At 33.0% G+C, this 60,948-nt stretch overlaps 5 protein-coding genes across 5 annotated transcripts; all 5 read left to right on the top strand.

Annotated features, from left to right (window-relative positions):
- The first annotated feature begins 833 nt into the window (after window positions 1-833).
- On the top strand, window positions 834-3,161 carry LOC107908973 (3-hydroxy-3-methylglutaryl-coenzyme A reductase 1-like). The gene is made up of 4 exons (XM_016836296.2): window positions 834-1,916; window positions 2,003-2,184; window positions 2,274-2,620; window positions 2,731-3,161. The coding sequence occupies exons 1-4, from the start codon at window positions 937-939 to the stop codon at window positions 2,968-2,970; spliced, it is 1,749 nt and encodes a 582-aa protein (XP_016691785.2). The 5' UTR covers window positions 834-936; the 3' UTR covers window positions 2,971-3,161.
- Window positions 3,162-13,930: 10,769 nt separating this feature from the next.
- Window positions 13,931-16,522, top strand: LOC107908971 (3-hydroxy-3-methylglutaryl-coenzyme A reductase 1-like). The gene is made up of 4 exons (XM_016836294.2): window positions 13,931-15,030; window positions 15,117-15,298; window positions 15,388-15,734; window positions 15,845-16,522. Exons 1-4 carry the CDS (start codon window positions 14,045-14,047, stop codon window positions 16,085-16,087), a joined length of 1,758 nt encoding a protein of 585 aa, XP_016691783.2. The 5' UTR covers window positions 13,931-14,044; the 3' UTR covers window positions 16,088-16,522.
- Window positions 16,523-21,850: 5,328 nt separating this feature from the next.
- On the top strand, window positions 21,851-24,765 carry LOC107908972 (3-hydroxy-3-methylglutaryl-coenzyme A reductase 1-like). Its single transcript, XM_016836295.2, has 4 exons — window positions 21,851-23,023; window positions 23,110-23,291; window positions 23,381-23,727; window positions 23,838-24,765. The coding sequence occupies exons 1-4, from the start codon at window positions 22,044-22,046 to the stop codon at window positions 24,078-24,080; spliced, it is 1,752 nt and encodes a 583-aa protein (XP_016691784.2). The 5' UTR covers window positions 21,851-22,043; the 3' UTR covers window positions 24,081-24,765.
- Window positions 24,766-31,151: 6,386 nt separating this feature from the next.
- Window positions 31,152-33,758, top strand: LOC121203148 (3-hydroxy-3-methylglutaryl-coenzyme A reductase 1-like). The gene is made up of 4 exons (XM_041089079.1): window positions 31,152-32,426; window positions 32,513-32,694; window positions 32,816-33,162; window positions 33,257-33,758. Exons 1-4 carry the CDS (start codon window positions 31,441-31,443, stop codon window positions 33,497-33,499), a joined length of 1,758 nt encoding a protein of 585 aa, XP_040945013.1. The 5' UTR covers window positions 31,152-31,440; the 3' UTR covers window positions 33,500-33,758.
- Window positions 33,759-55,777: 22,019 nt separating this feature from the next.
- Window positions 55,778-56,236, top strand: LOC107907740 (uncharacterized). The gene has a single exon (XM_016835065.1). It carries the CDS (start codon window positions 55,778-55,780, stop codon window positions 56,234-56,236), a length of 459 nt encoding a protein of 152 aa, XP_016690554.1.
- Window positions 56,237-60,948: the final 4,712 nt, after the last annotated feature.

Here is a 60,948-nt window from a genome sequence, read left to right as displayed (position 1 = left end):
GAGCAGACGTTGCGTATCCCTAATGATAATTTGTATACATAATTTAATATAAAACATATACTTTCATAACTTATTATCTTATAAAATCCATTTCACATTAATAATTAATCTCATTAGTTTTACCATTTCAACCCAAAATAAGAATAATTAAAGACGTATACTAATGGTTAACTCCTATAATTAGTTCTTGTATTAGCTGTAACATGTGACTTTAATCTTTATATTTAATTTGACCTTTTTAGTCTTTTTATTTTTAAAATTTTAAAATTCCGGTCCAGTCTAAATGGCAACTATTAAATTCGTTAAATTAAGTTATATTGTTTTGAAAAAATTATGCGAGTTAATTAGTGGGTCAAGATTAGAATTTCAAATTACAGAACATTGACTAAACCTATAACTTTGCACATGGTACAAGATTAATAGCAAAATTTAACCAAAACGATTTTAACTATTACCGTTTGAGACAGAAGCAGAATTTTAAAATTTTAAAAATTGATCAATTCAAAAAATATAAATATTAAAATTAATCAAATTAAAATATAAGAATTAAATTCATAACTTAGACACAGTATAGGGACTAATATGACAATAATAATAAAAATAAGTGACGCAAAATATCAAAACAGCAGCACTGTTTACTGCATGGGAAATACCAAATTAGAAATAAGGTAAAAAAAATGAGATTCACATATTTATGTACTGTACAACATTGACTCTTCTGATGTTTGTTAAGTTGTAATGAACTGCACTACCACGTGCCAAACATTTACCTCACGCGCCTCGTCACACGCGCTTTCTGCTCTTGTCCTATAAATACTTCCTTCCCCACGTAAACTCTCCATCTCAAACTCATACCCTTCTCTGAAAACTAATTGAAATCGTCGGCTGTCTCTCATTTCCGTTCCTCTCGGGCTTCCGCCACCGTCGACACCCAAAATGGAGGCTCACCGGCTATCTTCTACTAAACCTGTTCAATCTCTCAAGCCAACGAAAAAGATTCCTTTAGAGGAAGATACCGGTAAAGCCTCCGACGCACTGCCGCTTCCCTTGTACCTAACGAACGCCCTGTTCTTCACCCTCTTCTTCTCGGTGGTTTATTTTCTTCTTTCCCGTTGGCGTGAGAAGATCCGTACCTCCACACCTCTCCATGTCGTCACCTTTTCCGAGATCATCGCCATTCTCTCATTTTTCGCGTCCTTTATTTACCTTTTGGGTTTCTTTGGAATTGACTTCGTTCAATCTTTGGTTTTCCAACCATCGCCTGACGTTTGGATTGCCGAGGAAGTGGATGATGAAGTTCTGCTTGCAAAGGAAGAAGCCCGTAAGGTCCCTTGCGGGCAAGCTCTCGATTGTTCGCTTCCGCCTCTGCCTCCTGCGGCACCAATCGTGACCGTTCAGAAGGTGTTCGATGAAAAGCCTGTGACGGTACTAACGGAGGAAGATGAAGAAATAATTAAATCTGTAGTGGCTGGTACAACCCCTTCGTATTCCTTGGAATCGAAATTGGGTGATTGCAAGAGGGCGGCTGCAATCAGGCGGGAAGCGTTGCAAAGATTAACAGGGAAGTCGTTATCTGGATTGCCCTTGGATGGGTTTGATTACGAGTCGATTTTAGGGCAGTGTTGTGAGATGCCGGTTGGCTACGTGCAAATTCCCGTTGGAATTGCCGGGCCTTTGTTGGTTAATGGAAGAGAGTACTCGGTTCCTATGGCAACCACGGAAGGGTGCTTGGTGGCTAGCACTAATAGGGGCTGTAAGGCTATTCATTTGTCTGGTGGAGCTACAAGTGTTCTATTGAAAGATGGTATGACAAGAGCTCCATGTGTAAGGTTCGGTACTGCGAAAAGGGCAGCTGATTTGAAGTTGTATTTGGAGGACCCTGATAATTTCGAGACCTTGTCTGTTGTTTTCAACAGGTTTGTTTGTGTATTTCTAGAACTCCATATTGATTGATTTTGAAATTCAAGCTAATATTGAAAATTTGGCTTTTTGGTGGTTGCAGATCAAGTAGATTTGGCAGGCTCCAGGGTATCAAATGTGCAATTGCTGGAAAGAATCTGTATATTAGATTCACTTGCAGTACAGGTGATGCTATGGGGATGAACATGGTTTCCAAGGGAGTGCAAAACGTTTTGGATTTCCTTCAAACTGATTTCCCTGACATGGATGTCATTGGCATCTCTGGTGAGTTTCATTTTTTTGTATAGGCTTGCAATTATGTCTTTTTACTGTCCGACATAGGATCACTGATATTTATGAATTTGTGCATATAGGAAACTATTGTTCCGACAAAAAACCGGCTGCGGTAAATTGGATTGAAGGACGAGGCAAATCTGTTGTCTGTGAAGCCACCATTAAGGGTGATGTGGTTAGGAAGGTCTTGAAGACAAGTGTGGAATCTCTCGTTGAGCTTAACATGCTGAAGAACCTTACTGGATCAGCTATGGCTGGAGCTCTGGGTGGATTTAACGCTCACGCCAGTAACATCGTTGCTGCAATCTACATAGCTACCGGCCAAGATCCGGCTCAAAACGTCGAGAGCTCGCATTGCATCACGATGATGGAAGCTGTTAATGATGGCAAGGATCTCCACATCTCTGTCACAATGCCTTCCATCGAGGTAATTGATAGTGTTGCTGTCTGATTATCCAACACAGGGACTTACGTTGCCAAAACAAAATCTGGATATTTATGTTAGTCCCTAATTATCTGTGTTGCTGTATCTTTTAGGTTGGGACTGTTGGTGGTGGAACTCAGCTTGCATCTCAATCAGCCTGTTTGAACTTACTTGGAGTGAAGGGTGCAAGCAAAGAGACACCGGGAGCAAACTCTAGGACGCTGGCAACCATTGTAGCGTCTGCTGTTCTTGCCGGGGAGCTGTCGCTTATGTCTGCAATTTCAGCAGGACAACTAGTTAGGAGCCATATGAAGTACAATAGGTCAAGTAAGGATGTCTCCAAGGCAACGTAATGATAACCTGATATTTGGGATAAAAGTGGCGATCTCCCATGGTAGAAACATACTAAGGAGACAAATCCCTTTGTAATAAGTTAAAGCACTATGTAAGTTTCTTTATTTATTTTGTATTTTTGTTCTTTGCTTTCTTTTATAATATATATTGAATACAAAGTGAGGCCATGTAGCCTGATAATATTGTAAAATACACTGTTACTTTTTAAGCATTTGAAAGCTACTTCCGGATAATATTGGTCAACAAATGGAAGCATGTTGACAATTTATAGTCCTACTTTTTAATTAAACAAGAAACCGGTTTTCTTTTTATGCGACGAAGTTCGTAATTTTGAGAAAATATTATGAATGTTCAAATTTTATTTTATAAATATTATTTCACAAAAATGATTGAATCATTTCAATCTTCTTTTATACAAATATAACTTCCTCATCAACAATTTTCATTATTTCCGATTATATGTGACCTGTTCAACTATTGAGTGATCTAATCTACATATACGAAAATAATATTTATTAAACTCTATTAATACGGTGTTTATACATAAGATAAACTGCACCAATTATCATTAACATTTGATTAAAATTATATTTTAATCACCCAACTTTGAAGTTATTGAAATGTTACATTTGCGATGCGACATGTTAATTTAAAGGGTTAATAACTAATTTAGCCCCTAAACTATAACTATAATATCAAATTGATACTTTTAATCTTTTTCTAAAAAATTTAAAGGGTAAATTACTTTGATAGTCACCCAAGACATGCCATAACACAGAAACAACGTCGTGCAGCAGGAAACACAGCAACTACAACTACTTTTATGGCATTGTTTTGATCAGTGAGCATCACTTGCGGAGCCTATTCCCCGATTGCTATAAACCAAGTTTGCATCAGCCAAAGAAAAGTATAAATTGTTTCATCTACAATCAATGCCCAACCAAGTAATTTTATATATTTTTTAAATATTTTTTTAGTTTTATGTCATATATTTTTTCAAGTTTTTAAAATTATAAAATTTTTGAATTTGGACTAAATTGACAAAATGTGTAAACATTGAGTTAAATTTGTTTATTTTTTCAACATAGGACCAAGTAAACAGAATATGTAAAGTGTTAAGGGCTAAATTTGTTATTATACCAATCAAAAGATTGCCACATCAACATTCCGTTCAATGACTAATGTATTTTAACGATGGAGTGACTAAAAATGACAATTAATCTAATGGAAATGACTAAATTAACAAAAAAAATCTGGTAACCAAAATAGGAACGCATTAAAACTTAAGTGGCTATTGGAGTAGTTTACCCTTTAAATTTTTTAGAATTATTATAAAGAAAAATTTTAAAAGTATCAATTTGATATTTTAATTATTGTTCAGGGACTAACCCGTTAAATTAATGTGCCACATCATCTTCTTAACGAAAGTTAAATGAAGAGTGGTTAAAATGTAACATTTCGATAACTTTAGTGACAATTATGTAACTTTTGAAAGTTACGTGACTAAAATATAATTTTAATTAAAGATTAGGGACAATTGATGGGATTTACCCTAAAGTTTATATAACTATTGCACTAGGTTTTTTTTCAAATTTTGATGAAAACTTTGCCTATCTGTAACAAGTATTGTCACTCCTCACGATCCCTTAAAGTAATTTAGTGATACAAATTAGTGAAAATTATACAATTATGGGTAAATTTTTGTTTTGGTCACTTAACTAAAAAATTATAATTTGGCCATTGAACTATTTTAAAATTTTCATTTAAGTCACTGAACTATTCAAAAGTTTTTATTTAAGTCACTAGGTTATTAAGTTTTTTTTTTTAAGTTCCACCGGCGAGTTTCAAGCAACAATTCGACGATCAGTACTGTGGATCAATATCCATTGACGAGTAAAAGAACATACTTTAGATCCAGATCAATGTGATGATCAATGTAAGAGATCGGAGAGAAAAGTTGTTTAAATTTTGGTTTTTTAGATTTGTAACATCCAAAATTGTTTCATAAAAAAAAAACTCAACTGTAGAAGAAAATGAGAAAGAGAGCTGCAATGCGAACTGAGAAAACCATGTAACATCGATTTTAACAGTCTAATGACTTAAATGAGAACTTTTAAGTAGTTCAATGACCAAAATAAAAATGTATTAATAATTTATTGACTAATGGTGTAGCTTACACTACAAATTAAAGTCTTTTCTTTGGTTATATAAATTGGTACGTTAGACAATTTGCATGACTTAGATCGACATGTAAATTGAAATCATTATTTATAAAAAGTTAGTATTTAAATGATTAATTTGATTAACGTTTGTTATTATTGTGAATTTCAGTGTGCTGAAGCACATTTAAAAATAAAAAATATATTTAAATTTAATTATAAAATATATATTAATAGAACCTTTTGGGCTAACAGATCAATCAAAGCCCATCATCCTAAATAATGCTTAGGCAAGAGTTTTAGGAAAATTTTGTGTGCTATCCGACCCAGCACATAGGCACTTCGGTGCAACAAAATGATTCTATCGTTTATTTAAAATAAAAAGTACATTGTTATATAAACTTGATGAGATTTTTAATTTTCACAAATAAATAAAAATATGAATTTTGTTACATTATTTTAATATATTTCATTTTCGTAAAAATTATAACATTTTATTAAATTCATAAATAAAAATTTTAAAATTTATTAATAATATATCAAATAGTTTCTTTTTTGAAATTATTTACCTATAGGTGAGAGAAAATTATCACAAAATTTATTAGCCTTTATTCATGTTTGAGCTCTTGAATTATATATATATATATTTATTTTAGTATTTAAAATTTTTTATTCATTTAGTACCTGAAGATATATTTCGTTCACCAGTTTAGCCCAAATTTATTAAAAAAATAACAAAACACAAACCAAACATATTATAAATCAATATGGTCCACACGCGACGAAATTTAAATCAAAATAAATTTAAAAAGAACCCATGCATAATTTATACATCTTGTAATATGGCCAAAACATCATTCAAGATAATAAATTTTATTTAACAACTTGTTTTTTTTTATGGGAAAAGAGATTTTTAAAATTTGCTACTTTTTATTATTTGATTTTTTCTTCAAACTAGATTAATATAAAAAAAACATGGACTCCTAACTACACCTATACTTAAATTTTTTTTTATAATATTGTATTGATTCGATTTTTTTCAATGTCGGAAAAGTTAATTGTGGGATCAAATTTATTAAATCGAGTTGTTCAAAATTTTGATCGAGCAATTACAAAGCGAGTGTGAGATTAAAAAAATAAAAGATAAATTAGAAATAAAATTATTTAGTAAATAAATTATATAAACTATTAAGTACTATAGTACAGAGACTACATTAGAAGATTAGCAATTAGTTTTTTTATACGATATTTTAGGGGTGGAGGAAGGGGGTAACATGGTTTGAACCTGTGCCGAACAAGTGATCTGACGTAATTTGATATGTCAAATTAGGCTTTCTATTACACTCGAGGAGCTTAATCTCAAGCAATATAAGTGTATTTTCTTTACTTTTGTCGGTTTTTAGTTTTTGTTATTAATTAATGATTTTTATTAGTTTTATGCCATATTAAGACCCAAATGGCGCCATGGGGGACCTAGTGATATGATTGAGTTGGTGTAGGAAGTTGATAATGGCCCAAACTCGAGGAAATTATCATTTAGAACGGGGTATCACGACATTGAGGTCATGAAAGTCGTAATACCCCTAACAATGCTGAAGTGAAAAAACTTAAGGTCAACTCCAGTGATATAGCGATACCAAATATGGGTATCATGACACCGAGACCTCCAAGACTCTCAATTTCAATATTGTTTTGGGTATCGTGACATTGGAACCTGCCTCACGAAGAGAAAATTGATTGCATAGGTAAATGTCACTTAAATACCCTGAGGGTGAATAAATGAAATGGTATAAAGTTATGGGATGATTGTTGCTCGATATGAAATTGGGTAATGAAATACTAGAATGCCATCTTAGGGCCAGTTCTTCATTACTTTTGAAAAGTGCTGTGGAAAAGTGCTTTTGAGAAGTGTTTTTGAAAAGTTTGGCTTAAAATTTGAGTGTTTAGTATTGCTGTCAAAAAGTGCTTTTGAGAAATAAAATGTCCATTTTAGACATGTTATTATCAAGTAACAAATATGTATTTAAATAATATTTAAATTAGTTAATATTATTATATTTTAGTAAGAATATAAAAAAATTTATTATAACTTATTGTTAATATTTTAATATATGAAATATAAATTTTAAATATTTTTAAGCAATAAATAATAATAATTTATAAAATTTAATTAGAATATATAAACTATATTTTAAATATTTAAATATAACCATTAAATATTTGTAATTAGTATTTTAAGAAATATTTTTTATTTTTAATTAATGATTTTAACACATTTGTAATTAAGCACCAAAAAAAAGGAAAATACTATGTTATTGGAGGGGTGAAAAAGTAATTAAGCACAAAAAGTGCCTTTGGGAGAGTAAAAGCTAAAATTTTTAGCTTCTCATTTTCAGCTCATTTTCAGAAAAAAGCTAAAAATTTCAGCCAAAAAGCAGCTTGTTCTTCACACCTTTTCTTTTAAAAGTGCTTTTGGAGTCAGAAGTGCTTTTGTAATATTGAATCTATTAAATAAAATGTTTATTTAGTATATTAAATTGTTTAATGTTTTATATTTGAATTCAGATTATGTTAGCACCATTAAGTATTTAATACTCAACGTATAGTTGTGTTTGTTTTTATGCGCAAATCTCGGACAGGTTTTTAATAGATCAAAATTGTAAAGCATTTAAGGTCATAATAAATATTGTTTTGGTCCATATGGTATGCTTTGGTTAGCTATGGACCTATAAGGTTTCTTTTGTTGAGTTTTAATGCTTGAGTAATGAATGAGTTTGCATGGTTATAAGTATTAAGCCATTTATTTAACTACATTAGGTTGAGGTGACTTGATTGTTAAATTGTTTGGATATTTGGTTATATATTTGTTTGTTAAATTGATGCATATGAAATTGTGTAAAGTTTGTTTAAGTTAGGTACGAATTTATTTGTGATTGAATGCATTTAAATGTTTATTTTAGATCATATTATATTAGTGTCTCGAGACATGAATGTCATGTCTCGAAACCCCCTATAAAATTTGGATAAATGAGTTTGGATTCGAATCCCAACTCTATATTTGATCCTGTACAACTCCTAAATACTTTAAACTAGATCAATTGACATTCATTAAACATGTACACATGATTTAATTGAAATTATACGTGATTTATTTGTTTGAATGCATGTTACTTAGTAAAATGATATCAAGTTAGTTTGAGTTACTCTGACAACATAATGTGAAGTCACGCATTTGGATTAGACAATTGAATCGCATGTAAGGTGTCTCACAATTATAGTATTAATGCTTTTGCTTTTTACTATTTTTATGCGAAGTACTTAAATGAAATAATTAAAAATGTAATATTTAATGATTAAATCTTTGCCCACAGAATATTTATTTGCAAGTATTTTATCACTCGGTTCAATTGTTAAATTAAAAAAAATTAAAAATTTTAATTAAACTAAAAGCAATTTAATATTTAAAATAAAATAAATTTCTACCGCATGTTGGTCATATATTGATTATTTTTGTTACCTAAAAAAGAAGAAGAAGCTAACATGTGTTATTAGTCCTTGTACTTGTAATTAATTTGAGATTGGGTTCTTGTACTTTAAAAGTTAAAATTTCAGTCCTCCCTTTTCAATTTAAAAATTCTAATTTGGTTATTATTATCGTTGGCAGTTTCTATCAAAATTTGTCAATTTAACATGTTTATTTTTTATTAATCATCTGCCACATTATATGAGGTCAACCTAATCAAATTTTAATGACAAAGTTTATATTATTTTTATGCGCACTCAACAATTGTTCTATTAAAGTTTATGTTTTATCTCATTAGGCCAAGTGAGAGAATGTAAGATTTTTATCCCAATTATGTGGACCCAATAACTTTAAAATCATGGGGCCTAAAAGTTTTACTTTAATAGAAATTAAATTTTATCATTTCATTGGGTTACTTGATCAGATTAAAAGTTTATCATTATAAACTAATCCCACTTTACTTATTAGAGTTGCACACAAAACACATAAAATTTTTTGCCTTCATTGCTTAGGATTTGTGTAGTTAAGGGAAAAAGGTTAAGAGGGAGAAATCAATTTATCGGGTGTTCTTCTTCATAAAATCTAATGACCAACTTCAATTCCGCATCAGATATTTTTAAACTTATGATAATCATATTATTCTAAAGATACTAAAATCATTGTTTGTGCAATACTAAGGTTTTGGTTTGTGTAATGTTAAGATCGAAAGACTTTACAAGGCCATCAATAACCACCTAAAGTGTCAATTATCAACATGTGTCATTTGGTAGAAACTTAACTTACCTAGAAGTGCATGTTTCCTTTTCGAGGATTATGTTATTTTATAAATATTAGAAACCCTATCTCACACGTAGATGTATGAAAATAATAAATTTAGAGTACAAATATGTGTTTAAAAATAACAAATAATAAATAATGAAACACATGATTTGAAACTAATTAAGCATAATAACACATGAAATATGTACGGTATTAAAATAACGTGTGCATAATAAAATTAAAAATATATAAAAATATCAAAATAAAAAGTTTTAATTGAGTGATAAATTAAATAGTTTTCTAACCCAATTAGTTTGGATTCAAATACCACCATACACAGATTTTTATTTACTTTTTAAAAATAAAAAGACTAAAATACCTTCGAATAATAAAACTTATTTTAATTACGAAAGAACATTTCAATAATTTTCCTTGTAAATTTGGTGACCCGGTTGAGAGTGACACTAACCCAATCAAGAACTTAAATAATAGTATAAATACACATTTATTATATAAAATTAAGGTACAACATCCTTCATTAAAAGACTCATACAAAAAGCTATATTATTTTCCTTGCATAAACATACTAGAGGTATTTATAAGTTGAACCGACTTAAATTAAGTCGATTCATCTATCTATGATATCAATATCATATAATATATTTTTTTTCTGTAAATGCGTAAGCAGGCTATGAGCATGGACTGCACTTCTACCTGTGTGGAAATGACCTTGTTCTTGTCCAAAAATAATATGGTCTAATCATGACAATATTACAGTCAATATTTGCTAAATAAATACTGGGCAATAACAAAAGATGATATCATGTTAGTTTTTTTCTACATTGGTTGGCCTGACTATGCTTATATATATATAAACTTTCATTGTGAGTTATATGATTTTTTTGAAGAAAACTTTGACAAACAGTCCAAGTCTTTAGCACATGGCGATGAATAATTCTCATGCATGCTTATTATTTTGGAAAAAAATTTACTTCAATCTTATCGTCTATTTCTTTTTTTTTTTACTATCGTGGGAGATACATTAAACACTAAAAAAAATAAAAATGATCTACTTTAAAAAGGTAAAATAGTAAAATAGTAATATGAATTTTAAAAAATAGCAGATGATTTTTCTCCTCCACTGAGGATACTCTGCAACAGCCAAACACACAATACATGTAGTAAACACAAACTAAGTCAAGCAAGTGATGACAACACATATGTGTTAAGCCTTTAACCTTAATAACTCAATGATATTAAAGCCTCTTAAAAGTCTTTTCTCAATCAGCATTACCAATTTATATATATAATACAAAACACACTCAATGATAATTGAATTTAATGTGATTGACTGACTGAAAATTAAGAAAGGAAGAAACGTGATAATTAGATTTTATTTAATACAAAACATGTCATAATTTGAGTATATTAAAATATTATAAATGTCAAATTTGGACTGTAATTTAATAAATCTTTATAAAAAAGTATATAAATTATTTATTTATATTTTGAATTCAGATTGGTCATTTTTTTTCTTTTATTTTGTTAAAATATAACATGAAATAAACATGCAATAATAATAATAATAATAATTTGACTATTAATGATAGTAATTGAGAATGACATTTTTTTTCAATAATAAAACAAATAAAGCTTTACATTTTTTTAATTGAAGAGTCAATTTATTTTTCTGAATTTTTCTTGCTTAATTATTTTTTCACTCTGACTTTGTCTTAATATATATTTTTTTTTGTAAAAATGTAAACTTATCCAATTAATCAAGAGCAAAAAGAAAAACCTCCAGATTTCTTTTTAACATTACTTCCATAAATATTAAATACATTCATAATATGATCTCTAATTAATTAATTAATTAATGAAAAACAATCCAAAATTAGGAATAAGTAAAAGGCAGAATAATGCTAAATAAGTGACAGAAAACATCAAAATAGCAGCTGATTGATAGAAGGTTTTAAATTTGGAGAGACAAATAAAGTAATGCATCTTACCGTGCGTGTTTTCTAACTCTTTTAATATATCAATTCCTTTAGTCAGATAGTTAAATATTAATGGTTTTGTCTTTGAGTCTCGGGTTAGATTCTTCTCCTACTCACATTAATTTATTTGGTTAGATGGTTAAATAATAGTGATTTTATCATTGAGTCCTAGGTTTGATCCTATTCTAAGCAAATTTGTACTTTTTTTTTATTTCATGTTGTTTCAATTTTTTTAATTTTTAATTAATAAATATATTGTTTTCAAGTTTTTTTATCTTTTTAATTAATAATTATTTTATTTAAAAATAAAATGATCATTTCCAAATATCATTATCTTTAATAAATATAAATATTATGTGTAATTTTTATTTTTCAATCCATATCATGAACGTATTAAATTTTAGTATTATATATTTTTGTACGTCTTTTTGAAATATTTAACATATAAACATAATGTAATTTGAAATGATTAATTGAAATATTTCACATATAAACATAATGTAATTTGAAATAATTAATTGAAATATTTCACGTATAAAAATATTTGCAATATCATACCTACAATGTACATGAAAAATAATGATATTTAAAATATTTTACGTATAAAAATAATAATGATATTTGAAATAATTATTTGATTTTATAATATAAGTAATCACCATATCCACGTGGAGAACCTAAATATTTTACATAAAGAAAAATAAAACAAAAAGTTGATTTTTTTAAAATAAATTATATTTAACATAATGAAAAATATCATTTTATCAAAAAATATTTTTTATTATATAATTTAAAATAATTATTTGATTTTATAAATAAAAGAATTATTAATTAAAAAGATGAATTAAGAAAAATTTGAAACAATGTGAAAAAAAAATACAAATGTGCTTAAAAGAGAAATAGAAGCTAGGACTTATTTGGGGAGCCACCTCGACCGGCACCTTCTCTCTCTCAAGAGTGCATATGGGAAGGTTCGTGAAGGCACTTTGAATCCCAATGAAGCATTTTGGAGGATACCTTGGAAATTTAAAGGCCCTCATTGAATCCGCTTCTTTATTTGGCTTGTCTTAAAGCAAAAGCTGCTTACAAATGTTGAAAGAGTAAGATGAGGTTGTGGGAGTAGCCGCAATTGCAATATTTGTGGTCATATTTTGGAGGATGTGATACATATACCCAGAGATTGTCATGCAGCCAAAGGAGTCTAAGATAAAATCATTCCTCAACAAATTTTACTCAGGCTCTTTATTTGATTGGATGGCGACTAATTTGCAGAACCAATTGACTTCTTCGACAGGGGGAATCGATTGGTCTTACTTTTTTGGAATTATTGCGTGTCGTATTTGGAAGAATCGCAACATATTTGTTTTCCAAGGGATTTTTTGGAGTGTTGAGGAAATTATTAAAATCTGCTTTAGTTGCTAAGCAGTATTCCTCGATCTCAAAGTTTGAAGCCCAAAGAACTCTACCTAATTGGCCTATGTCCAACAGTTGAGTTTATTTGAACACTGATGGTTCGGTTAGGATTGACGAGGGCTTTGCAGCTGCGGGAGGTTGCGTGAGAGATCACAAGGGAGAGTGGATTATAGGGTTCGAGAGATATTTGGGTAATTGTTTAGTTTTGGAGGCAGAGCTCTGAGGGATTTTGGATGGGCTGAATCTTATGGCAGATAGGTGTTTCCAAAATGTCCTTATTCAAACTGATAGTATTGAAGCTATTAAAGCTATCATGGAAGATGATACGGGCATCTCCAATTCTACCATCATTAGGATAATTCATCAGACGCTTAAAAAGCTGGAGCAGTAGAAAATTCAGCATGTTCCCAAAGGAAGTAATCTAATTGCAGATAGCCTAGCCAAGATTGTTTGCATTAGAAGTCTAGGCTTAAGATTGTTTGTGGACCGTCCTTTGAGGATTTAGCTTGTATTGTTTCCTTTCTTTCACAAAAAAAATACTATTATTTAACAATCTAACAAAAGGAGTTAATGTGTTAAAAACCATAATTAAAAATAAAAGCAAAGCTTGAAACGACTTGAAATAAAAATACAAATGTGAGTAAGAAAATAATCAAACTTGAGACTTAAAGACAAAATAATTAACATTTAATCATCTAATCAAATGAGCTAATGTATTAAAAAAAGTAGAAACTAATCCTGCGAGCTTTTTCAGCAAAAAAAAACAATTTCTGCAAAATATGCTTTATTATTTTTTTCAAAATCAACTTATTTTTTTAAATATTGGAAAAAAATATTTTCCTGAATATTTTTTTAAAATCAGCATTTTCTCCAAATTTGGCAGGAGAAAAGAACAAATGAAAGGATTATGCAATGCCCCACCATGCACATGCACACGTGCACGCTTCCAAACACATCCCTTGAAATTCTTCCATTGACTCTTCACTTGGTAAAGCTCCGCACTAACAAGTGCCAAACACTTCAATTCACGCGCCTTTTTCCTCACGCTCTCTCTACACTTTACTCTCTATCCTATAAATACTCCCCTTCCCTCCCTAAACTCCAGCATCTCAAACTCCACCTTCCCCCATAATCGTAAACCTAACTGAAATCCTCTCTCACTTCCATTACTCTTCTATTCTTCTTCTCCACTGCCGGGCTTCTGCCGCCGTCGACACCCAATATGGAGGCTCCTCGGCTGTATTCGACTAAACCTGCTCAATCTCTCAAGCCATCGAAGAAGATTACTTTAGAGGAAGATCACGGTAAAGCCTCCGACGCATTGCCGCTTCCCTTGCACCTAACGAATGCCCTGTTCTTCACCCTCTTCTTCTCGGTGGTTTATTTTCTTCTTTCCCGTTGGCGTGAGAAGATCCGTACCTCCACACCTCTCCATGTCGTCACCTTTTCCGAGATCATCGCCATTCTCTCATTTTTAGCGTCCTTTATTTACCTTTTGGGTTTCTTTGGGATTGACTTCGTTCAATCTTTGGTTTTCCAACCATCGCCTGACGTTTGGATTGCCGAGGACGAGGAAGAGGATAATGAAGTTCTGCTCGCAAAGGAAGACGCCCGTATGGTCCCTTGTGGACAAGCTCTCGATTGCTCGCTTCCACCTCTGCCTCCTGCGGCACCAATCGTGACCGTTCAGAAGGTGTTCGATGAAAAGCCTGTGACGGTTACAACGGAGGAAGATGAAGAAATAATTAAATCTGTAGTGGCTGGAACAACCCCTTCGTATTCCTTGGAATCGAAATTGGGTGATTGCAAGAGGGCGGCTGCAATCAGGCGGGAAGCGTTGCAAAGATTAACAGGGAAGTCGTTATCAGGATTGCCCTTGGATGGGTTTGATTACGAGTCGATTTTAGGGCAGTGTTGTGAGATGCCGGTTGGCTACGTGCAGATTCCCGTTGGAATTGCTGGGCCTTTGTTGGTTAATGGAAGAGAGTACTCGGTTCCTATGGCAACCACGGAAGGGTGCTTGGTGGCTAGCACTAATAGGGGCTGTAAGGCTATTCATTTGTCTGGTGGAGCTACAAGTGTTCTATTGAAAGATGGTATGACTAGAGCTCCATGTGTAAGGTTCGGTACTGCGAAAAGGGCAGCTGATTTGAAGTTGTATTTGGAGGACCCTGATAATTTCGAGACATTGTCTGTTGTTTTCAACAGGTTTGTGTTGATATTTCTAGAACTCCATATTGATGGATTTAAAATTCAAGCTAATATTGAAAATTTTGGCTTTTTGGTGGTTGCAGATCAAGTAGGTTTGGCAGGCTCCAAGGTATCAAATGTGCAATTGCTGGAAAGAATCTGTATATTAGATTCACTTGCAGTACAGGTGATGCTATGGGGATGAACATGGTTTCCAAGGGAGTCCAAAATGTTTTGGATTTCCTTCAAACTGATTTCCCTGACATGGATGTCATTGGCATCTCTGGTGAGTTTCAGTTTTTTGTATAGGCTTGTAATTATGTCTTTTACTGTTCCGACATAGGATCACTGATATTTATGAATTTGCGCATATAGGAAACTATTGTTCCGACAAAAAACCGGCTGCGGTAAATTGGATTGAAGGACGAGGCAAATCTGTTGTTTGCGAAGCCATCATTAAGGGTGATGTGGTTAGGAAGGTCTTGAAGACAAGTGTGGAATCTCTCGTTGAGCTTAACATGCTCAAGAACCTTACTGGATCAGCTATGGCTGGAGCTCTGGGTGGATTCAATGCTCACGCCAGTAACATCGTCACTGCAATCTACATAGCTACGGGCCAAGATCCGGCTCAAAATGTTGAGAGCTCTCATTGCATCACTATGATGGAAGCTGTTAACGAGGGCAAGGACCTCCACATCTCTGTCACAATGCCTTCCATCGAGGTAATTGATTATGTTGCTGTCTGATTATCCATCACAAGGATTTTCATTACCAAAACAGAATCTGGGTATTTATGAATCCCCCTAATTATATCTGTTGCTGTATCTTTTAGGTTGGTACCGTTGGTGGTGGAACACAGCTTGCATCTCAGTCAGCCTGTTTGAACTTACTTGGAGTGAAGGGTGCAAGCAAAGAGACACCAGGAGCAAACTCTAGAATGCTGGCAACCATTGTAGCAGGTGCTGTCCTTGCCGGGGAGCTGTCACTCATGTCAGCACTTGCAGCAGGGCAACTAGTTAAGAGCCATATGAAGTACAATAGATCAAGTAAGGATGTGTCCAAGGCTTCTTCATAGAGAAAACGTAATGATGGCCTGATATTTGGGGGTAAAGTGGCAATCTCCCATGGTAGAAACTTACTAAGGAGATATATCCCTTTGTGTGGTGTACGTTCCCATTTCACCCGACATAGCAGGTTGATGGAGCAGTTATGGCGGTTGAGAAGAATGGAGATTATTTATTAATATTGGTTATTCACGATTAGTTGGCAATGATTAAACTCATCTTGTGGAAGCTGCCCTCTATCAATGCCATTGAAATTGAACGGAAGAACCCCACCCCACGGGTAAATGGGAGTAAGATAGATTATACAGAACAGAAAGATTTTTCTTTATTCATTTTGTATTTTGTTCTTTCCTTTCTTTTAAAGACAAGTTCAGGCCATGTGACCTGAGAATAGTGTAAAATACACCGTAACTTTTAAAGCATTTGAAAGCAACTTTTGAAATAAATTTACCCAAACAGTTTGCAGTTAAAAAAACAAAAATACCTTTAAAATTATATTTATTGAACGTGTCACCAACATAGTTAAAAAGCTTTCCTAATATCAACATACTTAAAATTATAATGTAGCCCCAGCTAAACTAGCAAAATACAATAAATAATAAAAACTAATATAATATGGACTTTCATATTTTCATAATATCATCATCGTTTTCAAGCCAAATATTTTGTTTCAAAAATTGCTAACTCTAAACATGGCTAGTAATAGGGTCTATTGCAATGCTATCTATAGTGGCCACTACCACTACCGTTGGCACTTTGATGGCCACTTGCTTCTACGGCACTTTGATGGCCACTTGCTTCTACAATTTTTTCTCTTAACAATTTTTTGAACAAAACCAATTCGAATTAGGAAGCTTATCAACAGTAACAAAAAATGCTTCCCCTTAGTACAATCCCCTTGTCCGTCACACTTAACTTAAAACATAATCAAGTAAATCAACCATTAATGCTTTTTAAGTATTTGTATCCAAGTAAGATGAAGATAAGAGTTTGTACACCCAAATAAAATCCATCCATCCATTAGAAAAGTTCATCATTACAAATATTTCAAAAGAAATACCCAAAATGAAATGAAGCTTGTAATAACCAAAAGTAAAATAAACTCCCATTAGTAGGAGCAATCAACTTGCCACCATCTTAGCCATCATCTCCTTCCTCTTTACTTCCCTTTTTGTTAAAAATATGTCAAACATTATTGTTCGGAATGAGTTAATAAATCATTGCGGAAAGCAATTTCTTGATCTCGAATCTGTTGAATGACTTGGATTTCAGTTCGAAGTTTGGAGATGAATCAATTTTGAGAGTCAATAGAAGCAGTAAAATGCTAACCATCCTTTGATTGAATCCTGCTAGGTTGCTCACAAGACCTGCTGAAATAGTCACTATAGGAGCAATTGGTACAGTTTCAAGGTCAGATTCAACTTTTTCTTCTCCTTCAGTTAGATCAGTTGGGGCTATTGATTCATGTTTTCCCTCGAGCCATTTTGGAGAGAATTTCAACTTAGCAACTTCTCTTTCAAGATGCTCTGTGGCTCAAACAAACCTTGGATTTTGCTTCAAAAGAACTTGGAAAATCAAAGATGGAAAAGGTAGTAGGCGTGTGGACCCAAGCAATTGAGGCTGTCAATTTGAGCTGAGTCCCTCTAGTTCGCAAGGTTGTCAAGGAATGAAATCATGGAAGTTGCTTTCAGTGTTATTTACCTGGTAAGGGTTAACTTAGAGTTGTTTCCGCAGTTAATTTACATACGAAAGGGTTGGTATTTGAGGTTGTTCCTTGATCACTATACCCGACTTATCAATTGGAGGAAAAAATCCATTGTTTGGGATCAATCCAAAGCCAGAGTCAAAATCCATCTTATTAGGTTATTCAATTTTAATTCTGATTTGATTATTTCTATTGCATTATTATTATTTAATTTTTGACATTTAGTTACATTCATATTTAATCCTTCTTTCTATTTCGTATAGGTTAGCATAAATCATGGGCACAAAACTGCTTACGATACGTCCTGGTTATAACAAACTACAAGTTCATATAAATTAATCATTGTGGGATCGACCTTACTCCTTAAACTTCTAATTTATATCCTGTTTAGGGGTAGGATTTCATTTTTGGTGGATTCGACACCTATCAAGGTACTTCTAAACACATGGAAATACTTGACATTTGGTTTCCTCCCATTTCACATCTTACAAAAGTGTCATGTGAGTTTTTCGCCTAGTAAGAACTTTGTTAAAGAAATAGGTTGCAATGTTCACTGCCTCAACTTAAAACTTATGAGTAACTCTTTTGTTGTTAAGCAACACTCATGCCATCTCCTATATGGTACGGTTCTTGTGTCCCATAACTCCATTATATTGTGGTGCCTTAGTAGTAGAATATTCATTTTTGATCATTTCCTCGTCATAAAAATTGACAAAATTTTCTGCATAGTTTCCTGAATTCTTTAGATGTGTTAGACTTCTCTAAAAAATCTCACCCATGTGTACCTTGAAAAGTCCTCTACATAGACCAGGACATAACGGTTTACTCCAATGCTCTCGATTCACATAGGTCCAATGAGATCTATGTGTAGTAACTTGAGAGATGCAATAATTTGGATATGTGACAACCTTTGATGATTCTCCATGTGATCCTCTCTAACTTTCAAGCATCCATAACGGACTTTAGGAATGACACCACCTAGTTTTGGGTTGCCTATTCCAGCAACATATCAAACCAATCTTCGGAGCCCTTTGTAATGATTGTGGCTAAGTTTCTCATGCCACAACTCTAAGTTAGTAACATTAGTCTTCTCATAAGACTTTGATGAAACCAGATACTTGTCTTTGGTGAAATTGATAATCATGCCTTAGTCACACATTTGGATAATGCTCACCAAATTAGCTTTCAAGTCATTAACAATATGACCTTTCAACACATTCTTCAACTTTAGCATTCCAAGGACATTAAGTGTTCCGTTTCCATGGATATGACATTTCTTACCATCACCAAATGTGACTAGACCCTTATGATGATCTCCAAAATTAGAAAAGTATGCATGATTACCTATCATGTGACGAAAGCAACCATTACCGAAACACTATACATCAAGCACTTAGGATCTTTCTTCTTCCAGACAAACTTCTGCTTCTTCAATTGCGATATGCCAATTGAAGGTAGCATTGCAACAAAAACAACAAAATAAGAATACAAAAGGTTGTTTACGTAGTTTAGTTTACTTTATTTGTGAAGCCTAACTTAGTAAGTAAATCCACTATCTTTTAACCCTATACACGAAATGATTCAAGTCTTATCACATCCTGCTAGAGCAACCTCACTTTGTACCAAAAGATCTAGATTACTCACCTCTAAATTCTCCCTCTGAAAACTTCAACAAACTTATTTACGTTCTCAAATGCACTCTAAAATACAAGTTCCAAAAATGAACTTATAAATGCCGTCCATACTCCATACAAAACCTATACAACAAGTTAAGTTATTTTCCACATATCATGCATCAAGCATGCATACATATTAGAAATATTCATGAGTTGAGCTCATTTTTTACATATCATATCATGTATACCTATTAAAGGTATTCATGGATTGAACTGACTTAGATTCAAATAACTTATTTATGATATCAATATTATATATATATTTATCCAATTTTGAATCAATTTTTACCTAAACTCCAGCTGGATTAAGCCAAAATATGAGCATTGACTGCAATTTCTACGAAATGACCTTGTTCATCATTTCCTACTGTTTTGAGCAAGTCTACACTTAATATTCGTGCGTCACTTGTGCAAAAATAATATGGTCTAATCATGACAATATTACAGTCAAAATTTGAATAGTGGGCAATAAAAAAAGATGATATCATGTTAATTTTTTTCTTCTTTGGTTGGTCTGACTCTGCTTATATATATATACTTCCATTATAAATTATATGATTTTTCTGAAGAAAACTTTGACAAACAGTCCAAGTCTTTAGCACATGGTGATGAATAATTCTCATGCATGAATGCATGCTTGTTATTTTGGAAAAAATATTACTTCAATCTTATCGTCTATTTCTTATTATTTTTCTTGGGTTATGATGGAATAAATTTAAACGTTAGTACATTAAACATTAAAAAAATAATACAAAATAAGAATAAATTTAATATATTACTGTAATGAACCATTTATTAAAGGGAAACAATCAAAATAGTCACTTTTGTTTGCTTCAATTTATATTTTAGTCAGTTATGTTTGAAATGTTACATTTTAGTCATTTATATTAACGTGTTGTAACATTTTAGTCACTAAGCCGTTAACGATGTAACGGTAAGCTGATGTGGCACATTAAATCATCATTTCAAACAAAAATTTTAGGTTAAATTATACAATTGGTCCCCATATTTTTTTCGTTTTGAGCATTTTAATTTCTTTATTTTTCTTTCTCTTCTACTTCGTCCTCTGTTTTTCTCTCTTTTCTATCTCTTTTAATGTAATTTTTCTATATTTTTCATTTGTTAAAACTAAAGGAGAAGAAGAAAAGGAAAATTAAAAAAATTAAAATGTTCAAAAAAATAAAAGTATAGGGACTAGTTTTAATAAATAGAAAACATAGAAAAATTAAGTTAAAAAAATGGAAAAGGGAGGAAAACAAAGAGAGAAATAAAAGAGAATGGAAAATAAAAAAAAATTAAATTGTTCAAAACAAAGAAATATTGGACCAATTGTATAATTTAACCTGAATTTTTTTGTTTGAAATGATGATTTAACATGCCACATTAGCTTACCATTATACTATTAATGATACTTAACCGTTCAGTGACTAAAATGTTACAGCATGTTCATGCAAGTAACTAAAACATAACTAAAATGTAATCTAAGGTAAACAAAAGTGACTATTTTAATAGTTTATTTTTTTTTTACATTTCCATTAAAAGATAAATTAAATTATAATAATAATGGTGACGGCATGAACCAATATTTATAATAATAAAGCAGGCATCCTATTTTGAATTTCATGTCATAGACTGAATGCCAGTTTTAGATTTCTCCCTTCTCCAATGAAAGATTTTCACAGGATTTAAAACACCATCGTATGCAAAACTGTGCAAAACCCTAAATATAAATAGTTAATCATCATACCAGTTTAAAAAATTAATTTTTATAAATATTTACCCTAAAATGTATTTAAGTTAACATCCATATGAATATATAATTCATTTGTTCAAAATAAACACAATTGTAGAATATAATTGTATCTGTAATTTTTTAATAAAAAATGGAAGCTCTTCTTTTTATATAAAATAAAAATTGTAAGATTGTTATCGATTGAGTCCTAACTCAGTAAGTGCAGGAAGATGTGAATTCGCATTATCCTTTAAGAGAAGCTATATATAATTTTAAACATTGTATAAAAAATTACAAAACGAATAATATGTAAATATCGAGGAAGTAATTAAATTCCATTGTAATTTTTATCTATATTACTAATGATAAATTTTATCACATATATTATATATATTTATTTATTTAATGTTAATTTTACGACTTATATTCGAGATTATATATATTTATCACTACTCATCAAAAGTTTAAATATGGTCTCATATTAATTAATGAATGCCCAAAATAAGGAATAATTAAAAGAGATACAAAATAGCAGTTAACGGAGATAAGACCAAACGAAAGGAAAATGCAATGCGCCCCCATGCACATGCACTGCACGCAAACACTGCCCTTCAAATTCTTTCTTTGACTTCCCACTCACACAGGCCCAACACTTCACTTCACGCGCCTTTTTCCTCACTCTCCACCACTCTTTACTCTCTGTCCTATAAATACTCCCCTTCCCTCCCTAAACTCCAGCATCTCCAACTCCACCTTCACCATAATCGTAAAACTAACTGAAATCCTCTCTTCACTTCCACTCCTCTTCTATTCTCCTTCTCCACTGCCGGGCTTCCGCGACGTCGACACCCAATATGGAGGCTCCCCGGCTGTATTCGACTAAACCTGTTCAATCTCTCAAGCCAACGAAGAAGATTCCTTTAGAGGAAGATACCGGTAAAGCCTCCGACGCTTTGCCGCTTCCCTTGTACCTAACCAATGCCCTGTTCTTCACCCTCTTCTTCTCGGTGGTTTATTTTCTTCTATCCCGTTGGCGTGAGAAGATACGTACCTCCACACCTCTCCATGTCGTCACCTTTTCCGACATCATCGCCATTCTCTCATTTCTCGCGTCCTTTATTTACCTTTTGGGTTTCTTTGGGATTGACTTCGTTCAATCTTTGGTTTTCCAATCATCGCCTGACGTTTGGATTGCCGAGGAAGAGGATGATGAAGTTCTGCTTGCAAAGGAAGATGCCCGTAAGGTCCCTTGCGGGCAAGCTCTCGATTGTTCGCTTCCACCTCTGCCTCCTGTGGCACCAATCGTGACCGTTCAGAAGGTGTTCGATGAAAAGCCTGTGACGGTACTAACGGAGGAAGATGAAGAAATAATTAAATCTGTAGTGGCTGGTACAACCCCTTCGTATTCCTTGGAATCGAAATTGGGTGATTGCAAGAGGGCGGCGGCAATCAGGCGGGAAGCGTTGCAAAGATTAACAGGGAAGTCGTTATCAGGATTGCCCTTGGATGGGTTTGATTACGAGTCGATTTTGGGGCAGTGTTGTGAGATGCCGGTTGGCTACGTGCAAATTCCCGTTGGAATTTCCGGGCCTTTGTTGGTTAATGGAAGAGAGTACTCGGTTCCTATGGCAACCACGGAAGGGTGCTTGGTGGCTAGCACTAATAGGGGCTGTAAGGCTATTCATTTGTCTGGTGGAGCTACAAGTGTTCTATTGAAAGATGGTATGACTAGAGCTCCATGTGTAAGGTTCGGTACTGCGAAAAGGGCAGCTGATTTGAAGTTGTATTTGGAGGACCCTGATAATTTCGAGACCTTGTCTGTTGTTTTCAACAGGTTTGTGTTGATATTTCTAGAACTCCATATTGATGGATTTAAAATTCAAGCTAATATTGAAAATTTTGGCTTTTTGGTGGTTGCAGATCAAGTAGATTTGGCAGGCTCCAAGGTATCAAATGTGCAATTGCTGGAAAGAATCTGTATATTAGATTCACTTGCAGTACAGGTGATGCTATGGGGATGAACATGGTTTCCAAGGGAGTGCAAAACGTTTTGGATTTCCTTCAAACTGATTTCCCTGACATGGATGTCATTGGCATCTCTGGTGAGTTTCAGTTTTTTGTATAGGCTTGTAATTATGTCTTTTACTGTTCCGACATAGGATCACTGATATTTATGAATTTGCGCATATAGGAAACTATTGTTCCGACAAAAAACCGGCTGCGGTAAATTGGATTGAAGGACGAGGCAAATCTGTTGTCTGTGAAGCCACCATTAAGGGTGATGTGGTTAGGAAGGTCTTGAAGACAAGTGTGGAATCTCTCGTTGAGCTTAACATGCTTAAGAACCTTACTGGATCAGCTATGGCTGGAGCTCTGGGTGGATTCAACGCTCACGCCAGTAACATCGTTGCTGCAATCTACATAGCTACCGGCCAAGATCCGGCTCAAAATGTCGAGAGCTCGCATTGCATCACGATGATGGAAGCTGTTAATGATGGAAAGGACCTCCACGTCTCTGTCACAATGCCTTCCATCGAGGTAATTGATAGTGTTGCTGTCTGATTATCCAACACAAGGACTTTCGTTGCCAAAACAAAATCTGGGTATTTATGTTAGTCTCTAATAATCTGTGTTGCTGTATCTTTTAGGTTGGGACTGTTGGTGGTGGAACTCAGCTTGCATCTCAATCAGCCTGTTTGAACTTACTTGGAGTGAAGGGTGCAAGCAAAGAGACACCAGGAGCAAACTCTAGGACGCTGGCAACCATTGTAGCGTCTGCTGTTCTTGCAGGGGAGCTGTCGCTTATGTCTGCAATTGCAGCAGGACAATTAGTTAAGAGCCATATGAAGTACAATAGGTCAACTAAGGATGTGTCCAAGGCTTCTTCATAGAGAAAACGTAACGATAGTCTGATATTTGGGGGTAAAGTTGCTATCTCCAATGGTAGAAAGTACTAAGGAGACATATCTCCTTGTGTCTAGCTTAGATGTACATCCCATTTATTGTCACGGTATAATATCTCTCACTGGTTGTCTTCAGTGATCAGGATACAGTCTTAACTTTTGGGTGTCTGTTTATTATCCGGAAAATGAGAAATGAGGTTGTGTTTCGAGCCGGCCAACCGTCATCAATTAATTTCATTAGAGAGGCACAGAATTACTCTGATACCGTCAGGGAGGCCTTGGAAGCCATATCTTACAATGGTAGATGATGAATATTGAACAAAGGATCTATACCCAATTAGTTGACGAGTAAAAATTAGTTGGTCCACAGCGTTTCATCTCTTGCAGCATAAACTTCCCTTTGTAGTTTTTTTTATTTATTTTGTAAATTTTTTGGTATTTTAAATGTCCCTTTTACTGTTTGTGTTTGGGCTTGTGGCCGCTTCTCCTAACTATATTGTGTTCAAAATTTAAACTTCTGTCTCCTTTTGAGAATGCAATCTGTTGTCCTTAACACTTGTTGGTATTTATTTGGTATTTTTGTTTTTTCCTTTCTTTTATTATACATAGGTTTATATATGTCATAAATCATTGTACTCTTCATAAATTTCAAATTTAGTTCTTATGCTTTTTATTTTTAAGAATTTAATTCTTCTACTATTGAGATTTCGAAATATAATATTATAACGAACATGAATTTAATAAAATAATTTTAAAATATACTCTAAGACCTGATACACTTTGTACATTTAAAATTTAGTCTTACTTTTATTTTTAAGAACATAATTATCTACTTTTCAAATTAAAAATTTTAGCTCAATTCTTACCATCGATAAAATTATTATATTAAATTCTCTGGTGGACATTTTAAAATAAAAAGATTCCCTTAATAGTCATGTAACAATAAAAATAATGTTAAAAATATTGATTAGGAGTTTCTCTTAAAACACTCATTTAAATTCGATAAAATAATTTTTTTCTTCTTGAAATAATGTTCTTAAGAAAAATTTACCCAACATTTTAATTAAAATAGTTAATAATATTAATTATTTAGACCAGCTAATGACATTATAAAAGTAGATAGCCCAAATTATGTAAAATATTAAAGTATATAGATTAATCTCAAGTTTTAACATAGTCTAGAGGCCAAAAATAAAATTTGACCATTATCTTATAATGTTAAAAAAATGACACGAACTTAAATGAAACAAGAAGCTGTATGTTAGCCTCCAAGACTATTAAGGTATTCAAATTATATATAACCATATAATATTTTAATTGAAAAGTGAATAATATTAACTATTTGAACTGATTAATAATATTATAACAATATATAGAAACCAAATTATGTTAGAAATGAAAGGATATATATTAAATCTCAAGTTTAGGCATATTAGATGAACCGAATTTGAAATTTAACTTTTTTTATTGAATACAAAATAAAAGGAGTATTGTAGGCAGTGGTGGAGCCAAGATGTTAATTTTGGAGGGGATCATGCTAAAATTAGACGTGTTACGTAACAATCGATTTAAACATATAAACAATCAATTCAAAAGAAGAAGTATTTCAATATAACAATTGATTTATTATTTTTTAACAAAAATATCATTCAAAAGTCATCATGAGTAATTTAGCATCTTCAAGAAGATTTTTCTTTGTTTTTATCAAGAATAAATTTTTTTAATTTTATTTTTAATACTATAAAAATATTGGAGGGGAGTATTTATATTTTTAGGAGAACCATAATATAAAGGGGGAAATTGCAAAAATCTTAAACTTTAGGAGGATCTACTTATATTTTAGGAAGGGCCATAGTATATTTACAAAGGACTAAATAAAAAAAATTTAAACTTTGGGAGGTCATGGTCCCTAAGCCTCTACTTGACTCCGCCATTGATTGTAGGTGTGCCATCTATAACGTCCGCCATTGATTTTAGGTGTGCCATCTATCAAGAAAAGGAGGATGTTTTTCCTTTCATATATATATATATATATATAGGTATATAGATTTACCAAGAACTGTAGTTCATTGAAAGTTATAGAAATTTTGGTCTTCCATTATAAACTTTGGAATATATCAAATTATTTAAGGATATGCTATTAGAAATATTGGTATTTTGTTAGAATTCTTGATATAAGTTTGTAAATTTGGATTTCGGTATACTAAAATTTTTAACAGGGTTCCATAGAAATATTGGTATTCCCTTACAAAAAGTGGTATATATCAAAACATCTAAGGATAAGCTCTTAAAAACTTCAGTATTTTATTAAAGATATTAATATAGGCTTGTGTAACATAATTTTAGTATTCCAAAATTTCTAACGAGATTGTTTAGAAATATTGATATTCCCTTAAGAATTGCGCTACATACCAAAATATCTAAGGTTAAGCTCTAAGAAATTTTGGTAAAATCTTGTGTAAAATGATTTTGGCATACCAAAATTTTTGACAAAGTTCCATAGAAATATTGGTACCCTTAGAAATTGAAGCATATACTAAAATATCTAAAGATATGTGCTTATAGAAGTTTTGGTATTTCACTAGAAAATCTTGGTATAGGCTTGTGTAACATGATTTTGATATACCAAAATTTCTAGCAAGGTTCCTTAGAAATATTACTATTCTCTTAGAAATTTTGGTAAAAGCTTCTATAACGCGATTTGGGTATACCAAAATATCTAAAGATATGCGCTTAAAAATTTTAGCATTTCATTTAAAATCTTGGTATAGACTTGTGCAACATGATTTTGGTATACTAAAATTTCTAATGAGGTTCCTTAGAAATATTGATATTTACTTTAAAATTGTGGTACATACCAAAATTTCTAATGAGATTGCTTAGAAATATTGGTATTCCCTTAAAATTGTGGCATATAACGTAATATCTTTGGTATACTATCTTAGAAATTTTGGTATATCACAATTTCTAATTATTACTTTAGAAATTTTGGTATTGTCTTAGAATTTGTGGTGTACACCAAAATGTCTAAGGACATAAGTTTAGAAATTTTGATAATTCGTTAAAATTTTTGATAATTCATTGGAAATTTTGGTATTTAACAAAATATCTATATAGACACCTAATTTTGTTCGAAATTTTAAATTTGAACCTAGGGGGCTTATAATTTGAACTTTTTGGGTTACATTGACTTTTTAATCTAATTTTAAAACTAAGTTAATATTTTATTTTGAATTTACTGCACTTCTACCTGTGTGGAAATGACCTTGTTCTTGTCCAAAAATAATATGGTCTAATCATGACAATATTACAGTCAATATTTGCTAAATAAATACTGGGCAATAACAAAAGATGATATCATGTTAGTTTTTTTCTACATTGGTTGGCCTGACTATGCTTATATATATATAAACTTTCATTGTGAGTTATATGATTTTTTTGAAGAAAACTTTGACAAACAGTCCAAGTCTTTAGCACATGGCGATGAATAATTCTCATGCATGCTTATTATTTTGGAAAAAAAAATTTACTTCAATCTTATCGTCTATTTCTTATTATTTTTCTTGTACAAAGAAAACATATCATTAATAGCCATCATGAATAATAAGAATATAAAAATATGGGATATAATAAATTATAAATTGACGCTCATATGTTATGTGTATAAAATAATATTCGTAACTCTAAAAGAATTCAAAAACAAACGAAAAAAATGTATCATCTTGATCAAACCATTGAAAATTATATCTTAATAATCGTGCCATCATCAAACCAACCTGACAATAAACTCCAGTCAACCAAGAAATATCTGTCAAGAGACTCACCGCATGTACAAAAGGCTACAAAAGGCTGACAATAAACTTCGGTCAACCAAGAGACTCATCGCATCCATAATGTACAAAAGGTTAAATCTAAGGTGGCTATCCTCCTTTTCACCATCTTAGATTCCAATTTTAACAAATACCATTATTGTGTTCTATTATATGATAAGACCTTTCGAGAGTGACTCCTGATAATTGACTGCATCATTTAACAAATCTCATATATATATATATATACATATATATACTCCAGAAACATATTTATAAAAAAAACTAACCCAACACGAATTTTTGACTTGTTGGAACCTAAAATAGCACAAACAATTATAAATTTAACATTTGAATATTAATATTTATTGAATGTTGTTTTATAATAATCACCAATTGCATGAATTATGCAAATTGTTGATTAAGTCTTAGTTCGATTAGTATGATTATTGTTTTCAATGCAAGATGACGTGGGTTTGAGTATGCTGAATCACATTATTCTCCTATTTATGAGTCGGGAATAGACTATAAATAATATTAAGCATTATATCAAATAGAACAATCAGAAATTATTCAAATATATATACGCATGCAAATTATTATTTTTGGGTACAATCATTTGTATTTATAAAAATTAAATAGGCATCCTATTTTGAAATTCATGTCATTGACTGAATGAAAATTTCAGCCCTACAGAAACCAGAGGCGTTAAGAAAATAATTTCTCCCTTATCTACTAAAATATATGCAGAAGGATATAAAAAACCAGTCTTATAGAGTGATCAATATTCTTTTACGTAGCCCATAAAAACATTCTTTATTTTTTTTAAAATCATTTTATTGAAATTATTACTTGTAAAATTTTTAATCGATTCGATTTTTCTATCATATCGATCTAAAAAAGTGTATATATTAATATTTATAAAAATAAATTATTTTAAAAATTAATGTTTTTAGGCACCAATAGAATAAACCCATGTCATTAACTTTTAAGCATATAAAATTTTTATCATACACTCTTGTCTATACAATCACTACCTTAACTCAAATTTTTTATACTTTCAATAATTTTTTTAATTTTTTATAGATTTTTATCATTTTAATTGTTTTTATATCATTTCCTATCATTTCTAAATTTTTTATAATATTAATTTAATATTTCCATTATTTTCATAACATATTAATAATAGTTTTTATAATTTTTTAAAATTTTATGATATTTAATAAATTCTATAGTTGGATAATTTTCAACATTTTTTTTAATATTTTAATAAATTTTAGCTAAAATTTTATAATAATTTTAATATTTTCTTTCCATTTTTGTTTTTTTATAATTTTCAATAATTTCTTAAGAATTTTTATATAATCCTTAAACATCAATTAAGCCTCCTAAAATAATTAAAAAAATCAATTAAGCCCTCCATATCAACCATCATGTCATCAAAAGTTTCATGTCACCCGTCACATCACTTGTCATATTAGTATTTAAGTATCAGAAGTCTTGATGGAAACGATAATTCAAAGATCCAATTTATTATTATTATTATTATTATTATTGGATTAAGGATTTTGTTTATTACACTTGATTTTTGAAATTATGTTTTAATACTTTAGCCTAAAAAAAAATCTTCATTATTGTATAAAAGTCCACGTAAACCGAATAATAATTATTGTCATATATACATACATATGACTACAGAGCAAGAGGCTGCTTGAATTGATGGGAAAAAAAATACAGAAACGTGAAAATTAAGGATTAAAGAATGGGCTAGATTTTATTTAATATAAAATAGGTCATAATTTGATTATATTAAAATATTTAAAATGTCAAATTTGAACTTTAATTTAATAAACAACATGTAATAAACATGCAAAAAAATAATAATCTAAAAAGGAAAAATGAGCTGTGAAAGCTCTATATTTTAATGTTTTTTACATATTAATTTAACTTATAAACTTATCCAATTAATTACGAGCAAAAGGAAAAAATCAAAATTAATTATGAATTCAAGTCAAAGCCCTACTTTGCATAAATTTTATTAAATAATCAAGGCATAATAATTTATTTGATTCTTTAACTTTACAAAAAAATGTCATTTTAGCTTTCTATTTAATTTTGTCTTTTTTAGCTCTTAAACTAATATTTTTTTTGTCAAATTACCTCAAAATGAATGGAAAAGTTGATGTTGTTTAACTTTGCTTACTTGAATACACGTGCATTGTCACATGGATGACACGTCGGTATTTAATTAATTTTTTAAAATTTAAAAATTTAAAAACCAATAAAAGTATTATAAAAGTATAAAAGTATAAAAATATATATTTGTTAATGTTTTTAAGATTTTAAATATTTATGTGTTATCTAGATGGTAATCTACGTGTATGTAACATCAATAAAGTTAAAGAATTTTAACTTTTTAATTCATTTTGGAATAATTTGATAAAAAAATAAATTAAAAGAGTAAAAGAGATAAAATAAATAATCTTTTTATAAATTTGGAAGGTAAAAAAAATTATGCTAATAATAAATACGACTTTCTTTCATTTCTATTTCTTTTAATAGACATTAGCCCAAAAATGTATAGAACTTAACAACAGCGTTAATATTTATTTGGATAATTTATTATGAAAAACAACCCAAAATAAGGAATAATTAAACCCATACAATAATGAAAAACAGGTGACAGAAATATCAAAATAGGGAGAAAGACCAAATATAATGAATGGAAAATTATGGATAAGTTTTCGTTTTGGTCACTTAACTAAAAAGTTATAATTTGGTCACTAAAATATTTGAAAATTTTCATTTAAGTTACTAAACTATTCAAAAAATTTATTTAAGTCACTAGGTTGTTAACTATTTTTTAAAAAAAGTTCTGCCAACGAGCTCCAAGTAATGACTCAACGACTGGTACAGTAGATCAATACCAATTAGCAAGTAAAAGAACATATCTTAGATTCAAGTCGATCTAAATGTCAATTTCTATCAAAGAAAAAAGTTGTAGAAAAAAATTGAACCGTAAAAAAGAAAGGGAAAGAGAGCTTCCGATTCATGTAGGCAGTGTGAAGAGAAAAAGCTATGTAGCATCGATTTTAACAGTTTAGTGACTTAAATGAAAACTTTTGAATAGTTCAGAAACCAAATTGTAACTTTTTTTAGTTCAGTGATCAAAACAAAAACGTACCCATACTTTAGTGACTGATTGTGTAGTTTACCCTAAATGAAAATGAAGCAGCCAGGATGTGCTGACGACGTTGCTCCCATGCACTGAACGCTTCCAAACACTATCCCTATAATTCTTTCTTTGACTCTTCTCACTAACAAGTGCCAAACACTGCCCCATCTTCACTTCACGCGCCTTTTTCCTCACGCTCTCTTTACTCTTTATCCTATAAATACTCCCCTTCCCTCCCTAAACTCTAGCATCTCAAGCTCCACCTTCACCATAATCGTAAAACTAACTGAAATCATCTCTTACTTTCATTCCTCTTCTATTCTCCTCCTCCACCGCCGGGTTTCCGCCGCCGTCGACACCCAAAATGGAGGCTCCCCGGCTGTATTCGACTAAACGAGTTCAATCTCTCAAGCCCACGAAGAAGATTCCTTTAGAGGAAGATCCCACTAAAGCCTCCGACGCATTGCCGCTTCCTTTGCATCTGACGAATGCGGTGTTCTTTACCCTCTTCTTCTCGGTGGTTTATTTCCTTCTTTCCCGTTGGCGTGAGAAGATCCGTACCTCCACGCCTCTCCATGTCGTCACCTTTTCTGAGATCATCGCGATTCTCGCGTTTTTCACATCGTTTATTTACCTTTTGGGTTTCTTTGGGCTTGACTTCGTTCAATCTTTGGTTTTCCGGCCATCGCCTGACGTTTGGATTGCCGAAGACGAGGAAGAGGAAAACGAAGTTTTGCTTGCAAAAGAGGATGCCCGTAAGGTCCCTTGCGGACAAGCTCTTGATTGCTTGCTTCCTCCTTTGCCTCCTGCGGCACCAATCGTGACTGCCCAGAAAGTGTTCGATGAAAAGCCTGTGACGGTACTAACGGAGGAAGATGAAGAAATAATTAAATCTGTAGTTGCTGGAACAACCCCTTCGTATTCCTTGGAATCGAACTTGGGTGATTGCAAGAGGGCGGCCGCAATCAGGCGGGAAGCGTTGCAAAGATTAACAGGGAAGTCGTTATCAGGATTGCCCTTGGATGGGTTTGATTACGAGTCGATTTTAGGGCAGTGTTGTGAGATGCCGGTTGGCTACGTGCAGATTCCCGTTGGAATTGCTGGGCCTTTGTTGGTTAATGGAAGAGAGTACTCGGTTCCTATGGCAACCACGGAAGGGTGCTTGGTGGCTAGCACTAATAGGGGCTGTAAGGCTATTCATTTGTCTGGTGGAGCTACAAGTGTTCTATTGAAAGATGGTATGACTAGAGCTCCATGTGTAAGGTTCGGTACTGCGAAAAGGGCAGCTGATTTGAAGTTGTATTTGGAGGACCCTGATAATTTCGAGACCTTGTCTGTTGTTTTCAACAGGTTTGTGTTGATATTTCTAGAACTCCATATTGATGGATTTAAAATTCAAGCTAATATTGAAAATTTTGGCTTTTTGGTGGTTGCAGATCAAGTAGATTTGGCAGGCTCCAAGGTATCAAATGTGCAATTGCTGGAAAGAATCTGTATATTAGATTCACTTGCAGTACCGGTGATGCTATGGGGATGAACATGGTTTCCAAGGGAGTCCAAAACGTTTTGGATTTCCTTCAAACTGATTTCCCTGACATGGATGTCATTGGCATCTCTGGTGAGTTTCAATTTTTTTGCATAGACTTGCAATTATGTCTTTACTGTTTGACATAGGATAACTGAATTATGTCTTTACTGTTTGACATAGGATAACTGATATTTATGAATTTTGCATATAGGAAACTATTGTTCCGACAAAAAACCGGCTGCTGTAAATTGGATTGAAGGAAGAGGCAAATCTGTTGTCTGTGAAGTCATCATTAAGGGTGATGTGGTGAGGAAGGTCTTGAAGACAAGTGTGGAATCTCTCGTTGAGCTTAACATGCTTAAGAACCTTACTGGATCAGCTATGGCTGGAGCTCTGGGTGGATTCAACGCTCACGCCAGTAACATCGTTGCCGCAATCTACATAGCTACGGGACAAGATCCGGCTCAAAACGTTGAGAGCTCCCATTGCATCACGATGATGGAAGCTGTTAACGAGGGCAAGGACCTCCACATCTCTGTCACAATGCCCTCCATTGAGGTAATTCATAGTGTTTCTGTCTAATTATCAAACACAAGAATTTTGATCGCCTAAACAGAATCTGGGTATTTATCTCTGTTGCTGTATCTTTTAGGTTGGTACTGTTGGTGGTGGAACTCAGCTTGCATCTCAATCAGCCTGTTTGAACTTACTTGGAGTGAAGGGTGCAAGCAAAGAGACACCAGGAGCAAACGCTAGGATGCTGGCAACTATTGTAGCGGGAGCTGTCCTTGCGGGGGAGCTGTCTCTCATGTCAGCAATTGCAGCAGGGCAACTAGTTAAGAGCCATATGAAGTACAATAGGTCAAGTAAAGATGTGTCCAAGGGTTCTTCATAGGGAAAACGTAATGGTAGCCTGAATATTTGGGGGTAAAGTTGCAATGTCCCATGGTTAGAAATGTACCAAGGAAACAAATCCCTTTGTAATAAGTTAAAAGCAGACATCTTCTCTTTGTAATTTTCTTTATTTAATTTGTATTTTGGTTCTTTCCTTTCTTCTATAGTATTATTTAATTTTTTTTAAGACAAACTCAGGCCATGTAACCTGAGAATACTGTAAAATGACAGAATTGTTAATAAACTTTTTTTTTTCACTTCATATGGTGTTGAAAGCTGGACTGCAATGCAACATGGAGCCAGATGCTTGCTACTGTCGAGACCAGCAGCTATCGAGCTCAGCTCATTTTGCTTGGTGCGCACGAATGGTTTTTGAACCGAATGAAGCAACCAACTTTGCTGTTTTATTTTGATGTAATTTGGTTCGGTTCAATTTTAGTTTGATTGTAATACTAGTTAAACTTAAGTTAGTGATAAGATCTTTTGATGTAATGGCTGATTGGTCAGCTATATTTGATTATTTTTGGCTAGTGATTAGGTTTGTATTAGTTGGGGCAGTTAAATACATTAGGTAACTGTCAATGTACATTGTAACTCTTTTATATTTCAAATTTGAATGAAAAATGATGAATGTTCAGTTACAACTTTGCTGAGTATTCAATTTTGATCAATTTTTGCTTTGCTTTGCTCTTTCTTTGCTTCGATTCTTCTTGCTTCAGTCTTGCAAACACTGTGTTGTAACTTTGTTTGATGTTTGCTGCTGCCAATGTTCCAACAAATGGTATCAGAGCCCGAGTCTTTGAGGGGCCTTTGTATGCAATCTGTTGTGTTCGAATCAAAACCAACAGCAAGTTCAAAATTTGGTAAGATTGAAGCACTTAAAATCAGTTTAGCAGAATGAGTTTCACTCCACCACCTCCACCAGTGTTCACTGGAGAAAACTATCACATTTGGATAGTTAAAATGAATACTTATCTCCAGGCACATGATCTTTGGAGTGTGATCGAGAATGATGCTGAACCACCTCCATTGAGAGCCAATCCCACCATTGCATAGATGAGGCAACATACTGAGGAGCGAGCCAAGAAGCATAAGGCTATGGCCTGCTTGCAAAATGGAATCTCTGATGTGATATTTACTCGCATCATGGCCTGTGACTCACCAAAGCAGGCTTGGGAGAAGCTGAAGGAGGAGTTCATGGGGACTGATAAGACAAGGCAACAGCAAGTGATCAACCTTAGGAGAGACTTTGAAAATTTGAGGATGAAGGAGTCTGAGACCATCAAGCAGTACTCAGACAGGATAATGGCCATTGTCAACAGCATTAGGCTCATGGGAGTGGACTTCACAGAGAGCAGAGTTGTTGAAAAGGTTATTACAACTCTCCCTGAGAAATTTGAGTCTAAAATCTCTTCACTTGAGGACTCGAGGGACTTATCAGCCATTTCATTGTCTGAGCTGATAAACTCCCTGTATGCACTTGAGCAAAGGAGGGCAAATAGGCAGGAGGAGAATCCTGAAGCTGCTTTCTAGGCTAAAGCCAGTGAAGGCTCGAGTGTGAGTGCAAAAGGCAAGAAGCCTTGGCACAATAGAAGGGTCAAGTCAGGAAGAGATGAAGCAAAAAGGGTGTTCCCACCATGTGTTCATTGCAAGAAGACAACACATTCAGAAAAGTATTGCTGGTTTAGGCCAGATATTCAGTGTAGAAAATGCAAGCAGTTTGGCCATGTGGAGAAGGTGTGCAAGGGGAAACCAAGGGAGGCTGCTCTGCAACAAGCTAGAACTGCTGAGGACATTCAAGCTCAGGAGGAGCAAATGTTCACAGCAACTTGTTTTGTTGGCACAACCAAGGCCAGCAATGATTGGCTACTAGACAGTGGCTGCTCACACCATATGGCAGCAGATGAGAAGCTGTTCAAAGGCCTAGACAGAAGCTTCCACTCGAGGATTAGAATTGGAGATGGTAGGCTGATTGAGGCTAAAGGCAAGGGCAGTGTGTTGATTAGCACTGGTTCAGGTAACAAGCTGATCTCAGATGTGTTTTTTGTACCTGACTTAGACCAGAATTTGCTTAGTGTAGGCCAATTAGTTGAAAAGGGCTATACATTGGTTTTTAAGGATGGTTGCTGTATTGTTCAAGACATGAATGGTCTGGAGTTAGTCACAGTCTCTATGACTGATAGGTGCTTCATGCTGGATGTTAGCCAAATAGAAAGAAAGGCATACACCAGCCTTGTTGAAAGCACTGACTTGTGGCATAGGAGACTAGGCCATGCAAATTTTAGATCCATCGATCTGTTACATAGGCTGAATTTGGTTGATGACATTTCAAAAATTGAAGTTAGTGGAAATGTTTGTGAGGTTTGTCAGCTTGGTAAGAAGGCTAGACTGCCTTTTCCTGCTGACAGTGCTTGGAGAGCTCAAAACAAGCTCGAATTGGTGCACTCTGATGTTTGTGGCCCTATGAGAACACCTTCAATCAGTGAGAACAGGTACTTTGCCCTGTTTATAGATGATTTAACAAGGTTGTGCTGGGTCTACTTCTTGAAGCAAAAGTCAGAAGTGTTTGAAGCCTTCTGCAAATTCAAGGCTTATGCTGAAAATCAGTCAGGCTGCAAAATTAGAGGCTTGAGGACTGATAATGGCTCTGAATATGTGTCTGAGAGATTTCAGAAGCTTTGTGACAGTGCTGGGATTCACCATCAGCTCACAACAGTCTATACTCCTCAACAGAATAGAGTCTGTGAGAGAAAGAATAGGACTGTACTGAACATGGCCAGGTGCCTCTTGTTTCAAGGCAAGCTTCCAAGTCAGTTTTGGGCTGAGGCAGTCAACACCTCAGTGTATCTGCTCAACAGACTGCCAACTAGAGCAGTCAAGGATAAGACTCCTTTTGAGGCTTGGCATGGAGTCAAACCTGTGGTAACTCACTTAAAAGTGTTTGGCTGTGTATGTTATGCACTTATTCCAGTAGAGAAAAGGACCAAGCTTGAGAGCAGAGCAACTCCAGGAATCTTTGTTGGCTACAGCAGCAACAAGAAGGGCTATAGAGTGTATGATCCTACAGCAAAGAAGGTTTTAGTCAGCAGGGATGTAAAGTTTGATGAGGAAAAGGTGGGGAATTGGAATGGTGTTGAGGCTGACTTGTCTGAATTGGACCAGTTAGACTTGGTTGCTGAACCTGTAGAAGAAGGACCAAGTAATGATGCTGTCGATGATATACCAGTGAGGGGCACCAGAACTTTGGCTGATGTCTATCAGAGGTGCAATGTTGCTGTGATTGAGCCCTCAGACTTTGAAGAGGCTGCTAAGAACAGAAGCTGGATGAAAGCTATGGAAGCTGAGTTGGAAATGATCAACAAAAATTAGACTTGGGAGTTGGTGAGCAGACCAGAACACAAGAGGGTCATAGGAGTTAAATGGGTGTACCGGGCCAAGTACAATGCTGATGGCTCACTGAACAAGCACAAGGCCAGGCTTGTGGTGAAGGGCTACAGTCAGCAGTATGGTGTTGACTACCTAGAAACTTTTGCTTCAGTGGCAAGACTGGATACAATTAAGCTGCTGTTTGCTTTAGCAGCTCAGAAGCAGTAGAGAGTTCACCAATTGGATGTCAAATCAGCATTCCTGAATGGTTTTCTCAAGGAGGAGATCTTCATCGAGCAACCTGAAGGTTTTGAAGTTGTTGGACATGAGGACAAAGTGTATAAGTTGAGAAAGGCCCTCTATGGCCTGAAACAGGCACCAAGGGCCTGGTATGACAGAGTTGATGCTTACCTAACCAAACTTGGATTTGTAAAGAGCCTTAGTGAGCCTACTCTGTATGTTAAAAGGTCAGAACATGAAACCTTGCTGATTGTCTCCTTATATGTGGATGATTTGCTTGTGACAGGGAGCAAAATTGAGCTCATTGATCAGTTCAAGGTCCAAATGCAGCAAGTGTTTGAGATGACAGATTTGGGGATCATGACTTACTTCCTTGGCATGGAAGTGCACTAGTCTGATCGAGGTATCTTCATCAGCCAACACTCATTTGCTTTGAAGATCATAGACAAATTTTGCATGCATAACTGTAAAGCAGTCAGCACACCAGTGGCTCAAGGAGAAAAGCTGACTAGCAGTGGTGATCAGCAGAGGGTTGATGAGAGGCACTATCGAAGCCTAGTTGGTTGTCTGTTGTATCTAACAGCAACCAGGCCAGACATCATGTTTGGTGTTAGCCTGTTATCGAGATTTATGCATTGTTGCAATGAGGCACATTTGAAGGCAGCAAAGAGGGTCCTTAGATACATCAAGGGCACTGCTAGTTTTGGTGTAATGTTTGAAAGTCGGAACCAACTGAAACTAGAAGGCTACTCTGACAGTGACTGGGCAGGATCTCTCGATGACATGAAGAGTACCTCTGGATACTTCTTCACACTTGGATCGGGCATGTTTTGCTGGAGTTCAAAGAAGCAACAAACTGTTGCTCAGTCCACAGCTGAAGCAGAGTACATTGCTGCAGCAGGAGCAGTTAATCAGGCCATTTGGCTAAGGAAGCTGCTTTACGACCTTAATGAAACTCAAGATGAAGCAACTGAAATTTGGGTGGATAATCAGTCTGCAGTTGCAATAGCCAAGAACCCTGTGTTCCATGGTAAGACTAAGCATTTTAAAATCAAACTGCATTTTGGTAGAGAGGCTGAACAAGCAAAGGAAGTCAGCCTTGTGCATTGCAGCTCAGGAGCACAATTGGCTGACATAATGACCAAGCCCTTAGGGGCTGCTCGATTTGAATCTTTGAGAAGTGCAATTGGAATGTGTTGCATACAGTCCAAGGAGGAGTGTTGAAAGCTGGACTGCAATGCAACATGGAGCCAGAAGCTTGCTACTGTCGAGACCAGCAGCTATCGAGCTCAGCTCATTTTGCTTGGTGCGCACGAATGGTTTTTGAACCGAATGAAGCAACCAACTTTGCTGTTTTGTTTTGATGTAATTTGGTTCGGTTCAATTTTAGTTTGATTGTAATACTAGTTAAACTTAAGTTAGTGATAAGATCTTTTGATGTAATGGCTGATTGGTCAGCTATATTTGATTATTTTTGGCTAGTGATTAGGTTTGTATTAGTTGGGGCAGTTAAATACATTAGGTAACTGTCAATGTACATTGTAACTCTTTTATATTTCAAATTTGAATGAAAAATGATGAATGTTCAGTTACAACTTTGCTGAGTATTCAATTTTGATCAAATTTTTGCTTTGCTTTGCTCTTTCTTTGCTTCGATTCTTCTTGCTTCAGTCTTGCAAACACTGTGTTGTAACTTTGTTTGATGTTTGCTGCTGCCAATGTTCCAACATATGGTTTATATTTTACCCATTTGAAACTTGTATGTCTAACAAAATAATCAGATAGTGACATGACGCATATCATGTATATCTTATAGTCATCGATTTTTAACAATGGAAATGAATTGAATTTTTAACCAGTTTGCTCTTTGGTTATAAAGATTAATTTACCTATTTTTTGAGTAAAGACGACAAAATGCAATCTAACACAAAAATCGTCATAGTACTTTTACCGCTTTTACCATAATGGAAACTAGAATTCAAGAAGATAACTGGATTTCTATTTCAAGATAATCAGCCGAACAACCAGTTCCTGTATTTATACAGGTTTTACAAAACTAACCAACATCAGTAATTGCTAATAACTAACTAACTGCTAACAGGTAACTATAATTGTTAAGTACTATTTTAAATCCTCAATATGCCTCCAGCTACTTGACCTTTGCTGCTGGTTCTCGTTTGGAAACAACTTTGAGACTCGACCGAAACTTTGTAAACATAGGAGCAGACAAGGGTTTTGTGAAAATATCTGCTACTTGATCCTGAGCTGGAACATGCCCCATAATCAACTATCCAGCAACAACCTTTTCCCTAACAAAAAATAAATCCAACTCCACGTGCTTGAACTTCGAATGCAACACTGGATTGGCTGACACAGCAACAGCCCCAAAACTATCGCACCACACTGTAGCTTTCTTGGAAGGAACAATATGCAACTCAAACAAGAGAGACTCGAGCCACACAACCTCAGTAACAGCATGAGCAAGTCATCGATACTCAGCCGCTACAGTAGACCTGGAGACAACATGTTGCTTCTTGGATCCCCAGGCCACAGGTTTACCACCAAAAAAACACACAAAAACCTGAAGTGGACCTCCTATCACTGATATCAGTTCCCCAGTTCGCATCAAAAAACCTTACTAGGTCCAAGTTGGCAGCAGTAGTAAAATGAAGACCATACTCTACAGTGTTTTGAAGATATCGAAGAATTCGTTTTACAGCCTTAAGATGCATGAATTGACAGACTTTATTAACAACAAATGTAATATCAGGCCGAGTGATAGCAACATACTGAAGTGCGCCTACAATGCTCCTATAGTCAGATTCATTTTCAATAGCACTCCCCACATGTTGAGATAAAAATGTTGAAGTAGCCATGGGTGTAGGAGAACCCTTCGCACAATCCATCCGAGCCCTCTTTAAAAGGTTAAGAACATATTTGCATTGACTCCAGAATAACCCATTAGTAGTAGGCAAGACTTCAATACCCAGGAAATAACTAAGTGGCCCCAAATCCTTCAAATAAAACTTTGTATCCAAAGCAATAACAAATTCATCAATATTTCCTTGATGATTACCAGTGACAATTATGTCATCGACATAGACAAGTACATACAACAACACACCTCCAATTTTTCGGACAAATAACGAGCCATCTGACTTTGCTAACACAAACCGAGAAGTAAGTAAGAAGTCTCTAAGTTTGGAAAACCAAGATCGTGGTGCATGTTTAAGGCTATACAACGCCTTCTTTAATCTACATACCAAATTCTAACTACCATGCTGCTGTTCAAAACCAAAGGGTTGGACCATGTAGATCTCTTCAGTTAAGTCACCATTAAGGAATGCATTATTGATGTCAATTTGTCGTAATTGCCAGCCAAACTTCACTGCCAAAGCTAGAACAACACGAATTGTGGCTGGTTTTACAACCGGGCTAAAGGTTTCATGAAAGTCAATTCCAGCTTCCTAGAGATAGCCTTTGACACCAAACAACCCTTATATCGAGCAATGGACCTATTCGAATGATGCTTAAGTTTGAATATCCACTTGCACCCCATAGCTCTCCTATTGGCAGGTAGTGGAACCAAATTCCAGGTATTGTTTTTCATCAAAGCATCATATTCTTATTGAGCAGCTGGAGTCCACTCCTTGGAAGGCAAGGCCTCATCAATTGTTACAGGTTCAGTAACCTGCAGCTCAGCTGAAAAAATTTGGGGTTTAAAAATACCACTTTTGGCCTTGGTTTGCATCGGATGCACATTGACAAAAGGAGCAGAGACTTCCTCAACAACTGGAGTACTGTTAGGAATTAAATGAGAATCAGAACATGCTTCAGCTTGAAGGGAAAGTGATGAAGAAGAAGAGGCAGACTGACTACAGTTATCAACAGCAGGTGAACTAGAAACACCAGTAGACCCAAGCTACAAAATAGGAGAATTGCCAGGTCCAGACTGAGTAGAATTAACCAGACTTGAAGATCGATCTGCAGGCATCACTACTGGAACGTAAGACTGTTGATGTAAGAACTGAGGTCGAACCGAAGCACTAGCTGGGTTGGCAGATCTCTTAAAAGGAAAACATGTTTCATCGAAAGTCACATGTCGAGAGATAAACAGCTTCCCATCATCATCAAGACAATTGAACCCCTTGTGAACAGGACTATAACCAAGAAAAACACATGGTTTGGAATGAAACTGTAACTTATGAGAGTTGAATGGCCTGAGATAAGGATAACATCGACAACCAAAAACTTTGAGATGCATGTAAACAGGCACAGACTTGTACAACAGCTCATATGGAGACTTTCCATTAAGAACAAGTGTCAGGAGCCTGTTAATGAGGTGAATTGCAGTGATAAAAGCATGAGACCATAAATGCATAGGAACATTTGCTTGAGCCAATAACGTCAGACCAACATCAACTATATGGCTATGTTTTCTTTCGACCAAGCCATTCTGCTCCGAGGTATGCGGGTAAGAAAGGCGATGATGTATTCCCAATTGAGACAGTGATTGGGGAAAAGACTGAAAATCTCCCCCCAATCAGTTTGAAGCACACTTACCTTACAGCCGAATTGAACTTCAATAAACTTTTGAAGATGTAGAAATTTTGCAAGAGCCTCAGACTTATGTTTAAGAAGATAAACCCAAGTAAATCTGGAGTAAGCATCAACAAACGAAATATAGTAAGAATGTCCTTTAGAAGAGACAGAGGCTGGCCCCCAAAGATCAGCAACAATAAGCTCAAAAGGGGCCGAATACACAGTAGAAGGGAGAAAATAGAGCTTATGAAATTTTCCAAGTTGACACGCAGAGCATACTAAATTCAGCTGAGAATTGTTTGCAACTATATTAAATTTTTAAAGTATTGTAGCAACAGTTTTATTACAAGGGTGGCCAAGTCTTCTGTGCCACATATTAAAAACATGATTACTAGAAGTAGGAGGCGCCAGACTAGTAACATGAACAGTGACAGGAGAGGAACCAACAGCGCTAAACTTTTGGAAAGCAGACAAATCAAATTTGTACAGGCCATTATGAATGTGACCCACCAATGAAATGCTCTCTGTCTTGACATCCTTCACAAAACAATGCACTGGATGAAACTCAAAATAAACCTGATTATCTTTTGCAAATTGAGCAACAGATAGCAAATTATTGCAAATACGAGGAACATGCAAGATATTTTCCAAATGAAATACTCTACTAGTAGTTGGAAGAAGACCTGAGCTAACATGAGCTACAGGCACAGATACTCCATTCCCCATGTAAAGCTTGTGATTACCTGTATACAGTGTTGTACCCTGCAAATTATCCAAATCATTAGTAACATGATTGGATGCTCCTAAATCGGGATACCACACGGTTGAATTCAAAAGATTTGAAGAACACGATCTTTGCTTAGAAGTAGCCGCAGCATCAGTGGAAGCATTCATATGAGAGTAATAGTGAGGTCCTGCACAAGAAAAAGTTGAAGGTCCCTGAAATTGGTGATAATGAGCCTGCATGGGCTGGTCAGACACCCCCTCAAAACTCTCATCAAAGCAATAATAGCACTTTTGGACAGTATGACCAACTCGTCCACACAATTGACATTGGGGTATGACTAAACTTCCTTTCTCGACCTCTAGCTCGAGAAAATCTTCCATTGCCTCTATAAGACGTTCGAGCACCCCTATCACTTTTACTGATGGTGTCATCAGTGCTTCCACGCTGCTGAACAAAATTAGCCTGAAAAGACACATTCGAAACTAGCTCTTGTTGTCGAGCTTCACAATCAGTGAGCATTTCTACAAGAAGATCAAGAGGAACCCTCATTGCAGAAGCCACAATCCTAATTGACTCAAACTCCACAGGCAGACCAGCAAGAATAATACTAATCTGCTCTTGTTCAGAAACATCATTACCTGCAGTTGTAAGCGTATCACACAAACCTTTAATCTTTGCCAGGTATTCTTTTATAGTTAATTGACCCTTTTTCTGTGAATACAAGGAATGACGCAAGGTAGAAACTGCCAAAGTAGACTTTGAAGCGAAACGATGAACAACAGTATTCCAAACATCAAAACTAGATCGAGCATCAATGAGATGAACCAGGATCTCATCAGAAATGGTGGACAGCAGCCAATAGGCTAATAACTTGTCTTGTTGTTTATGAAACAAGAATTCAGGATTGTGAACAAGATTACCTTCCGTATCAGTAACAGATTGTGGAGGAATACTAGCAGTACCAAGAACAAACTCATGGAGACCGTATCCTTCTAGAATCAACAGAACTTGTTGCTTCCACAAAAGAAAATTAGGTTCACCAAGTTTCACGGTATCATGCTTAGGGAACTGTTGAATCTTCCTTAAAGAAGCAGTGCCAGGACCGGATGAAGAACCATCTGCATGAACCGCATTGTTAAACGACTGACGATTCTCAGCTTCATTACCAGAAATAGCTTCAGTTGCCATAAGAAAAAAAAATACTCTTATGGCTCAGATACCATAATGGAAACCAGAATTCAAGAAGATAACTGGATTTCTATTTTAAGATAATCAGTTGAACAACTAGTTCATGTATTTATACAGGTTTTACAAAACTAACCAACATCAGTAACTGCTAATAACTAACTAACTGCTAACAGCTAACTATAACTGTTAACTACTATTTTAAATCCTCGATATACCATTTTTTAAATTTATTTAAGTAATAATAAAATTAAATTAAAATTAAAATTTCTTAAGTAATAATTATTTATTAAAAAAATTTAAAATTTTAGAGTTAAGGCATGGATTCTAAATTGATATCTAATTACGGTACATGTTTTATAAATTAAGAAGAAATACCTATTTTTTAATGTGAACAAATCGGATATGAATATTAAATCAATTTGCAAGTTAAAGTATGAACGAATTTCGTGAAACTTAATACACATAATTGAAACTAGTCTCATAATATATCCAGTGAAAGAAATATAAAAAAAATATTTTTTAAGAAATAAAAATAGTATAAAAATTATGTAAGTAATGATTTACAAAAAAAATATTATTGACCAAGTAAAAGTAAATAAATAATTTTGTTAATTAAATTTTAATTGTGTTGAGAATATTGATATTTTAAAATTGTGTACTCCTTACAAAAAGTGTTTTTTAAAATTAAATTATTTATATATCCTTTCTAATATATAAGCTTTAAAAGTTTAATATTTATTAAGTTTCTACTAAGTCAGTGTAAATCAAACCCCTTAGCTACATCATTTAAATTTAAAATAATTATTATTTAAATATTTTTTCAAAAAATTTATTTAAATTTAAAATTAGAAAAATAGATAAAAAAATATTATAAAAAATAACACCTCCCAAAATAAACAAAAAATAAAATTAATTTCTTTTTTTTAAATCATGTAAGTGATAAAAATTTACTAATTAAAATTAATTTATTACTAATTTATACGAAAAATAATATTCCAACCAAACCTAACAGTGGAGTATAATTGTTGATTATGCCAAGTAATGTGAAGTTTGTTGAGAAAAACGATTTTTGTATTAATTTGACATAAGTAACAAAAGATAAAAATGGCATCTAACTTTACTCTAAACAACATGACTGATTTATTTTCCTATTTGTCCCATTCTACTTGAAATGTGAATGTTAAGATAAAGGTATTAAGCATTTACCAAAACTATAATAATAATAATAATATGTTAGTGAAAACTTTATATAATATTTTAAAAAAATAGATATAATAATCAAATGCGACTTTAATTGAGACGATAAAATGGATATATTAAAAGATTATAACATTGTGGGTTTGAATTGCGTTTTTTTAGAATTTATATAAAAAAAGATAAATTTGTCCTCAAAATAATATATATTGCTTTGTAAAAATAAAAGGAGTTTTGAAAATTTTATGGCCGTGTTTAAACCTAGTTGATGGATGACATTAATTCAGCCAATATCTTAAATATATTATTTATATTAGATTATAGTACACCATTATGTGAGTAAAAAATTTATGTAACAAATTTATAAAAATACAGTTTTGATATAAAAAATATATGATTTTAGTTTTTTTTTTTGAACTCAAAAGGCAGCCTATTTATTGAAGAACGTAAGAAAGAAAAATAATTAAAAGAGCCAACAGTTACAAGGAAAACACTCGTGGAATTTCGACCGACAGTTGCTCAAACAAGATCATTAACAATACTGGATAGAGAGCAACCAAACAAGAAATGGAGTCATCAGAATGCAAATCCTCACAACCCTTTGAAGAAAACCAACAGTTCTATGAAGGTTCATGAAGACGACAGTCTTCTGCAGCCGTTGCTTCTACCAATGCCGGAGCATCTTTGACCCAGTAGCCATCATTGCCTTGACTTAATCCCTCTTGCGCAATTGCATGCGCTGTTTTGTTCCCAGATCTGCCAATGAAGTGGAAGGCGTAGGCCTAAAACTAATTCACTATCTCATTCGCAAACCATGTAAGATCACTTATGTCCAATAAATCATGTTCATGGTTATTAATCTTCCTAATAACAGATCTTGAATCTCCCTCGACTATTATTGACAAAACCCAACTCTTTAGCAAATCGGATCCCGTGTATCACCGCAACTGCTTTTGCTACAAAGTCCGAAAGAATAGGGTAAGTTATTTTGCAACAAGCCGCTAAAATTTCCCTGTTTTCATCTCGAATCACAACCCCTGCTGCAGCCTTTTTTGATTTAATCTAAACCCAGCATCAACGTTTATTTTGACCACCCCTGTAGGTGGCGGAGACCACCGAACTTGAATGCCGAAAACTACACTATTATTTGTAGTGATCACAGAGACCAATTTCACACAATAGCTACGAATAAAGCTAAACAATCTCACCCATACTCTGGTTTGTTCACTCATGCACCATATGATTTCGGGCAAACCATATAGCCTACAGTGTAACACAAATTTCATTATGTTTTGTTGTATGATGTATCTTCAATATCCAAGAAAGCCAATCATGGAAATCCAGTTGAGCACTAACCACAAGCAATAGGTAACCCATCATTACCCACACATCTCTCGCTGTAGCACAAAATCTTAGCACATGGTTCACCGTCTCGTAATCAACATTACACCTCGGAAAACTTGGGTTATTTGCAACTCTTCTATTGTATAGGCATGATCTAGTGGCTACAAAACCATGAACAAATTTCCATAAAGCTATTTTGATTTTCGAGGGACACCTAGTTGCCCAATTTACTTGAAAACTTCATGCTCGGATGATAAAGAAGTCGGTTGTTGGAGTAATAAATGATAGCCATTACAAACATAGTAGATACCTGAACATTCACCGCCCCACACGAGGCAATCCTCTTAAGGAACAAAGAGTAAAGGAATAACTTGAATGAGGATTGCGTCAGCAGCTACAAAAAGTAAGTTAATCAAATCTCGATTCCGACCCATTCCGTTTGGCAAAATAAGCTCAGACACCCTTTCAATATTACCTGATCTAGAAGTTCGAACTCTTCTAGGTAAAGACCTTGGCACCCAATAGTCCTCCTAAATATTAATGCTTTCACCTATCCTTACATTCCATTTAAGCTCCATCTTAATTAATTTCCTAGCACTCCAGATGCTCCTCCAAACGAGTAATGGTTTGGAACCTAACTGAGCACTAAGAAATCTTGTATTAGGAAAGTATTTGGCCCTTAGAATGCACGCCATTAACGACGTAGGATGCATTAAAATTCTCCACCCCTGTTTTGCTAGTAAAGCTACATTAAACTTGGCAAGATCCCTAAACCCCATCCCTCCATCATCCTTCAGATTACTAAAAAATGACCAAGTACACCAATGGATGCCTTTCTTGTCAGCCACCTTCTGCCACCAAAACTTAGCTAGAATACCTTCAATTTTTTTACAAAAAGTTCTTGGCAACAAAAAACACATCATAGCATATGTTGGAATTGCTTGGAGAATGGATTTGATGAGAACCTCCCTACCACCCATAGATAACAGCCTCGTATTTCAAGAAGATATCCGACTTCGAATTTTATCCCTTAGGCTAGCAAAAGCCTACTTCTTGTTCCGACCAACCATACAAGGTAAACCAAAGTATTTCTCCCAATTATCAGCATGATGGACCCTTAAAATTATCTCCACATCCAACTTATTCCTCATGTCTACATTTGAACTAAAGTAAACTCTAGATTTTTCAAAATTGACCAATTGACCAGAACACTTGGCGTATGATTGAAGCACCTTCAAGACATTCGATGCTCTCATTGTTGTGGCATCCCTAAAAATGAGTAAACCTCAAGGCCCTTCTCACCACCCTTACTCCTTTTATCGCACCACTACTTTTCGCCAACCTAAGCAAAGCTGAAAGGCCCTCACCACAAACTAAGAATAGATATGGACTCAAAGGATCTCTCTGCCGAAGACCCCGTTATGGTGTAAACTATCTCCCACCCCCCATTAACCACAACCGAGTAACTAACTGATGTGATGAACAGTATAATCTGTTCCACCCAATTGACCGAGAAACCCATTTTCAATAACATCTCCTCAATGAACCACCACTCAACACGATCGTATGCCTTACTCATATCCAACTTGAGAAAAAATGACCCTTCTTTACCAAATCTTCTATTTTTCATAGAATGGAGAAACTCATAAGCGGCCACAATATTATCAGAAATAAGACGCCCTGGCACAAATGCGCTTTGTGCCTCATCAGTGCAAAACCGAAGAACTTCTTGAAACCTATTCACCAAAGCCTTTGAAGCAATCTTATACAATACGTTACAAAGGCTTATGGGACGATAATTCATCATGCTGCGAGGACTCTTAACTTTTGGAATTAAGACAATATGCATATGATTAATAAGGTTGATAGGAAACTCACAGTTTAAAAGACCAATGCAATAATCAGCCACTTCATCCCCCAAGATATGCAAAAAACACTGATAGAAGACCGCTCCTAGACCATCCTCACCCGAAGCTTTTAAAGGCGACATCGACAACAAAGCGCTGAAAATCTCCTCTTTAGAGAATGGTCTATCTAAATCGACATTCATCGAGCCTGTGATACACTTATCAACGCCCAAGAGAATATCCTCCTCATCAATGACACCCTGTATTACAAACAAATTAACAAAATAATCATGTGCAATCCTTCCCACTCTCGCATCCCATTCCACAATCCGACCATCACTATCTTCAAGACAACTAATTCTATCCACCCGCTTCCTTTGAGATGGTAAAGTTGTGATGATGAATTTTATAGGCATAATGACTTTTTTGACCCTTTAATTTTATAAAAAAAATAATTATTTTAGCCCTTTATTTAAATTTTAACCTCTTTTAGCCTTTGAACTTGTATTTAACCTCTTTTAATTCTATTTAACCTTTTTTTCCATTTAAATGAAGGTTAAAATAATTTTTTAAAAGTTGAAGGGTCAAATAAATCATTATGTCAAAAATTATAATTGCTTTTGTTCTAATCTCATGATTCTTATTATCAAAATGTAATAATAATAATAAGAATAATAAGATGAATACCTTTAAGAATATATTTGTTCATTTCTAAAAGGAATGATTTTTGGTAATTTTACAATTGAGTTGAGACTTAGTTGAGAGTGACACCAACTCGGTCGAATGCTTTATATATAACAGGTGAGACTTTAGTTGAAATAGTTAAGACAAAAATTCAAAAACCATGTATCCCAAGTTTAAATCTTATTATAGTATTATTTTACTAAAAAATAAAACTAAAAACACCCTCATATTAATATTTGTTACTTTGTAAATGTAAGAGTATTTTAATTATTTCTCAACTGAATTAGCATTTAATTGACTCATAACACCAACTCTACCAATACTATTGGATTGCAAAGATTATTATTAAAGAATGGTTTTTACGCAACATGATTTTATTGCAAAAAAATATTAAATGTGTCAAATCAATATAGTGATAGAAAAGTTGAGGGAGACCAGCAATTCAAAGTCGTCCAATACAATTTCCAAACTTTTAGACATTCAAACAATTAAAGTAAATTTTACCTTACCATCAACCTATTATAATTGTTTTTTTTAGTAAAATTTGAATAATAAATGCGGTTAACACAACTCGAACTCACACTATATCTGAGACAGTGAACACCCTAAACCATTAGGTTATCACATAAGATTTTATAATTTATATACTCTAACAATGACTATGCTAATATATAAACCATTTAGTTTAGATAAAGTCTTACTATATATAAGGTTAGATAGTATAAATCTGGGTTAAATTAATATTTTCTTAACAATAAATATTGAATATAGTGTTAATGAGAGAATTCAAGTTTAAATCTTAAAAATAATATTATTAAAAGAATAATCACCAACCCTAAATATAAATCATAAAATATAAAAAACAAAATCAAACATTTGTTCGTACACATAAAATCAAAGAAAGTATGGAAAACCAAAGATAATAATTAAACAAATAAAGAAAAAAAGAGGCCAAAATGATACCATGCATTGTCATTTTGTTGGGTAAATATCCAACGATATATACCATGCATTGCCATTTTGTTTTGGCTACCACCAAAATAAATTGATGTTCTTAAAGTCTAATTTTATTTACCATAATTTGTTAATTAAACACGAATTCAATTAGGTAGTGTTTAAAAAGTTATTTAGTAATTAAATTTGAGTATAATTATTTGTAATTATATAAGGATGACGTGTTTGGGTAGCCATTGTAATTGACGAGCCTCACCAAATTGGGTATAATTAGAGCACTCCAATTACACTTTTCAATTCTTAAAAGGAGGGTGAAAATTGGAGTAATTACACCTTAAATTCAGTTTTAGATATTATTTTTATACAAGCTATAAAAATTATATTATAAGCATGAACGAGTATGAATATTTGGGATGGTTATGACAAAAAAATCCTTATATTATAAATACTAAAAGATTAAATTATAAAAATAATTTTTGTATTTTATAAAGTTATAACAAAAAATTATATTATTTAAATCCTATTTTTTTTTAAATTATGGCCAAAAAATTTATTATAAAAAATAATTTACATGTTATAAAAGTGTTATAATATTTTTATTTATAAAAAAAGTTACTGCCACGAAGTATGGACATAACTTTTTAATGTGTCCATGCTATATATTATAAAAATAATAAACTTATTAAAAATTGTTATAGTTTTTTATTACAAAAAAAAATTGTTATAGTTTTTTTTTATGATACCTTATTTATAAAAAAATAACTTTCTAAATTTTAGACAATTTATAAAATATGATTTATAAATGTTATATATTATAAACTTTATATTATTTTTCTTAATTTACTTGTTATAAAAAGAGATATAACTTAATGTAAATCTTTCTCCAAATTAAATGTATATAAGTTTTTATAATTAAAGTTACATGCTATTTGGACTGTGAATCCAAATATTATAAGTTCGGTGCTAGTTATGCAAATAAAAAAGATTTTCTTATACCATATCACGGGTTATGATACCATTTGAGAGAATGGTGTTAGACAAAAGCACCACAGACAGCTCGCGAACTCTTTAATATGAGACATTTAAGGCTTCAAAACATGGTTGAAAAAGCATTTGTTGTTCTAAAAAGAAATTTCTTGTATATTAACAACATCAACTATATGACACAAATTATTTACTATCAATATCGATGTTGAGCGAATTAATTTCTCTCAAAAAATTAGAACAACTTAGTCATTGTCAATTTTAAAAGTGAGCAACTAAGAATAATTTAATCATGACATTAATCTTTTCCATCAATTGTGCATAATTATAACTGGTATAATAAAAAATTTAGCCCTTAAAATTTACACATCATGTCAATTTGGTATTGATTTAACAAATTTAGCTCACAACATTTGTGTAAATATTGAGGCTAAATTTGTTGAATTTTTTAAAATCAAAATCAAATTGACAAAATGTATAAATATCGAGGGCTAAATTTGTTATTGTATTGATCAAAATTATATAAAATTGACGAAATACATTAACACCGTGATTAATTGTCATTAGTTGTCCCCTTTTAGAATTAACAGGATTAAATTACTCTTTTTTTTACGAGGGACCAATTTTTTCAATATTTAAAATCAAATCAAATTCATCCAGGGGTAAACTGTTTTAATAATTTTTTTAGATATAATGACATTTAATTCTCAATTTTTATATTTTTTTATCAATTTGACCTTTATTCTTTTTTTAAAAGTTAAATCTAACTATTAATTTTTCAAAAAGTAGTTACATAACCTCTTTTTAACGGAAATATTGATTAAAACATCAATTTTTAACAATGTTGGCATAGCATTTTACGTGTGCTTCATGTTGACATGATACTATTTGTAACAATTATTTAATAATTATAAAAATATTCAAAAAATAATAGTAAAATAATTCAAAAAACTTAATATGAAATACCCGTGAATTATTACGTGAACTATCATGTTTAAAAATTTAATATTTTAATCGTTTTTCATCATAGAATAGTGCGAAATGTGAAACACGCGGTTGGAAAGCAGTGCCTAATTTCACCAGATTTCCATTTGGGCCACAAATAATGTTTTGTTTTCAAATGGAATTGGGCAATTGGCCACAAATAAGTTGAAAGCAACGTTTCAACAAAATTGCCACATAATTTTCAGTTTGACCAATAAATGATAGGGACATTGTAAAAATCACAAATTTAAAATATAAATATATAATAAATAATAAAATGTATGATCGAGACTGATTAATAACAATACATGCAACATGTACTCTATTAAAATGAAAATATTTAGATTAAAATGTTTATCATGATGTTATCATCAATCTCGAGTCAGTGTCGAGTTAACTTGTGACACAAATTCAGCCAACAACATTATTAATATTATAAAATTATTTCAATAAATAATTATGGATGGAGTGGTAAAGAATTATTATTGGCGTACCTATACAATTATAGACATTTTATGTTAATTTTTTTTTTAAGTTTACTTAAAGACTATTATTCGTGTAGTGGTAAAAAAATTGTTTATAAATTCATTAACATAGGTCGATCCCTAAACATGTTAATTTTAATTTTTTATTTAAAAACTATACAAAAGTATAAAAAGATAAAAATAGCATCAAAATAATAAAAATAATCATTTAATAAAAAAATATTTTTCTAATTAAATTAATACCCGATAATATGTGACATCAACTTATTTAAGGTTTCTATCAAAAAGGTAGTCACTAGTTTGATAGGTTATTTGTTTTTTAAAGAAAATGTGAAAAGAATATTTACAAAACCAACCACCCAAATATGAGCTACCTGCTATAAATTAAAGTTCTTTTTGGTACATAAGCAAGTATTTTAAATATCGGGTAAGTTATGCTCAAGGTCATTAAATTATTAGTAAGTTTATATTTTGATCATTCAATTTTAAAAAAGTTACAAGATGGTCACAGAATTATTCAAAAATTTTCATTTAAGTCATTAGGTTGTTAAAATTGTTATTGTATCATTGCATGGCCTTTTATGTTTTCACAGCTTCCATCAATTGAAAGCTCTTCTTCCCTTGCTTTTCTACAATTCATTTTTTTCATAAATCAATTTTGAACATCACGAATCTGCGAGCCAAAAACCAAACAATTTTCTTTTTCGATCTTCAACATTTATAGTTGGATCGACTTGGATCTAAAATATTCTTCTACTCGTTGATGGGAAATAATTTACCGTACTAATCGTCAAATTGTGTCGCTTAGAACTTGCTAACCAGGCTTTTAAAAAAAACTTTACAACCCAATTACTCAAATAAAAAGTTTTGAATAGTTCAATAACTTAAATGAAAACTTTCAAATAATTTAAGAATCATTTTGTAACTTTTTAAAATTAAATGTCCAAAATATAAACTTACTAACCTTAAATATACTTTACCCTTAAATATTTGATTGTACATGCTTTTTAGGAAAAAAGAGTAATGGTCGATTACAAAGTAGATTCATTAATGATTGTCTTTGAAATCTTTACCTAACTTCAGTTAAAGTCTCACTTTTTAATTTTGCATTAACAATAAAATTAACGCTAAACATTTACATATTTTATTAATTTGAATATTATTATTTAATTAAATTTGACCATTAAATTTTTTTTTAAAAAGTCGAATTCTTTTTTAATAAAAATATTATTAAAATATTAATTTTTTAATTATGATGTGACAACTTGCATGACAATTTACGTATACTTTATTTTGACATGATACTATTTATCTTATATGCCATGTTAAAAAATAATTTAAAAATTATAAAATTAAAAAATCATAATTAAAAAATAAAAAAGTTAAAAAAATGAAATATATGTGGATTAACATGCATGCTAACATTTTTTAAAATTTAACGTTTTAATCAGTTTTTTTTAAAAAAAGCAATTAAATTCTTTTTGGAAAGCTGATAGCCAAATTTGACTCTTAAAAAAATTAAATGAAAAATTCAACTAAAAAAATAAGGATAAATTTGATAAAAATATAACTATTAAGAGCTAAATTTATCAGGTAATTTACCAATAAAAGCCGTTTTTTTCAAAATTTACCGAAATGGGCCAATTTTTTGATTATTTACCGGAATGGTCCATTTTCTGCGAAATCACGTCCATGTCAGCACGATTTGCTTATGTGGACACAAATCGCGCCTACGAGGACACGATTTGCTGACGTGGATGAACAGTTTATGTTTTTAAGCTTGGAAAACTTTGAAAGGCCATAACTTTTCGCTCGGTTGTCCGATTGAGACGATTTTTTTTTTATTTCGAATAAATTTTCGAGATATATGCGCTGACAAACTTCTGAAGGCAGTTTGCCACAGTTTTTGTCGAAAAAGATCCTTTTTTGCCCCTAAATTTTGATTTTTTCAGTTTAAAATTGAATTTTGAAACATTCAAATTATTATTTTCCTTATTTATTTGAAGTAAACACCGGATTTTTTTTTACAGAATTGTCTTATATCATCCTATTATAGGTATAAGTCAGCTCATTCCACTTTTGAGAAGTTCCCTAAAATTTTCCATTTTATTCAATTTAGTCCCTAAAACCTAAATAGTCATATTTTCAAATCTAAGCTTCGTTTTTTCAATTAAAATTCAATTTCATCCTTCCATAACATTCAAATATTCTTAAATACAAAAATTTTGTGCTAATTTTGAAATAATTACACTTTAGTCCCTATACTCGTAACTAACAAATTATACTTTACAAATTAGTCCCTATTCATCTCTAAGCAGTTTGTCAGCGCGTATATCTCGAAAATTTATTCGAAATAAAAAAAAATCGTCTCAATCGGACAACCGAGCCAAAAGTTATGGCCTTTCAAAGTTTTTCAAGCTAAAAAACATAAACTGTTCATGCCACGTCAGCAAATCGTGTCCTCTAGGGCGCAATTTTCGTCCACGTCAGCAAGTCGCGCTGATGTGGACGCGATTTCCTGGCGCGTACCCTGACATCGCGCTGACGTGGACGCGATTTCGCTGAAAATGGACCATTCCGGTAAATAATTAAATAGTTGGCCGTTTCGGTAAATTTTGAAAAAAAGGGATTTTATTGGTAAATTACCCAAATTTATCATTGTACCATTAATTTTTACACTAATATATTCATAACTAATAACCAAATAAGACCACAACTTTAAATTTTATATCAAAATATCATAACATTTCACGTGAAATAAAAATATACTTTGATCATGAAAAGATAAATAAACTTATTTAAGTATTAAAAAAATATCGAAGCTTATATAAATAAAGTGCTAAATTTAAATTTAAAAGCTTTTTTTTTTCAATATTTTAACAAAAAAAACATAACGCAATATAAATATATATATATAAACTTGAGGATTCATAATGCTATTCCAATAAGGCCCAATTTGTTCCTAGTGAGGTTTGGTCCATTGAATAAGGGCTTTTTTTTTAGTTCAAGCATGCTGGATTTGACTTAAATTATTATTTAATAATAAAATAATTTATTTATTTAAATTTAATTATAAAATAGATTAACTCTCAATTTATTAGTATAAATTATGTTTTTTTAATTTTATATTATTTATTAGCATTGAAACCAACTAACAATTTAATTTGAACTCATTTTAATTCGAGTTGAATGAAAGTTTTGAGTTTTTTCCTTTGAGAACTTCTTCATTGAGAAAGGATGATATGAAACTGTGATCTTATTATTTTATTATTAAAAATAAAAATATGACGTAAAATAATTTTATACTATCCACTATATCCTCCTGAACACCACCTTCTTCAACAAACGGGGGATGAACATCATTGATGCTTGTACTTTTTGCTCTTCTGGTTCAGATGACCTTGCTCTTGTCGTTCCATTCAACCCCTTTGGAACGATTTGGGTATTCCGCCCTCTTTACTTGCTTCATTTAGCGCCCCTTTTCCTACATGGCTGCACACAAATTTAACAGCCAAATGGTATTTGGTTTTTATATACTTCCTCCAGAACCTATAGCTTGCTAGAAATGCAAAAAAAATTGGTAAACCTTTCAATTTAAACTCACTGATCCATATTTCTCTTGCAAATGCTGCTGAATTCTATATATGCTTCGTCAAATCGCAATAGATGCTACGACCTTCCTAGTTTCGCTACCGTTAAATGGTCTCCTCCCGATAAGGGCTAGTTTAAGCTTAACTGTGATGGCTCGTCCATTGGTAATTCGAGGTCTGCTGGGGGTGGGGGCGCTTATACGCGACTCCGAGGGTAAATGGGTTGTTGGATGTCATCGTTTCATTGGCTTCACCACCAACATAATTGCTGAACTTTGGGCTTTACGTGATGGTTTACATCTTGCTCGTCAATTGCATATTGATTATCTAGTTTTGGAAGTCGATGCTCTTTCTGTTATTAGTCTTCTTCATAATGCTGATTGTCGAAATTTGTCTTTACGTTATTTGGTGACCGATTGCAGGATTTTATTGGCCACCTTTCAGCATAGTCGTCTTTATTTCACATCTTTCGATCGGTGTGTCGGTGCGCTCGCCAAAATGGGTAATAACCCAAGTTCTCTTTGGAATTTTAATTTTCGCACTGAAGCAAATCATCTTGTTATGCATTTAGATTTCCCTTTCTTTTATGTGCAAATTTGTCAATGCTGATATTGCTGGACACTCTATGTATCCTACTACTGTATCGTCAGTTTCATTAATATAGGAGGAGGCAGATGGCCATACGTGACATATCATATGTACATGATGTTAACGTAATAATGTGAATATATAAATTCGTAAAATATAAATCTGTTAATTTTCTTTTTAATACATATAAAATCAAAATTTTAAGCATTTTACACCCAATGGATTTAGATATCCAAATATAAATTTTCATATGCTATCCAAATAAGTAATGTGGGTTCAAACAGTGTACATATGATATGTACATGATGTTAACGTAACAATGTGAATATATAGATTTTGGAAATCTAACACGTTAACATCATGTACATATGATATGTACATATGATATTTCCAAAATTCAAAAAGATAATTGTTAAATTCATTATGTAAAGTTCTACTATTTCCAAAATCTAACACGCCAAACATATTATCATATGTGTAATGTCATGTCAGCCTACTATTTCCACATATTACTCACTAAAAATCTAGTTAATGGATTACCAATTGTCATTTGCGTTAAAACTGTAATTTCAAAATTCAAAAAGTATAGGGACTTAAAATAATCTAACTAGAGAAAATGGACTAAATCTACAACTACACACATAGTATGAGACTAGTAATTAAAATTAATCAAATAGATTTAACTGCTACTGTTTGAGCCAAGACTAAAATTTCAAATTTTGAAAAGTGCAGAGACTAAAATTTACCAATTTGAAAATTAAAAGGACTAAAATTGATAAAATAAAAGTATATGAACTAAATCTACAACTTTCGCTCAGTACAAAAACTATAGCATAATTTAGCCTTCAAAGTATAGGTACCATATTCGACATTTTATGAAATTACAGATACCTAATGTGACATTATCCCTATTTTTTATTTTATTATGGGACCATAGGCATTAAAAGAATATTCGAATTTTGAAAAGGCGTAATGACTTATTTGGCCTTCAAACTCTGCAAAGAAGTCATTTTAATCCTCCATTTAGCTTTTTTCCTTTTTTTGTCAAAACAACTCCAAATTGACAAAATAATTAAGATATGTTAAATTCCTTTTTTTTGTCAAAACAACTCCAAATTGACAAAATAATTAAGATATGTTAAATTTGCTGACATAGCATTCACATGTATGCCATGTCAGCAATTAATTAAAATTATTTAAAAAATTCCAAAAATTATATAATATTTTTAAAATTATCATGGAATAAATTTATAATTTTTAAAATACTTTTTAAAATTTTTTGGATTTTTAAAAATTTTAACAAATTACTAATGTGACATACACGTGAACTGTCACATGGATGCATGTCAATAAAGTTAACAATTGTTAACTTTTTCGTCCATTTCGGGTTATTTTGATAAAAAAAAACGTTAGTTTGAGGGCTAAAAGAGGCGGAAAATTAAATGAAGAGTTAAAATATTTTTTTTTTGCAAAATTAAAGAACCAAATAAATCATTATGCCTTTTAAAAAACCACCTATTTTATATGAAATTTGAGCTACTCAAAACTCCTTCCAAAATTCTTTAAATATTTTGAAATTATCTATCACTTTTGCCCAAAAGAAAAATATTTTTGAAATTTTGAAAACCCAATGAAATTCTTTCCTTTAAGTCCTTTGTCCAAAACACATATCAACAAAAAAACAAATCTCATAATATTAGAGTCTCTCCTAGTCTCATATCTATTTTATTTTTTTACAAAATAAAAAAATCTAAATTTACGAATTTCATAATATCTGGACTTTCTCGTATATAATTTCTTTTACAAAATAAAACCTTAATTTTGCTACCACTAATATAACACTCCAAACCCGGCCTGGACGTTATTGTCGAATCTGGTGATGTCACATGGTAGTGTGTTTGAAAATCGTAGGTTGTGTTGGAAAACCGTAACTTTGCTTAAAACAATTTTCACTTAGAAACTTTTAAGTATTACTTATTAATTCTAAAGTCGTGTTAATTAATCAGTCGGAAATTTTCAAAACGTTTATTGTATGCGAAAGCTTTTAAAATAGTTTGCGTGTGCGTGGTATTTTGATAAAACATTCAACTCTTTCGAAAACCCGATTTTTACCTATTTCTAGTAGATATAACCAGAAAATAGTATAAAATCCAAATTTTAGGTAAAAATCCTTAGAGGCCATTATTACAGAAAAATACCCCAAAATAAAACTTAAAATCTTAAATAAGCATCAAATAGCAAAAAGGAGTCGTGTGGCCACCGTCGAGTCCTCTGCCGCACCGATCCGCCTATGTCTGGGGATTACCTGTACAGATTAAACAGAAGGGGTGAGTTTACGAAAACTCAGTGTATAATCCCCATGCAAACGAACAGACAATAATAGATAATCTCGGTTTGGGCCTAAGCCCTTTTCAATATCAGTATCAAGTTAGGCCTTAGCCCATTTCAGTAATAGTATGCATTAATGCCTTAGCCCATCACAGTACAGTAACAGTGACAGTTATGCAGTTATAAAATCCTACCCAACCAGCCTCTATACTCCATCTTCGTCCAACCCTACACTCCATGTGGGGATATAATCAACTCACCTATCCCTACACTCTAAATAGTACCGAATGCGGCACTAGACAGTAGTTGCAGCTGTGCTGCTAGTGAATTAGGCTTGAAGCCTTTCAGTACACTTCCTCCAATCAATATCAGTCCCCAACCCAATGCAATGCATCATACAGACATGTCATGGTATCATGTATAAACAGTACAGTGTATATAGCATACTCAACATATAGATATACATATCTATCTCATATAGGCATATAACAGTCTTTTAGTCATTTCAGTCAATTAGGGATCTAGGTACACTTACTGATCCTTCAGTAAGTTCACAGTTGACTTGGGCGACCCGTGCAACCTTAGCAGTCAAACAATTAAAATGGGCCCACAGCCCATGTTGCATGCCCATGTGGGTCCACACGCCCGTGTAGCCCACACGACCCAAAATGGCCTTGGCCCAATAAATTTCAAACGCATGTATGGTTCACCTGTGTGGGCCCACGTGCTCATGAGGCCCGGACAGCCCAACTCGGCTCGGCCCATGAATCGCACATGGCTAGCCTTATTGATCACACACCTGTGTTCGGTTACACGGCCTACCACATGAGCTGTCCCACGCACGTGTGGCATAGATAGTCCTATTATTCGGCTTTTTACCGACTAGCATTTTCAGTGATGTGATTACCCACCTGAAACTTTTTTTGTGCTAACGACACCACGATCACTCTAGTATCCTAAAACGTCAACTAGAGTTTAGAACAGATTTAATCACAATTGAAAAGCGGTAGTCAAATAAACAACATCAACGATTATACAAAAACTCACTCACCCTCAACACTTCAACGATCCAACTACAAATCAATGCTATAATAGCCCCAGTCCACCCAATTCCTTGCTGTCAAAACAGAAAGTAACCCTCTAATCAGTTACTTTTAATCGATAATTAATCAAAATTCGGTGAGGTATACCAAACTATAATCATAAAAAAAACCTTACCTTCGGTTAGTCAACAGAGATCCTAAACACTTAAATCGTTGAAGACCACTGTTTAGCCTCTCGATTAACACCTAAAACCAACCAAAACCCCTCTTAATCAATTAGTAAGCAAAAGAATCGATAGTCTAACAACAGTTCCAAGCTTACCAACCACGCACAACACAACGATATGCAATCCCAAACAATAGAATAGAAAAATGCAAGTGAAAGAGGAAGAAAGAATACCAATTGAAATCTCGGCAACAACAATGGGGAGTTGAGGAAGGAAAAATGACAGAAAATGGGGAAGAAAAGCAAAAGAAAACGGTGGAGAAAAAAGAAAAGAGGAAACAAAAACTATGCCAAATGACCGAAATTGGGAGAAAGAGAAGTGAAAGCCAAAATTATTAGTCTCTTTGCTCATGTAAGGACTTGAACTCCAGACCTCTTGCAACATTAACACTCTACTTAACCACTAGACCAACAAGCCCATTCTAACATATTTTATCAATATTTATTTATAAGCCTACTGGTTAAAGATAGAGGTTTATTCAATTAAAACAAAAATTTTGCCCAAGTCAAGGCTTAAACCCAAAACTTCCTAAATGCTCTCAGAACACATAACCATTGAAGCAAACATATACTTGTGTCACAAATACACAAAAATAGATATATAAGGGATTTTTGGGGCGTTACAACTAAACTTAGAACTAAAAACTAATCATAATTTACTTATAAGCTAAAATTGCCAACATCAAATGCAACTTGAAAATTTCCTCAAAATGTTGCAATATATCATTGAATTCGTGTCTCAACAATTTGCAAAAGGAAAATAACATACAGATTTACGTGAAAACATTTTCAAGAAAAAATTACGGGCAGAGAAAAAAATTCACTAATTTTGAGATACGAATTATATAAGAGGAGTTTCGACTACATTTATTTAAATGTTGAAAAATTCAATTCTAATCAAAGTCAAATAGAAAAAATGTAGTTCTATATTGATTTTACTTGTGCAGAATGGTCCGTACCCACAATTTCCCTTATTTTACTATTATATTTATTTTTTTAACAAGTAATGAGATTCGAGTTACACAAATATGTATACCACATAAATGATTAAATATTTAAATATATATATGATATATCATGTTAATCATATGTATAAATATTGAAAGAGATAAGTTTTTATCATAATTAAAAAAAAT

Source organism: Gossypium hirsutum, chromosome D02 (genome assembly GCF_007990345.1).
Source record: "Gossypium hirsutum isolate 1008001.06 chromosome D02, Gossypium_hirsutum_v2.1, whole genome shotgun sequence".
NCBI lineage: Eukaryota > Viridiplantae > Streptophyta > Magnoliopsida > Malvales > Malvaceae > Gossypium > Gossypium hirsutum.
Note: the sequence above shows the minus strand (reverse complement) of the source record. Positions and strands in the feature narration are given on the sequence as shown.

What these genes read in the sequence shown, in the direction of transcription:
- LOC107908973 (XM_016836296.2), top strand. Translation starts at nt 937, where the DNA reads ATGGAGGCTCACCGGCTATCTTCTACTAAACCTGTTCAATCTCTCAAG. An exon ending in GGATGTCATTGGCATCTCTG is followed by an intron (nt 2,185 to 2,273) that starts GTGAGTTTCATT and finishes TTGTGCATATAG; the next exon opens with GAAACTATTGTTCCGACAAA. An exon ending in TCACAATGCCTTCCATCGAG is followed by an intron (nt 2,621 to 2,730) that starts GTAATTGATAGT and finishes TGTATCTTTTAG; the next exon opens with GTTGGGACTGTTGGTGGTGG.
- LOC107908972 (XM_016836295.2), top strand. Translation starts at nt 22,044, where the DNA reads ATGGAGGCTCCCCGGCTGTATTCGACTAAACCTGTTCAATCTCTCAAG. An exon ending in GGATGTCATTGGCATCTCTG is followed by an intron (nt 23,292 to 23,380) that starts GTGAGTTTCAGT and finishes TTGCGCATATAG; the next exon opens with GAAACTATTGTTCCGACAAA. An exon ending in TCACAATGCCTTCCATCGAG is followed by an intron (nt 23,728 to 23,837) that starts GTAATTGATAGT and finishes TGTATCTTTTAG; the next exon opens with GTTGGGACTGTTGGTGGTGG.
- LOC121203148 (XM_041089079.1), top strand. Translation starts at nt 31,441, where the DNA reads ATGGAGGCTCCCCGGCTGTATTCGACTAAACGAGTTCAATCTCTCAAG. An exon ending in TTGTCTGTTGTTTTCAACAG is followed by an intron (nt 32,427 to 32,512) that starts GTTTGTGTTGAT and finishes TGGTGGTTGCAG; the next exon opens with ATCAAGTAGATTTGGCAGGC. An exon ending in TCACAATGCCCTCCATTGAG is followed by an intron (nt 33,163 to 33,256) that starts GTAATTCATAGT and finishes TGTATCTTTTAG; the next exon opens with GTTGGTACTGTTGGTGGTGG.
- LOC107908971 (XM_016836294.2), top strand. Translation starts at nt 14,045, where the DNA reads ATGGAGGCTCCTCGGCTGTATTCGACTAAACCTGCTCAATCTCTCAAG. An exon ending in GGATGTCATTGGCATCTCTG is followed by an intron (nt 15,299 to 15,387) that starts GTGAGTTTCAGT and finishes TTGCGCATATAG; the next exon opens with GAAACTATTGTTCCGACAAA. An exon ending in TCACAATGCCTTCCATCGAG is followed by an intron (nt 15,735 to 15,844) that starts GTAATTGATTAT and finishes TGTATCTTTTAG; the next exon opens with GTTGGTACCGTTGGTGGTGG.
- LOC107907740 (XM_016835065.1), top strand. Translation starts at nt 55,778, where the DNA reads ATGGCTCGTCCATTGGTAATTCGAGGTCTGCTGGGGGTGGGGGCGCTT.